We start from the raw sequence: 52,478 nt of genomic DNA on the forward strand, positions 1-52,478 counted from the left end.
TATAAAACACTGTTATACTATGAATACAATTCAGACTAAATGATTGCAGGTTCCTACTCAAGACTGTGGAATGACCCAATTATGCACCTCAATAGTTTTTTTACTATATATAGGTTGTATACAAATAAGTAGTACTCCATTCAACTCATTTTATGTTGCACCATTTGACTTGATATGATTTTATTTTTTTTAAATGAAACTTATGGTCTAAAACAATTTTTAGATATGTGGGGTTGAAATTCATTTCATTAAGGGTAAAAGAGGAATTCTAAAGTTAAATTATTTTTAATTATAGTAAAGTGACATTTTTTTTAGCTGACTAAAAAGAAAAGGATTCCACATAAAATAAGACAGTAGGAGTAAAAAAAAAATTATGAAAAAAAAATCTTAATTTTTTTAATACTTTTATTGTTGAAGAAACTCACGATTTTATGTATCAAATAAACTTCACAATACACTTATAATTGAGACGTGATATAATTTCACGTGAGAAGAAGTTAATAAAAAGAACTATAGTTCGTCCATTTGTGGGCAAACTATCTTTAAAAATTTTGTTATGTTATTTGAGTTTTGGGGTGAATTAACATAAGTTAATTTTGTTTATCACAGTTCGCCTACAAATGGGCAAAGTATCTGTTTTGATATGTGTTTTCAAGAAGGGTCCATTTGATTTGTGGCATCTATAAAATATCTATTATTAAAGTCGAACTTGTTTCTTCTTGTTAATTTCATAAAAACTATATACTTGTTGATGACCACGAAAATTCATCGGCTGATCTCACCACAAAAATTAGAGGGAAAGAGAGTTTTGGTTGGTGTGATAATCACTCTTAACTACTCCCACCTATTTTTTCCCTTCTAATTCAATTGTGTTAGTCATATGACTGCGACCCATAACCCAAATTCAACACACTTAATTGACCATGACCACTAAAAAATGATCCATAACCCAAAATTCAACCCACTTAATTGACCACGACTCATTTTTCTATACTTTTAACTTTCTTCCACCACTAAAAAATGACCTCATATTTTCATCTTTAATGAATTTCATGACTTTTTACTAATTTCATTGAACACTAGATCATTGAGAGTTCTTTTTATTGTGTAATCAACTCATAGCTTTACTTTTTATATAACAACAATACAAAAGAAAAATATAAACACAAATTCTTGATATATTTCTTTCCCACAAAAATACTTTTGATACCTTATCATCACATAATAATATGAAAGATGAATAAAAGAAGTCTTATAAATTAATTTACAGACATATTTCGTCCGTTGCCAAACTGGCAATTATATTGATTGAACATAAGGTACAAATCAAACAACATATAGTATCTCTAAAAATGGTGAATCTTGTATTGGTTATTGCCTCCATCAATTTGAAATACCAGCAGCCAGTCTAGCTCTTAAATCTTTTCTCAGAATTTTTCCTGACGGAGATTTTGGTACCGTCTCTACGAAAAATACACGCTTTACTCTCTTATAGAATATCACCTGCAAAATTTTGAAAAACATATAAAAAATGAATCACTTAATGTTACTACGTATTTTTATTCAAATACATAACTGTTTATTACAAAATCAGCTTCAACAATCAATAGATTTGATTTTGTTAAACCTTTACAAACTTATTTTTAGTTTTATGTTCCTTTAACAAATGATCTTCATTAAAACACATAACATATTTTCATTTTTCCAATGAAAAAAAGGTTTGTTGTAATTGATCATAAGATATCAATACAGATGTAAAAGCACGTGATCAAGATCTGGCATATTATGTATAATAATACTTTTTTAACTGCACCAATTAATTAAAAATGTTGGAAACAACAATACACTAAAGGCCATTATTAATCATTGATGCTCCGCTGTTTATCAATCTTTCAAATTAAATATTAGTACTTCAATTAATTAAATAAGCAAATTTGAAACTAACCTGTTTCGATATGAAATCCTTGACTTCATCCTCAGTAATGGTAGATCCATTTGATCTAACAACAAAAGCCACTGGAACTTCTCCCGCTTGTTCATCTATCATTCTGTCCAACACAATTTAACAAATTATCAGAATTTAGACCATTTTTCGAGCTAGCTGTATCGTACGTTAGGCATTTATAGTTGTACATTACAAAAATTATAACTAACTTACGGGACAACAGCAGCATCAGAAATGTCGGGGTGGTTGATAAGAAGAGCTTCAAGCTCAGCAGGCGCCACTTGAAATCCTTTGTATTTGATCAATTCCTTCAATCGGTCCACAATGAAAAGCTCATCATCATCGTCAATGAATCCAATATCGCCAGTGTGTAACCATCCTTCTTTTTCTATTGTTCTAGCTGTGGCCTCGGGATCATTCAAGTAACCTACAAAGAAATAATCATTGTTTTTATTAATATATAATTAAATAAATAAAAATATACGATAACTTAAATTTTTAAGACCAAAGTCGAAAAGTAGTTGGGCAGGTGGTTGAATGAATATACACCGAATAGTTCCACAATTTTATGGTAAAAGGCTCCACACGTTTCAATAGGTAATAAGAAAGGTACTCTAAACTTTGTTTCAACTTGTATGTTTTATTTTTTATTTTTTAATCTTTTAAAAATAATATACTTTTTATTTTTCGAGATTTTTTTTAATTTTAAACTTTCTGATTTAATAATATCAATCTTGTATTCAATAAAGTAAAAAAAGTTCTTCTGCTTTTAAAAAAAAATTGGTGGGAGTGGTAGGTGAGCTTTTGATGCTAGTATCAATTTTGGTGGCGTTTGAAATATTAACCAAATCTACATAAGTTTTACTCTGTTGGTATATGAACGACCCCTAATGCATCTTGATCTAGGTCCACTAGTTGGTATATTTTATTATTCTTAACAAACTGTGTTATTATCTATATACGTATGTACCTAATAAAAACGTGTATTTTGGAAATATATGTAAATGGTCACCTAACTAAAATACTAATTTGACACGTAACTTAAGTTTACGAAGAATATTCACGCAAAAGATTTTAGCATACCTTTCATGATTTGATCACCTCTAATGCAAATTTCACCGGGTTGGTTACGGGGCAGAGAGCAACCCGTATCCGGATCCACAATTTTCATCTCCGAGTTCCTCACAACAGTACCACATGCCCCTGATTTAATATCAAACGGTTCTTTCGCAAATGCCAAACACATCGCCAGCACAGGACCGGCCTCCGTCATTCCATAACCCTATTTTAATTTAATAATTTATTAATTAGTCAATAAATTTAAATTTGGAAATTTATTCAACAATAATAAAATAATACAGTGTATCCTGGCTGGCTAGTCACTATCAAGAAACCATAATAAGGCAAATGCATTGTTAAAAGTCAAAATCAATGTCCACAAAGGCGTGCAGTATTGTTGTACACATTTTTTTTAAGAATAGACTTTTACCAACCAATATTTACTTAGTCAAGCAAAATGCATTTGTAACTCCAAAATTAGGAAAACTATAACGCGTAATTAAAATTAATTTTTTTTCTGAGTTTGGTAAGGTTGGTTTCAGTGTATCTCTTAAAATTATTGTTTTTGGGAAACTAGCGCATCAGCACATGGATGGTATTTCAGGATAAGAACATGAAGATTAAAAGATCAATAACTTTGGCGTATACTTTATATTTATGGAGAAAATAGTAATAAATTTAAATTCTAACTCCGCGCAAAAGAAAATAATATTTACCTGACCGAGTTTGGCGTTAGGGAATTTTGCTCGGACGGCATCTTCAAGTTCCTTTCCTAATGGTGCAGCACCAGACATGACTGTTCTTACTGATGAAAGATCGTAGTTATGAACTAATGGACTCTTAGCAATGGCGAGAACAATAGGCGGAACAAATGGTCCAATTGTCACTTTATGCTTCTGTATCAACTCTAAAAACTGAGCAATGTCGAATTTCTGCATAATCAAAATTGCTGCTCCGACTCTCAATGCACAGAGCAAAACAGAATTGAGTGAGTAAATATGGAACAAAGGCAACACGCACATCAACACATCATCGCTGTGCATATACAAATTAGCATTTTCTCCATCAACTTGTTGTGCAACGCTTGTTACTAATCCTTTGTGTGTCAACATCACCCCTTTCGGCAGTCCGGTAGTCCCGGAGGAATACGGCAGCGCTACGACATCGTCCGGCTGGATTTTCACATCAGGAATTTCGTGTTCGTCGGATTGAATCAATTCGGAGAAATGAACACAACCTTCCGGTGCTGAATCGACGCATATTACCTTCAAATCATTTTCAATTGCGTACTCCTTCACTTTCCCCGCAAAACAAGCTTGCGTGATAACAATCTTAGCACTTGAGGCTTTGGCTTGCTTTACTACCTCTGCTGGTGTAAACAGGGGATTAGCCATTGTTGAAATTGCTCCTAGATACGATGCGCCAATAAACGCAAACACAAATTCAGGGCAATTAGGCAAGAGGATCATGATTGTATCCTTCTGTTGGATCCCCAATTTGTTAAGACCAACAGCAACTTTTCTCGAAGTAAGTTCAACTTCAGCATAAGTATAGATTCGATCATTTGCACCATCAATCAAACAGGGCCGGGAATTAAACTCCGATAGATTTTCAAAGCAATAAGAATGTAAAGGCAAATGTTTAGGGATGTAAATATCAGGGAGTTTAGACCGAAAGATTAAATCTCCTGATTGCTTTGTTTCGGTATCCATCGGCATCTTGAGAGCTAAAAAAGGAAAAATTTGGAGCACACTGAAAAGCTAATAGGAAAAGTAGATTTTTAGCTATGGTGTCCTGAAGATGAATGTGCAAAGATTGATGAATATATATATGAGAAAAAAAACACAAGTCTGTGGTAGGTGAAAGGGAGTTTATGGGTATTTAGGGTTGTTCAGGGGCAACTTCATGGAAACTTGTTTCAATTTTTTTCCTTTTTGGGGGATATAAAAAAATAGAGTCTCTTGTGGTTGGTGAGAGTAGTTCTTATGGTTAGGTGATGATAGATAATTGGGATTTTAAAAGAAAAACAGTAATCATTTTTCTTAATTTACCTGATACATTTTTTCTATTTAGTATATTTTAAAATGGAACGATACAATTTTTTATTTGACAAATGCTTAATCATACTATCAATATTCTATCCCGATTGGATCTCACTTATTTGACAAAAGTGTACTCTTCAACTTTTAAGGATAGCTATAGAACTAAGCGAAGTTTTTCATATTTCTAAAATATCGTGTTCAGTCAAATTACATTTAGATAAATTTGGACAGAAGGTAAGAAAAAATTGGTCAAAATTGACATTCAAAGTTGACCTTTGAAGTTCAGTATTTTCCACGTAGGCTCTTCACCTACCACAACTTGCCGAGACGGGATTTTGCTGAAGGTCAGTGGAACTTTCATTAAAAAAAACAAAAAACATATTAAGGCAGCGGGGTACACATAATTATACGTAAGCATGATCGATATTTGAAGAAGTGAATAAACGAATAAATTATTATAACAATAAGTAATGTATTATTATTATTTTTTAATTACGAAGTGATTTTTGAGACACTACTTGGGCTAAGGTATATCAACCTTAGCATTTTGGGATGACTTCAATAATTATTTTTAACAACCATATGTGGTTGGATACTAACTTAATTAATAGAGAATGGGACATAAAAAGAGTATTTATTGTTGTTGTCCTGCTCATCAATAGTTGTCCTTCTTGGTTAGATCCTAGTGTTAATTATTTTGTTCCATTATTATTATACGTTTGGAAGTAATAAAAGTTGTTGGAATGTTTATTATCCCTCTTGTGACTTCTTCTTATATATATAGAGGAGATGGATTTCTTGGAATGCTAGTAAAATAAAAGAATAAGGAGAAATAGCAATTTTAGTCTTTGTATTATAGATTTATTGTAGTTTTGATCTTAGTATAATTCGATAAGCATAATTAACTTTAATGAATAAACTGATGTGTTATTATGAATATTAAATAAGAAAGAGACAGGGAAAATTTGTGCAATCCCATCATTAATTGAGACCACTTGACCAATTTCATCCACTTGAAATTTTATGTAAAAAGTCATTTAATTCAATTTCCTAATAGACTTGTTTTTTTTTATAGCTTTTACATTTAATTCAAAATAAATGATTTTTTACATAATAAAAAGGAAAATTTGTCCTTATTTAAATTTTAAAAAAATTACATAATCAAGAAGCTATATTAAATACTAGTTACTACTTTTAAATTGAGTAGTATAATTTAGTAAGAATTATAGAGTATATCTATATATTATAACCCTTCTTATTTTTTCTCAAGGAAGAATTTACTTTAGCTCCTTAAATGCCTTTTGTTTCATTTGGATTTGAATATTCGAGTTTCCTTGGTGTACACATTTGGAAAAAAAAAGAAGAAAAAAGATCATGCAAATTATTAGTTGATACTCGATAGTAAGCTGGTATATTCCCTACCTAAGCAAAAGAATATATATTAAAAATGACCAATTAGTTGTATCGTTTTAAAAAAAATAAAATAAATATATATATATATATATATATATTATAACCCTTCTTATTTTTTCTCAAGGAAGAATTTACTTTAGCTCCTTAAATGCCTTTTGTTTCATTTGGATTTGAATATTCGAGTTTCCTTGGTGTACACATTTGGAAAAAAAAAGAAGAAAAAAGATCATGCAAATTATTAGTTGATACTCGATAGTAAGCTGGTATATTCCCTACCTAAGCAAAAGAATATATATTAAAAATGACCAATTAGTTGTATTGTTTTAAAAAAAAAAAAAAAAAAAAAAAATATATATATATATATATTATAACCCTTCTTATTTTTTCTCAAGGAAGAATTTACTTTAGCTCCTTAAATGCCTTTTGTTTCATTTGGATTTGAATATTCGAGTTTCCTTGGTGTACACATTTGGAAAAAAAAAAAAAAAAAAAAGATCATGCAAATTATTAGTTGATACTCGATAGTAAGCTGGTATATTCCCTACCTAAACAAAAGAATATATATTAAAAATGACCAATTAGTTGTATCGTTTTAAAAAAATAATATATATATATTTAATAAACAAGTAAAAAAAAATATTACGTAAAAATTAAATTAAAAAAATAATTATAATATTGTAATTTGTATACGATAAGAAAGATTAATATTGTAGAGCCAAATTAACATGAGGGTCTCTGAATTTTATCTCTAAACATTAAAAAGTCCATATTTAGTATAATAGTTGTCCACTTCCCAACTATTATGAACTACCAAAATATTCACTTTATTCAATAATAGTGATCTATTATTAACTTGACACAGAAATTAAGAAGCAATAAATAATCGAGAATTTTATCAAATCACTCTTATTAAATATAAGTCATCTAAATATTGAAGTTAATAGTATTTAATAGCAAAGGTAAAATAGACACAACATAGTAAATTATTCATTAATTTTATAAACGAGATAAGTATTGTTGAACATCCTAAAATAATACACTATAGTAATCCCTCCGTCCCATATTAGTTGATCATACTAAAAATACCTTACTAAATCAAGAAAGCATCAATTAGATTTTGTCTATGCTACCCTTAATTAAGGAAAAATTAAGCGGATAATCAAACATATTAATTACTTAACATAGCTATAGTTTGCCTTAATTACAATTTGCGGTAAACTTTTAGCTATAATTACGCAACTCAGTTTTTTTAGTTTTGTATAATTCGCACGTTTGTATAATATAATTTGTATAACTTTTGTATAATGTAGTTTTTTATAATATAATTTGTATAACTGTTTACAGTTATGATGTTTGTATTTGTATAAATTCGTTATTTCGAGTTTGTACAAAAATAACTTAATTATACAAATGTACCCACTAACTATACAAATCCGCTAATCATACAAACGAGACAACTTAAACTATAACTATCAACCCGTAAATATTCAAACTATAGTTATGGAGCATAATTAAATTTATTATAGTGGCTATTTGCGAAAATTCCTCTATAGTTAATTCTTTTTGAAAGTTTTCACATATGTTTGTAAAAAATTTAAGAAGTTTTTTAAGGAGTGAATTAGTAAAATCATCTTTTTATTTATAATTTTTTAATTATATATATGTAAAAAGGAAAGTGATCAACTAATATAAGACTAAGAGAGTAGACAAGCAAAGATTGACGGTGAGAGTAATTACCATTAAGATCCATCCTGGTAGGGAATAAATTAATGAAAATGACAACAATTAGTAATATTCTTTTTATGTACTCTAATATTCTCCATTCACCCTGTCTTATTTTCTTTCATATAAATTACTCACCTTAATTAAAAATAGGAAATATTCACAGTGAGTGGATGCATAGAAAAAGCTAAAAGAGTATTGATTGAATAATATATGAGTTGATTTTGTCAATATAATTTTTTAGCTCGAGATTTGTGGATAATTAGACTATGAATAAAAATAAATAATTTATTATATATCATAGTGCTGTAAAAATGTATTTCCAATTTTAATTATTATTTTTTCATTTAAAACGCTTAACTATTTCTACCGGAACATCATAGATCAAAAGAGTGAACGACGTTATTTATAATTCGACTTGTGAACATTGTTAATTTTAAGATATTCCTTGGAACGAAAAAATAGAAATTTTATCTAAGTTATGTGCAACCGCATTATACCTATGCATTTTTATTACATGACTTTCAAGTTAGATACTAGTATTTTGATTTTTTGTATGGATAATTTTGAATCGTTTTTTTTAATATTTTACTATTACACACATTTCAACGATCATTAACTTTTCCAATGAATTTTTTTTAATGGAAGAGTCATGAGTATGTAGCACAACACTGTTATTAGTTATTACTATATATCTCCAAAGTCTTTAGGGTTTGTTTAATATGAGGATAAAAAGATAATAATTTCGATAAAAAAATTATTTAGCTTGTATTGAAGTAAAAACACTAATTAATTTTAAAATTATTTATGTCATTATTTAAACAATAATGATAAAAATAAGTTATTTATCCCATTTTATAATGAAACAACCCCTTAATCCGCTAGCCAAATGCTAAAAAATTGTACATTGGGAGGTGAGCACTTGAATAAATTATCAATCTCGAAGGAGATATATATTTCATTGAAATAGTGTTACTGCCACATCGTATGTGTAAATAATTTTTCAATAAAAAAATAAATATCAGCCTTGCTTTCAGAACTCATAAAACGTGTTCGTTACGTTGTCGTATTATAAGTAACTACTCCTTCATTCACTTTTGTTGCGGTTTGACTTGACATATCTATTATAAGTAATTACTCCTTCATTTACTTTTGTCACGGTTTGACTTGATATATATATTTTATCAAATTATCTCTTATTATAAATAATGTTTTAGAAAATAATTTGAAAAATAAGTATTTAATATTGAGGATAAAATATGGAAAAAAAAATTATTATCTCTCTTGATATGTCAAAAATGACAAAGTAAAAATAAAAACTTATTTAAAGAATAAGTGAATAGAAGGAGTAGTTAATGTGTTATTTGAATCTTCTAAGTAATATAATACACGTTTACACGCTTAAGTCAAGCAGTCAACAATCAATTTCAATCTTATTTTAATCGGAAATCGATCGATAGTTCACAGAGCATTCACATACTTCTTTGAGAAAAAAAAATCGCATAAAATGTTTCTATTAAATTAAGTATAACTTACATAAATCTAATAGCGTAAAATCTAAATTATCTTTTATTTCTATTTTTTTTTTCCAAATTATACAAATCTCATATTTTTTAGGCAATTCGGATACATAATTAAGGATTCAGATACATTATTGTTGATACATACTTTTTTGAAAAATATTTATAATTTTTTTTTTTATGTTTTGTTAGTTTAAACTTTTTGAAAATCAAATTTGAATATATATTTTGTAACTGCTAAGAATATGGAGTAAATTTAGGGAGAGAAAATAGGAATGAAAAAGGAAGTGGTGAACGTGGGTTTGACTGATGACTTTTATGTATCCGATAGTTTTTAAAATTAGGAGAAAGAAGGAATTTAAGTAATATTTTAAAATGGTAGAAAAAAATGGAGAATAAAAAAAATTAAACTTGTGTACTTATCCTTAAATGAATCTATGTATGCCATATGTTGAAAAATAAACCATCAGAGTTAGTTGGTGTATATTTTTTTTTTACTAAATCACTTATTCATAGTGAGTGTTGGTGTATATATACCATATAAACTATACTAAATTATTATTGTAAAAAAAAATGAAAAATAAATACATATTCAGAAACATGAATATTTCACTCTTTTTCAGAAAATTTAAATTAAGTATAATATAATCTACCTCAATTTAACAATACTGACTATTATATTAACAAGCATAGCAAGTCAATAGGTCAATTTTATGGAGACAAAATAGTGAAAGAATTATTTTTGTACATGAAAAGATTGAGAAAAGCTGTGAAATTATTTTGGATAGTTGATCCTCTTGGGTTATTAATTATTTCCTCCATCTTAATTTTTTTAAACTTCATTATTGTTTTGAAAGTCTTCCATTCAATTTCATAGTATATATCGATATCTGAGGTAATATCTCATATGATTTCTTAATTTAGGATGATTTATTTAGAAAATTATTAAACTTTATTTTATAATTTTTTTTCAATTAAACTCATAGGCTCAAACTTTACTGTTATAATATTGTCAGAATCATCAACTCCTCTATAGAAGGCGTTGTGCGAGCAGATGTCACAGCAATGACAACTAACTCGTGAGTCGAAATCACCTTTTCCAGATTCACTATTTTTTTTCTTAGTTAGGACACGACCTTTCCCGGCCACCGTAACAACTACGGAAGGAAACGAAGAGATCGCGATAACAATCTCACTGGAATTTTGAGATCCATCAACGTTTTTAATTTGGTCAAGAAGATCGAAATAGGTAGAGAATAATTCTCGATCCATTTGTGAGTGTATTTCTTAGATTTTTCTTTTTCAGAGTAGTTTTATGTTATAATTTAAAAATCAGTTAATTTAAATAATCGAGATGGTCATAAAATACTTAAAATAAGTATCTTGTTATTTCTAATTAAACATATAGCTTAAAATAAAAATTTAATGAAAATTGATTGGATGACTTTCAAGATAAAATATCAATAATTGATCAACTTTAATTCTTAAGTAAACTATCCCGCCTTGTGTGGTTTTTTGAATTATAGATAAAATAGAGTGAATTTTTCTAGTGAACTGTCGTAAGTTGAGTAATCATTCAAATACTATCTCATCCACAGTCATCATTGATAATATTAGTCAAATATATATATTTAAAGAATTACCCTTCGGGGTGGCCCAGTGGTTTGAGCTTGGGACTTCCATGTTGGAGGTCTCAAGTTCGAAACCCCTTGCCAGCGAAAGCAAGGGATTTGCCTTCTAGGTCGAGCTCGTCGCACCAGGCTTGCCTAGTGCAGGTTACCTCTCCTATGTGGTTTGCGAGCTATTGCATAGGAGCGGGGGTTTTACTCTGTGCGCACCAAAGGGTAGCGGCTGCGGGTTTCCCTTGTCATCAAAAATAAATAAATATATATTTAAAAAATTATAAAGAATATATTGGAGGATTAAAACTCAAAAGTTAACCTTTCATTTATTATTTTAACCAATAAATTATGGTTCTTTCGTCTCTTAAAATGTGAATGTAGTAATTTTCCAAACTATTAGGATCGTCAAATAAATGGGCGAAAAATAATTTGATCAGGACTCACTAAATTTGACTCAATTTCCTTTTTAAACAATTCACTTTCCCTCTACCCTCCCCTTTTACCGAAATCCAGGATTTGAAGACTTCGGATGCAGTATGTATGATCTCTAAGCTAAATTTAAAATAAAAATAATGAAATTTAGCATTCTAACTAGATTCAAACCCTGATTTCGTGGGTAATTCCTATGTCTTGTACCAATAACACAAGAACACTTTTATGCTTCTTAGGTGCATTGTTAATTATATCCTAATTTCTATCAGTTTTATATAGACTCTCAGCCCTCAATCTCCACTTTAGCAAACATAGATGCATGTTATAAAAAAAGTCATTTATAAAAGTGGATCTTGATCATAGTGTGTCATTTATAAGTCAGAAAAAGTAGGAAATTAGGAATAATCCAATAGGCTCTAGGATATACCCTGGGTGAATGATATCTAGGAAGTTCGAACTATTGCAATGATAACTATTAATCGATAAAATTGTGATTAAAAATGACCAATTTCTTTTTTTCGCAATATTTTAATTTCATCTTTTCATGTGACATATTTAAAATGCATTTTGATATAATTTTAATTTAGGACAAGAAAATTGCAAAGTTTTCTTTATTTTTTAAAATTTTGTATCAAATCAAACTAGATCATTTTTTTTAAACGAAAGTATGTGTTATAGACGTTTATAATATCAACAAGCGTTAAGCAGACTATTGAAACTTATCGCGGAAGCTACATATGGTAAAAAATAAATCTCCACTAACAGTGAAACTAATTATAAGTTGACCAAACTATTCTAAACAACTGAAAAATTCAAAAATCAGCCAAAAAAAAGAAGATAAAAAGATGCCGATGATAATTGGTGATTATTAATAATGAGAAACGTACTGATTAACTAGGGAAAAAATTGAATATTGGGCAGTTAGAACACAATGTCAATTCATTAGTTCCTCTGAATTAAACTCTTTTGGATGGAAATATTCAACAAAAATAATACTATAAAAGATTAAAGAGATTTTGGAATATCCAATTTTGCTTTAATTATGAAGGCTACTATCTGACCTTTAGGCATAAAATAGTGGTCCAACTTGCACTCCTTATCTTCTCTCAGTTGATGAATTTCGAAAACCAAAAATTCATCTGCCACTCAATCATTCAGTGGATTCAGAATTTTAAAATAATAAGAGCACTATTAATAATTTGTATTTGATCGATTTAATTTTTAGGTTTTAACTATTAACTTATTACATAATTGAAAATATAGGTTCAAAATTATTATTTTATTTATTTAGTATTTCACAAAGCAATAGAAGATAGGAGTACTTATTTAACTCTCAGTAAGTTCCCTCCATTTCAGTGATTCAAATAAAGCTGAAAACTCATATTTCAGGGCAGTGATAACTCATAAGCGTTAACTGATACTGAGTTGTATATAAATGGCTCTTACCACTTTGGAAATGTTTATTCAAAGACGATGATCGTATAGATGGTAGCATTTTACAATGTTAGAGCAGTAATGAAATTATATTTTTTTTCTAGATTTTGTCATGCATGTTTCAACATGCGTTTTGTTGTGACAGTTAAAAAATGCATGGTTAAACCAACTGATTGTCTCATCTCTCATGCTGCTGCAATGTATTAGAAGCTCGACTCTTCTGTTGTTGGTCTCCTCAAGTAATAGCGCAAGCTGTTTGCAAGAACCTGAAAGGTTACAGATTGAAATCTGTCAATGATTTTCATCAAGCTAGATGTAACTAAGACAAATAGGTAAATATGACAATGACAATAATTGAAATTGCTTTCACACAACAACATTGCGAACCTGTTGAAGGGGCTTGATGAGAGCTTTGTTCTTGTAGCTTACATGAAATTTTGCCTTGGCTAGCAGTCCCTGTAATAGAATCGATGTATTAATCTACACTGCCACTAATTCATAATCATCAGAAGGAGTATAGCTAGCTTCGTCCTTCAAGCATGAATTGATTAAACAACCCTGTAAAAGTCTGACCTCGGTGTCAAATTCTCCTGATATAACATCAATGTTTATTTCAGTAATGATCTTGACGAGATCAACTATTAATCCAGGTCGATCTGCTGCCTCTACACACAGTAAGCTGCAAAACAGCAATGTTTTACTATCTGTCTTTCAAGAGAGGCACGTAATGGCATCTTATGGCCAAGCTACTTGTTTTATCAACATTGTCTGAGAGTAACAAATATGACGGTATTATTAAAACGGACCTTCGTTCAGGACCATCATCATAGACATGGATATGAGTTGCTATGTCCACATCAAGCTGAAAGTTGGCACAATAAACAACAAAACATAAATGGTTAACATTAGACTAAAAATATTTAACTACTGATGTTTCTGCATCAATCATGTGCATTAGGTAGAGGTAGTATTCTCAATTATTGAGCAAGCACTATGCAAGACTAAGTAGAATCTGCTCAAGATGCATCACTAGTTTTATGAGGTAATTCTTGAAGGGATCAAAGGATTATGAGACGTAAACGCAAGCAGTTCCAAATAAAATACAAAAAGAACAGGCAGATTGTTTAGCATGGCCGCACATGGAAAATTATGGAAAAGAAGAACAAAGGATTTACAACCTTTTGAGTTGGTTGAAAAGCACCAAAGGCTTCACCCATAGCTAACTGAGAGCTAGATTCCTGCACCAGAAATTATGCAGTAAGAAGAAGCAGCCATAAAAGACACCACAGAGGTACTCTTAACAAGTATCCAGTGTGTGATGGCTGAAATTGCAGTGCTACCGGATGAAACTCCATCAAATTGTTGATAATTGTCAATCGAATTGCTTCTAGCAGCTCTGGATCCTCGACCTTTCTACCTGTAGAACTGAAAAAATCCCCGATAACAGAACAATCAGAATTTCCAGATATAATTAGATCAAGAAATGACATAAGAGCATAAAGGAATCCGACATGACTTACGCATGTGTGATGCATAATTTATTGTGCTTCCCTGATGAATCTAGATAGACATTAGCCTTGACAACATTCAGTCCAAGATTTTTTAGTGCACTCATCTGTAAACACATTCAGTAAAAGTTAGGCAGTACTAGAGAAAGATGTTCTGCCTAATCGACTCTAGAATTTCCAGCAATAGCGTTGACTTGAATCAATAGGAGATGAATCCTACTGTGTCAAGAAGAGCCCCAAGGCGATCACCAAAGGTAACCTCCACTACAGTTGCTTCTGGATCCGAATCCAAATCTATTATGACTTTGGGCATCGGGACAGCAGTATCTTGGGAACTTCCATCCTGTTTCCCAGTCCCATGAATCAAAAACAAAATATTTAGTAAACAAAAACAAGGGGAAAAAGTTGTTTCAATGAATTAAGGTATGCATTAGATACCTCAACAGCTGCAGTTGAGGATGCTTTTGGAATAATTGTACTCTCAGAAAAAGCTAATCTGAAAGAGCACAACATGTAGATTATATTCCCGGGCGAAGCAACCAAAAGTACTTAAATTCCAGAATAAAGTAACTTTATGAACTTTAAGAAAGTGGGATGATGCTCCAGTCATTATCATTTTGCAAACCTTCCACTGCTAAAAAACTCAGCCAGTCCATGATTATTCCCCTTGCATGGCGATTTTAATCAACAGTTCTTTATTAGATTTGGAATTTTATTTCACTACCTGTTTTTAGAGATCAGCCACAAGAACCTAGATAAAAAATTTCAATGCTGCTAGAAAGAGAAAACAAGATTCTGAAATGAAGACTCATAACAGATAGCCTTCAAATTAACCCGATTAAATTTCTTAAGGATACACTATACAATCTGCGGGCTCGGAATTAATTTTTAATTTCTGTCTAACCATTACAGCATCTGCTTTTAATAATTCTGGCTATGGATACAGAGAATTAACATCAACCAGTATCAGGAATGCACCCAAAAAACTCAAAAAAAGAGAAAAAAAATCCGATTTTTCAGGTGGTCAACCAACTGAGCTACTAAAATTCCTGATTTTTTTTTTTCAATTAACTTGGGGAAGATGGATAATTTCTGTGTTGGGTCTGCAACTAATCAGCCAAATTCAAGATAGAAACAGATAAGAAGTAGAAGTTGCTGAGGCAGGAACTTACCTCTTGGGAACAAGGCATATTCTCTGTACAGGATCCAAACCAAAAGAACCCCTGAAGAGAACTGAACTTGAAATGGGTATTTTCTCAATTGCTTTTAAATTAGCATAAACCCCAGAAATGCTCCCACAAGAAGCCATAGCCACAGCCATATCAGTTCAAGAATATTGAAAAATTGAACAAAAGCTATATAAAAGGAAAAAAGTTGCGTCTTTTTCAGTCTGGGTTTCTTCGTGAAATAGTATACTACTAGAGGAAGTAACCAAAAAGAATCACGGAAATGGAAAGATAAGAAAAGAAGCAAATTTTAAGAGAAGAAGAAGAAGCAATAGTGTTGATTGTTCTTCTAGTAGTATCCGCCATTATAATGGAAGGTGTCCTCTTTATAATATACGAGAAAAGGTATAAAATTATGGGCCTTGTTTGTCTTTGTTGATGAAAGCTGAGCCTTAGAAATTTACTTCAATTTTATCTGATCCTTTCTCACTTTTTTTGCAGTGTTGTGAAGCTGTGATTGTATTGAGAGAGACAAGCCAAAGAACCAATGGGCAAGATATGAATGATCCTCAAAGCTACCTCCTCATCTTTTTACTTATTCTTTTTTATTAAAAATAAAATAAAAAATTACCTCCTCACATTTTATTTTATTTGAAAAATCTCTTAAGTTACATATTTGACTGCTCATAAATTATAATGGCTAGTTTTAATATCTCAAATGGTCACTCAACTTTGAGTAGTTTACTTAGAAAGTTATTCAACTTTGAGTATACTTAAAAAGTCACTCAACTTTGTTTTATCATTCAAAAGTCATTCAACTATTGATAATATCACTTAGAAAATCACTCAACTAATGATATTTTCCTTAAAAAGTCATCCAACTAATTTAAATATTTTCTTCATTAAATTTTGTTGAAATACAATTTCATTTTAAACTAATTTAAAAAAATAAAAAGATCCTCATTTGAATTATTTTTTTGAATTTGTTGAAATATAATTTTTTTTTAAATAATAAAAGATCGCTGAGCATCTTTTTTATTACTCCTTTTAATTTAGTAAAAGATATATATTTTAAACGTACAGTTGCAATTGACAAATTAAAATTAAAACCTACAGTAGCATTGCTATTAATTTATTAAGAAATAATAGAGATTGCTATTTTAAACGTACAGTAGCAATTGAGAGAAAAACATATTTTTCTGTTTTATTAATTGTTTTACTGGAATTAATTATGCTAAAAAATGCTACTGTTTGTTTTTCAAAAAAATTCTAATTAAATAACCGAAGAAGGTCAATAAGATAATTAAAATAAATGTCTCATAGTTGAGTGACTTTTGAGTTATAAATAAAGTTGAGTGACTTTCTAAGTGAACAACTCAAAGTTGTGTGACTTTCTAAGTGAAATATGCAAAATTGAGTGACCAACTGAGATATTATCTCGGTAAAAATATAATAACATGTCTAATGTGATTTTACAAGCGAGGCTTGAACCGCATGGGAGTTTTAGCACATAGCCACGTACATTAATCATGTTTGAGATGAGATAAAATATATTTTCAATAGATTTTAAAGAGAAAATCTAATGTACTAAATTTTTTGCTATACATAGAATCCGGATAAGGGACCAATCACAAAAAATTATTATACACAATTTTATCTTACATTTTCAGTAGACTCTCAACTTAAAATAAAAGTTTTTACGACTACAAAAGTAAAACATATTGATAAGGAAAATAGTAAAAATAATACAGATAGTAATATAATATTAATTTTAGTTATGTAATAAAATAATTTCCAAAATATACATTTATGAGCTAGTGTTAAATTACCTCCTCAACTAATGATAGTGACACTATTGGCTGGCATACATGGGGCCTTCATTATCTTCTCCTATGACGTGTCGCATTTTCAATTATATTCTCTCTTTTCTTTTTCTTGGTGCTTCCTATCTCGCATGTGATTGAATGTTGAAAGAGCGCGTGGTAAAATATCCTAGAAACATATGCTCTTCCGTCTTATTTTACGTAAAGATATTTAAATTATTGATAAAAATATCATAAATTATAACTAAAAAGAAAATATCTTTAAAATGAATCATGAATATCTTACTTTCAAAAAATAAATAAAAAAGAGACATGGTATATATTTTTATCAATTTAATAGAATAATTCTTGATTTATTCACTCAAAAATACGATAATCAATAAGCGGTTGTGAAGGCTATCGAAACATCACTAGTGTTTGGATCAAACAGTTGATAATTAATTGGTTGAGAATACAACTTTAAACTAGTGAGTGATAGTTGTTCTGAAGCAAACTAGAAGGACATGACATTAAAAAAAGAGAGGAGATTATAGCAGTCACCAGTGGAATAATTGTTTATTACACTTGGAAGGCTATGAATTAGAATACTTTCAAGCACATGAGTGTACAAATTAAAACAGATGCATTACAAATTAAGACGAGATCTTTTAAAGACTCTCGTAGTTATAACAGTTTGGTTCATAGGCTTATATATAACTAGTTTTATTTTTTAGGCATATTTTTTCTCATAGCACTTTTCCTAGAAGGTGGTTATGAGATTATGTGCTCTTTTTAGGTGTATTTGTTATTTGTGCTTGTTGGTTATGGCGATATTCACATTTGTTATAAAAAAAAATACGTTGAATAATTAAAAAAATAAAATACCTAAGTTTAAATGTGTAATTCAAATTACAGAAACAATTCATGAATTCATGAAGTTTAAACAATCTCCTCAAATCAGGAAGTTTTCTTGGAGTTTCATTTCCATCATTTCAAACTCGATTTCTTTTTCTACCGTTAGTTTCTTAAAATTTAGATGTTATTATAGTTTTTTTTTTAGGAACACATCTTATTTTACCATAATTTTTAAAATTTACTATCATTTAAAAAAATTACAAAAATTCTCTCTCGAATACATCACTACTCTCTCTTGAATACATTCCTCCCATTAAATAATGTATCATTCGTATTCCATGAGTATGTATCCGCCGATTTCCTATTTGTAATTTTACTTGTGTGAATTTACTTTAGATTTTTTTTTCTTCAACTTTGTAAATACTTGTCAATATATAAGGTCTCTTCCGTCCTACATTGAATAATATTTATTTGTATTTTTTTTTAATCTAGATTTGTAAATATTTGCTAATATATGACGCAATGTTTTCAAAAACGTTTTTTGGATGATTCTTCGGGCGGGGCGTATCAAAAACACTCCGGGAGTAAATTAAGACGTAGATCCATAAGGCGTAAGTCTCGAGCATAAAAACGTAAGTCCTGGGAGTAAAAACATACACCCGGGCATTTTTAATTTAAATTTTTGAACTTTTTTTTTGCTTTAAACCATATTTTTATTATTGGTGTAATGATATTTCCTCAAATAGTAATTATAATACTTTTTTCTTCATTATTGATTAGTAGTACTTATCTCAAATAAAATCATAATATAAATTCCACATTTTATAGGTTATTTAAAAAAAAATTATTTGTAAAATAATTGAAAGGTTTACTTTGCTTATTTTACTAGTAATAAAACTATAAAATTGAAAATACATGAGATTACACCCCGTAGATCTATGGGACTTACCCCTCATGTCTCGGGGCTTACGTCCCACCCCGTAATGTATAAAACGTCTCACCTCACGCCCCCACTTTTTAAAACCCTGAATTATGACGTTTCTACTCTTTTACCATTGTTATTATTTATTTATTTTTTGCACTGGCGATTTTTTATAATTAATTATAATTTAACGAATTATAATAGCTAATATTTGTGTTATTAGCGTTTTTCTTATTAAAAGCTTGTGTTATAATTTTAAGATAATACATTATTTAAATTATTATAAAATAATAATTTTACATCAAAATTATCTGTTTACAAGATTATGATTTGTGATAATGATAAAAACATAATTTGTCATTAACAAGTATGTTTGTTTGATATAATTGAATACTTTTTATAGTTTTTAGAATTTATAAGTATAATTTATATTTTATATTTTTCTTAGAAAAGGAATTAATTTTGAAAATTTCAGATCAATTCTTTATTCAAATTCACATTTTATTTTTTAAAAAAAATTTATAACGAGACGTTAGCTCATCTTACATGCATCTCAAATGAACGCTAAATATTAAAAAGGGGACCAAAAAAAGTGGCCAAACTGCCGAATAATCTCCTCGTTTACCTACTAAAGCCCAGGTACACTATATACGGCCCAATTAGAAAATTTCACAGTCTGGCGGCCCGGCCCTTTGTTGACTGGAAACATCCAAAAGAGCGGAGGAGAAGGGGTTTTTGAAGAAGAAGAGAGAGTAGTAGAAAATGGCGAAGTCCTGTAAGGGCCTTGCTGTGGAGTTGGTCAAGTGTCTTAGCGAATCCGATTGCGTTAAGGTATCCATTTTTTAATACTTTTCTCGTTGATTATTTACTTAATTTGTGTAGTTGCTGAAATCGAAAGAGCCATGTGGTTTGATTTTCTAGGTTGAGAAGAAGAGTTTCAGGGAATGTGCGAAAGAAAAGAGTCCATGTATTCCTAGTGAATGTGTAGGACTAAGGGAAACCTACTTCAATTGCAAGAGGGGACAGGTATACTTTATCAAAATTTGCAATATGTTTTACATCTTTACCTGCTCTTCATGTATTCGAGTGGTCCGATGAACTAGTCTTGTATAGCTTTCTTGCTTCTGCACTATTAAATTTGTGGAGAGTTAGTCATCTGCTCATTGCTTAATGTAATTACTTTCTCTAGTTTGATATTTGGAAATGGTTATTCTTGTGCAAAGTTACGAGGCGCGGCTGGAAATATCGTGTATTATTGGGGGGAGAATATAAAGAAGTGTCTAGAGAGGATTCATATAGCCAACTAAAATTAGTATGGGATTGAAGCATGATTGATTATGATCAATTGATGATTATTGGAAGTATTTTAACAAATAGATCCCTGCCATCAATTACTCCACCCCTCCTGCTAGGTCTTTTGAAAAATTTAACCCTACTGGTCAGATTTCACCCGTTGCCTAGCTTTTCCGGTATATAAAACAACAGGATTTTTGCACATAATCATTGTATCATAACCTTGATCTTTGGTGGCGTGGCAGTAAGTGAAACACGTTTTTGCAAATAGTAAATAGAGAAATATTGAGAAGTGTATGGAGAACCTTTTCCTTTGGCACAAATTAGGCATCATTTTGGGATGAGCCAAGATGGGAAGTAGGACACATAAATAGGAACACCAAGTGAGGAGAAACATTCCGTTTCAAGAGAGTGGACGTCATTGTTGTGTAGCTCAAAGTGAAAATCATGAGGTTCAATTTGAAATGGAAGGAATATTTGTGATGTTTGACTTGGATATGGATAGTGCATCCTTTGAGGTAGACAGGAGTGTCCCACTTTGTTATGATTGATAGGAATAGCTAGTTAGTTTGTTGATTTTCCCTCAAAAGATTTTGCTTCTGAAAGTTCCATGCTTGGAGAGATCCAAGAATTTATCTGAGCACACCTTCTGGGGGTACTCTCATGGGAAGTGCTTCCAAGTGGCACCCTGATGGTATTCCTATGTTCCTGTAAGTTGGTCGAAACCACTTTGACATTGTCTTCCTGGGTGATCATTTTTTAAAATATCAAGTAACAAGATTTTATTGTTAAGTCTTTTCAATCACATGATAATTGTAAAACTGAATGCAGAATTTGTTCTCTAAATATAATTTTGTGTGGAAGATGATAATAGCTATACTGATAGGTTTGTAAGACAATCCTTTGTCCCATATTTTCCTTATTTGTGTGTTTGTGGGCGGTGGGTGGATTAGGCCAATTTAAACTACTTACTATCACTTAAAAAACGTTTGCTTGGAAAACCAAAGAGTTGGAGCTTGAATGTACTTGGATCTTTCAGGCTCAATGCTTTCAGCATATGCAAGTAGTGATTTGATAGGGGAAATTATTAACCAGATAAAATGTACAAATCACGGTCCCTGAACACATTGGTTTAAGAAGTAGGGAGCATGGCTAGTGAATAACAAATTAAAGGATTATCTCAGTAACCTATAGCCTTCTATAGATCCTTGATGTAAAAAATTTCAGACGGAAAGAATAGTAACTGGTAAATTTCAGCGTATGTGGCTTGATTTAGTCTGAACTTGAATTCTGGAAATGATTTCATGTTCCTCATTTCAGTTCATTCTTGAAACCTAATTCCATCAGATTCAGGATGTCAATGATGTTACATCAATCTCAACAGCTGTGTTGTTTGTGTCTTTAAGCTTTGAGCTGAATACAAGGTCTTCTGCTATCCTTGCCATTTTCTCGTGATCTTTTAGTGATAATCACTTTTAAAGTGGTGCCTATAACCATCCCTACACTTTTTTGCACAAACTGGTGATTAGGTATTGGACAACCAACATACCAGATGAGAATAAGTCATTATGTACGTATCAAATTAAATAGATCACTTGTGTGAAGTTTCAAATCTAACTGCAGATATGCTGATGTTTGTTCTGCTGGCAATTTTTACTTCATTTTTGCCGTTTGAAGTGTCCTCCGGAAACAACCTCTCTATCTCCATGAGGTAGGGGTAAGGTTTGCGTACACTCTACCCTCCCTAGACCCCACTTGTGGGATTTCACTGTTTATGTTGTTATTTACTGTTAGAATTGTACTGCTTTGCGCTGTTTGCAAGAGAGAGAGATCATTGTGGATTAATTTATGAATTCTGATTTTGGTGTTGTGGACGTGAATGCTATAATTGTTTTTCTTGGCCTTGGTGGTATCTCATGGATTTGTTTAGTTGTCTAAACTATAAGGCATTGTGTCGCTGTTGAGGAAGGGTGTCACATAGCGACGAATTCTAGATTCTTCTTGTTAGTTAATACTGGATTTTGTTGATATAACATTCTTGTATTGACTTATCAAAAGGAAAACTAAATAGAGCTTTATTATGATGGAGGATCTGATATGACACGTGATTGTTTAAGTTAATAATACATGTGAACCACAGTTACTTGTGCATGGTTGGATCCCATAAAAGCTTAAATAAGATTACATGCTTCTTGTCAGCCTGATCCAACATGCCCTTTTTGCACTGTGATATTGACATGCATCTTCATCCTATCAACACTCCCTCTGACCAACTGTTCTCTCTTTCAGCTGGACATGAGAGCTCGAATTCGTGGAAATAAAGGCTATTAATTGGTAGGACTGGCGCAAATTCCACAAATGGGAAGTACAATATTTTCCTGACTGGACTGCATGTGTTAACTTGCAGTGTTCTGTACAAATTGCAATCTACAATTTTCTCAGCGACAGTGTCGCACATATACAAGTTTCTTGGATACACATTTTACCTGACAAACTTTGTACCTGGTGCTTCGGCCCCTTCTTAATTTTGAATAGCGTTGATATTGGATGTGAAATTGTGGAGGAGGGTTTAGTTCTCACTTTTCATCATGAATGATTAATTTGTTTTTCTTTCACTGATGTGCCATGCTGGAGAGACAATTTGTTTATCTATTTTTAGCATAGTGGTGGGATTATTTGTCCTCAATTCAATAAAATGACCCTCATTGAATTTTGTTTTTTCCCTTTTCTTTTTCCAGTTTCCCCCCGCTTGTATGTGACTTGTGAGCAAGGTAGAACGAATTTGGTTTGTCCAGACAGGGACTTACATGATTTGTTTGAAAGCTTATCTTTAACCCATATATAAATTTAGAAGGGGCAAAAAAAGAAGACAAAGTAACTTCACTGGAAGAGCCATTTAATGGGTATATTTAAACCCAAATATGACCATTAAAATACACAAAAGTACCCAATGTCAAACAAATGTTTACCATATTTCTTACATGCTTATATACTTTCAGTTCTTAATTTATATCTTATAGTACTGTAGTATAATTTTAAATATATAATTATTTATTTTGCTAAAATGAAAGTTACTATTCCCTCTGTCAACTTTGTTTGTCATGTTGCGTTTTTAGAAAGTCAAATTGACTAATTTTCAAAGTTAAATTAGATTACATTAATTTGATATTTTAAATAAAAAAATTAAATAATTCAAAAACTATACGAAAAATACTATACATTGCAATTTTTTGCAATATCAATATGATAAAAAAAAATATAGGAAACCATGACAATTAAAAGTGGATGAAAGGAAGGAGTATCAAAATGAAAAATTTAACTCTCTTAGAAAGAAACCGAATGACACTGTAGTTTTGGGGTTCATTAGCAGTTTTCATTGCGCTCAGAAAGAACCATTCAACTTCCCATACAACACAAAAACAATGACGATGGAGGAGCCAGGATTGCCGGAAGAAGCGTCCGTGGATAAACAGTCCAGTACCGGAAAGTCCATTACGCCTTCGTCGATGATGGCAAATAATGCCGCAACTTCAATTGCCAATCTCCGCAAACTCTCCGACTCCCTCTTAGCCTTGCAATGCTGCTTCACTGAGTTAAACCAACATATCAATTCCATTCGGTCCATAATTCACTCTGTGATACCCGGACTTGCGACTAATATCAGTACTCTTTTACCGCCAGCCGCGGTGTCCCCCGCCCCAACCCCAGCCACAGAACCATTCCCAAAGCCAGACACTAACCCAGCCACAGAACCACTCTCAAAGCCAGAACCATCTTGGGAATTGTCTTTCGAAATTCAACTGTGCCTCATAAATTGTGAGGAGGGAGTACTTCATCATGCTTGGGACACACTAAGAGCTCCCACCCTTTTCATTTATCCAACCTGAAACGACAATTTTTATTTTATTTTATTTGGTAGCACCGAGTAACTGGCCTAATAACACCTCTTATATTTTCACAAATAGTTGTCTGAGCATCAGAATTCCCATCTGCTAGTACTTTTGGACCATACCTTAGGTCTTTGAGGACAACAGCTTCCCAGATATTCTATGGTCCTCCTACTGTTGTCCCACAATGAATCATGATTTTAAATTTTTGTATAAGAACATAGCTGTCACGCTTATAATCATATCTTTCCTGTCTAAGATCTCATGCATAGAACTTTTTACAAAGAAATTTTTTCTTGGTTGAGAAATGGTATAGTTGTAATGAAATTGCAGCATTAAGGAAGTGCTGAAATTATGAAATATGTACAAGCGAGCAGAAAAACAAAAGGGATGCCCCTTTCTAATCTTGCGGTGACTCGAATAGTAGTACTATATTGAACTATTGCTAGTTGACCAGATGGATCATGCTTATAAAGTTTGTGATCCTGGATGATCTAATGCTCATTTTTTTGGTGGTTCGGATGCATTCCTTGGCAAGTCTTAGAAGCTACTCAACCAATTGAGCTAATTTCAAAGTTTGTACACAGTTTCTTGTTGTTCCTTCATTCGCTTCATTTTTGTTTCTTGATATGTATTAGAAGCCACTCAACCAATTGAGCTAATTTCAATGAATTTAAAAGTATGGCCTCACTTTTTTCTGATATAAACAAGTAAAAGAAGTTTGTATACAGTTTGAATAACACTAGTAGTTGTTTATTAGTGTGAGTAAGTGCTTTTATGTGAACATGACTGGTTTATACGCCAAATCACAATCTGGTGGTGCTAAAAATTGTTAATCTAGCCATGGTGGAGGATCATGCTAATATTACTTGAGACTCGGTGGACAAATACAGAATGGAGGTATATTCAATGTCTGAATTTGAATGACGAAAAATTGAAGTATTTGGGGAACTCTCAGTATCGTTATTGGAGAGAAAAATGAACTAAGCTTTTTGAATGATTAAAATAGAAAATGATATGGACAGGAACAAGCAGTCAACATTGGGGTAACTTTTCAATTTAGGTAATCTTTAAGTTCAATTCAAGGACCCTTTTCAACCTTGTATCTGCTTGGAAGTTACAAACTTACAATCTGCCTTTCAATGTTTGTTTTCATTGTTCGTTGTTTCAGAGATGAAGCCTTATTATGTAATCTATCTCTTAATATGATCCATTTTGCATTTTTTCATACCTTTTCTTTATCCCAAGTATTGCATCTGACCTTGTCGCGTAGTTGCTGTAATTTATCTGCCTACTTAACACTGGTTTATGTAAATTTGTAACAGAAATAATTGAGGGGATGGTGAAGCAAAATTTGGAAGTTGATGCTGTTCATATTGCCTACACTTTTGGAATTGAGGACAGGTTTAATCCTCGGAGACTTTTGACATCATTTTTACTAGACTCCAGAGAGATTGAAGAAAAGGAACGAAAAATCACAAGGTTCACTTGCTGCTGTGGTAATTCTTCAATTTCATTCCAGCACTGATAGCCCCCCCTCTCTGATTTCTCTCCCGGTCTCCTCAAGTTAACCATGCATTTTGTTATGTTGTACAGAATGAAGCAAAAAGGAAACATTTGTTTGATCTGACATCTGTCATCAAATGTTTGAAATGCCACGATATTGATCCTTCAAAACTTCTTCCTGGGTGGAAAATCAATGAGAAGATAATGGCCCTGGAGAAAGAAATTGGTGGATTTGATAAGCAGATAGGTAAGAATATGGCACGAAAGAGAAAAAGTGATGAAACTGAGTCGTCAAGAAGGTTCAGAAATAGAGAAGCAAAACACTCATGTATTCTGCCATGGCTACGACAGCAAAGAGTTGATGCTCATGTCTATAACAATAACACCTTGCCAGAAGGTCGAACTACTGGCCACCTTCATGGTTATACTGTGTCCTCATCAGTATTGCGTGGGCCTTCTGCAGGATCAATACATGAAAATATTGCTGTCTCACTTGTAGGAACTGCGGGAGGTGTGGCCATGGGTGTAGCTGGAGCAGGTATATCAGCAAGTGCCGATGGTATTCATGCAGGTATATCAGCAGGCACAGATGTTGTTCAGCAAGAAGGTCCATATGCTGGAGGTCATGGAGGGACTCTAGTTGATAGTACGCCAGGACAAATAGGGAGTCATACTGTTCAGATGTATGGCCGGCGCGGGAATGCAGCCGTGTATGATAGTCCGGCTTCATGCAGCTATGCTTATAGGCCATCATCGTACTTGGATGGCTCTAAGGGGTTGCCAAACACCATGCATACTGATGCTTATAGGTCACCACCATACTTGGAAGGTTCTACAAGATTGCCAAACGCCATATCCGGTGATGCTGCTGGCCGGAGCTCTGCATCTGATATCTACCAGTTTGCTGATACTGTCACAGCAAGTGAATTACACATGAGCAGTGGCTTACGGGCAGTTGATACCATTTCATCTGCTGCGTCTGCTCATCCTTCACCCAACTTGTACCGGCCGAAATAGATTTACCTTGGGCAGTCACTTCTGTCTACCTTAGTTTCCCTTTTTTTTTTTCTGTAAACCCAACCTAGAAGTGACTTCTATATGGTCTGTTAAGGCAGTCTCAGAATTGTGTTTATTAGTTACTAAAAACTCTGGACAGAATTGTGTCTCAGGCTTAGCATATTAATGTCTATAATCTACTAGGAAAAATTTAATTTCTCTGGTATATAAAACCTTCCTTTTGTACTCCATTCCGTTGAAACTTGTATTGTATTTTCTTTTATGATTTACCACTCAAAATGCTATATTTTCTCATTTGGAGTTGAAGGTGGGAAGGGAAGCACCCAAAAATTACTTACTAACTGCATATTGAGCTGACGGATCTTTTTTTTTTTTTGTTGCAGAAGAGCTAGAAGCTGAAGAACAGGCTAATAAACGAACTTGTGAAGTACTGTGTTTTCTGGCTAGACTTCAGTTGCAAAAAAAATTTGTTGTTACACATTACTTTTTAAATACTCATAGGATGTAAATGTATATTTTTCATACTGGAGATAAATATTTAATTTTATTAAAATGTATATTTTTCATAGTACAGGGAGATAAATATTTAATTTTATTAAAATTTAGAGATAATTTTCGATATTGAGTCAAGTTAGAAGGAGGTTACTGTAATTAACCCTAATTAATTTTCACTCCGAAAATGCCCAAATAAAATAAATATAAAAATTCATAGAGAATTGCAAGAAAAAGCTTTCTCATTTTTCTCCTCTGTGTCAATTCTGTACGTTTCGACTTGTACTATGGTTGAACCAGCAGATGGTGCCACCGCTGCACCGTCTCCGTCACGGCCATCGCCGTCGGTCGAAGCTCAATCGCAACTCATAGAAACAGTAAATGCTCTGCAAATCATCACCAAACAATCTGAATTTCTGCAGCCACCAACAAATGATGACTCAATTGTCAATTTCAGCAAACTCTCGGATGCTTTCTCCGCATTCCAGGTCTGCTTTGCTGAATTACACCGACACGTTGTTTCCATCGGGACTTTAATCGACTCTATGCGACCCCTAGATACAACTAGTACTATCCCTTTATCTGTATCCTCACTTCCCGCAGCGGCAGCCGCAGCCCCAGAACCAGAACCGGCAACAGAACAAGAACCAGAACCATCATCGGAATTCGATCCCTCTGAAGAAGAAGAAGTGGAAGTGAAATCCCCTTGTTTAGAGCTAAAATCTACTCGTTCAGAGCTAGAAAGCATCTGTGAAAGGACGGACGGTCGTGGTCTGCGGAAGTACATGATAACGCATCTCTCAGATATAAATGTACTGCTTGAGGAAGTCCCTAAGGCATTGAAACTCTCGCGCAATCCGGCAAGGCTTGTATTGGATTGTGTTGGGAAGTTTTATTTGCAATGGAGCAGGGCATATGTTAAGGGTTCACCCGTGGTCAATGGAAGGAAGGCTTCTATATTGGTTTTGGATTGCTTCTTGTTGATGGGAATCGACGAGGGAGTTGAGTTTGAGAAAGAGGTGAAAGAAGAGTCGGAGAAGGCAGCTTTAGCATGGAGAAAGAGGTTGATTGCTGAAGGAGGTTTACGAAAGGCGTATGATATGGATGCCCGGGGTTTGCTATTGCTAACTGGGTGTTTCGGGATTCCAGGAGAATTTAGAAATGAGGATATCAGGGATTTGCTTCTGGCAAGTCCGTTCAAGAAGAATATGTCTGGTGCCCTCACGAGATCAAATGTCTTCATGGCAAAGATTACAGGTCCTATTTTCATGAATTCAATTTGTCTGTAAGCTACATTTACATAGATTGTCATTTCCTATTCATGTGAGATGGCGTGCTTTTAAGAAGTTGGTGTCTTTTAACTAGTCTAATTGAACAAGATCACTGATACAAGTGGTTAGATTTGGTTGTATTGCTGTAAATAAAACTTCCCTAACTTCGGATAACCTTTAAAAAATGCAAATAATTTTGACACTATGATGGACTTTACTCGTTGCATACTTGAAGGGACAACAGATCTGCTCGCAGTTTGGAGACCATCAGTACTTGCTTGGTGTGTTCTTCTGTAAAAAGTATACTTACCAAACTAGAACTTTCCCTTCCTATTTGTTGACTGGTGTCTTGCACTATTTTGTGTTGCTTGCTTTCTCCAGGTACTGTCCTTCCCTTTTTATTCATCTCATTAGATTCAAGGCTTTTCTCTTTCCCTTATCATACCCAAAAAGACACCAAGAGCTCCCACCCTGCCCATTTATCCAAATTGAGACGCCAATCTTTATTTGGTTGCACCTAGGAACTTGCCTAACACCACCTCTGAAATTTTCACAAACAGTTGCGTGTGCATCAAAATCTCCATCTTCTATTACTTTTGGACCATACGTAGGTCTTTGAGGATAACAACTTCTCAGATTCTTAAGATCCTTCTTGTGCACGGTGCACAATGAATCATAATCTATGGTAATGATTATATTTTTGTATAGGAATATAGCTATGATTCTTTTAATGCATATCTTTCCTGGCTAAGATCTCATGCATAGAACCTTTGAAGAAGAACTTCTTTTTGGAGAAATGCTAATTCCATTGAAATTGCAGCACTAAGAAAATGCCGAAATATGTACAAGTGACCGAAAAAACATAAGAAATCCTTTCTATTCTTGCAGGATTCTAAAGGTTTTTAAAAAGAACTTCTGCGTAACATCCTTGAAGTATATCCCTAACTTAAATTACATCCTCCATGCATCTCTATGAACAAAAAACATCCTTAATATTTTAAAAATGAGCTGCTTTCATCCTTCAGCTAACTACCTTTATGAAATTAACGACACTTCAAAACTTCCAACTTCCGCAAAATATCTTCTTCAAGATCCAACCTGCTTTTCTTCACCTGCATTATCTCCCCACCACTTGTCATATTTGACTCTTTCTTCATATGCCCACTTGCATGATGAAAGTTTTTCCTTGGTAGTTGTTGTCCAACTTCCCTCCTCTTACTCCTACTCAATAGGAAACTTTCACTAGTTACTCAAACATCATACTGCTCAAACAGCACTGGTTTTTAGTCCCTTGTATGTTTCTTTTACTCTTCTTTTCTTCTTTTAGACCTATTGAGATTAGTTTGTATTTATTTTGCTTTCCATATTAGCAGATAGTTGGAGTACATTTAGTGGTGGGTGTTATTAGTGGCGGATCCAAAATTTTAAAGTAATGGGTGCCCGCTACATTCCGAGCACATGACGTATTATAACATATATATAATCAATGGGTCCAACTTAGTCCTACATCTTTGATACAAAATAATTATATAAATAAAATATAATCCATTTGGGGTCAGTTTATGGAGATCTATAAGAGACATGTAGGATGAGGTGAAGAACAACTCAAAGAAAAAAGTGGTGAATGGAAGAAAGACCAAGTTTTGGAAGGATGAATGACATGGAAAAAGCAATTTGGAAGCTTTATTCCCATATATTTTCAATCTAGCTTTGTTCCAACAAAGATCCATACCAGAGCTATGAACACCACAGAGGTGGAACTTTGCCTTTAGGAGGCAGATGAATGACGGGAAATTATGGGAGTTGTTGTATGTTACTGGACACCTTTAATGGCTTCAGATTGGGGAAGATATATTATGGTGGAGTAGTAACAACAAAAGGGTATTTAGAGTTAACAAAGCTTACCGGAGATAGACCAACCTAGTAATCATAATCTAATTTGGCCTTGGTAGCAAATTTGGAAAAATAGGATATCTTATGAAAATATCTTGTTTCATCTGGTTATTGGCCAAAGAAGTAGCTTTGACTCAAAACAATGTGATGAAGAGAGGGATAACCTTATACTCAATATGTTTTCTTTGTAAGGAAACATATGAGACATTGAACCATTTTCTAAGTCTCAAGGCATCTCCTAGACCATGCCCAGGAAAGTCTTAGAGGCTCTGAAGAGTGGGGAGGAAGCAAAAGTATATGCTAAAAGTAGAGATAGATGGAGAATTATTCTTGTTGCTATATGGTGGTAAACCTAGAAAGAGAGGAATTCTAGGTGTTTTGAGAGCATAGAGAATGATGTGCAGACGGTTAAACTAAATTGCATTGTGTTGTTATGTTTTTGGTGTAACCAGGTATACTTAAATGAAACTATCTCTATAGTTGATGTACATATGTATATAAGGTTTCAGTACAACCCATGTATGGGTTGTGATATAATACAAAGTTACTAAGCTTAAAAAATATACTCCCTCCGTTTAAAAAAGAATGACCTAGTTTGACTTGGAACTGAGTTTAAGAAAAGAAAGAAGTCTTTTTAGTCTTATGGTTCTAAATTAAAGTTATGTCAAATGTACCAAAATGCCCTTTAATCTTGTGGCTTTAAACACACCACGTGGAAAATTGAAGTTAAAGTGTTGCCAAAAAAGGAAAGGGGTCATTCTTTTTGAAATAGACAAAAAAAGAAATTGGGTCATTCTTTTTGAAGCAGAGGGAGTAGTTTTTAACCCAACAAATTTAAATCTTATGTCCGACTAATAATGTTCATCACTACAATGGGTGCTCGCTACATTCCGAGCACATGAAGTATTATAACATATATATAATCAATGAGTTCAACTTAATTCCTACATTTTTGATACAAAATAATTATATTAATAAAATATAGTTTTTTAACCCATCAAATTTAAATCTTATATTCGACTAATAATGTACATCACTACAATTACTAAGTACCAAGTATAAGTGCAGAACTGTCTTTTAAACTAATCTTAAAAATATTTCAATGTAAACTATAATAAATCTTACTTGTCATTTTATCATTCTATTCACAATTATTTTCAATGTTTTCCTATTTTGGAAAAAAGATAAATAGTAGTATCATTGAGCACCTAAGGGTGTGACCTAGTAGTTAATGAAGTGGTTGAAAATCACGAGGTCTCAAGTTCAAATCCCGGCGGAGACAAAAAACACTAGGTGGTTCTTCCTATCTGCCCTAGCCTTGGTGGACAAAGGTACCTGACACTTGTTGGTGGGAGGTGGCAGATATCCCGTGAAATTAGTTGAGGTGCGAGAAAGCTGGTCCGGACACCACAGTCATAAAGATAAAAAAAAAAAAAAAAAAAGTTATCATTGATTACACTAATTTTACAACCAGAGGCGAATCTAGGATTTTAGAACATGAATGCACCACCAAAATAAAGAAGGGAAAAAATGCGTTAAGTGAGAATTGATTTGTAGTCCTCTAGGTAAGTAACTCAACATCCAACCAATTACACCATTTAGCCTTCTTGTAGCATGAGTCCCAACAAATAATATTATTCCAATTTTAGAAAATTAATACCTAGTTTGACGGAGAGACCACAGGTTCACGTGAAGTCGTGCACCATTTCTAACGTGTAAAGTCGCTCATGTGTATAACTATTCAATACAAAATTGGTATTAAATTGAACATAAATTGATTTATCTACGAAGTTAATAAACAAATGTTTTTTTTTTCCAAAAAATGATGTTGAACTATATTACGCCTCTCAACCTTCTCTACGTAGGTAAGGTCACTCTACCCTCCCCAGACCCCACCTATGGAATTACATTGGGTTTGTTGTTGTAAACTATATTACATTGTCTCGTCTCAGAATTCATAAGAGAAAACAAAAAGAAAAGGAAAAATTACCACAAAAGTCATAAGTGCTTAAGATGGTACTCCATCCGTTCACTTTTACTTGCCCACTTTGGATTTTGCACCACATTTAAGAAATAATGATTAATATGAGTATTTTCCCATATTGCCCATATTAATTGATGTATTGGTTTAGGTCCTTGCAAATAATTTGAGGAATAAGTAATCAATTTTGAGGGTAAACCAAGAAATAATCAATTGTCTTTTCATAAAATATTATAACCGATAAGTAAAAGTGAATCTGTTTTTGGAATATTGAAAAAGTAAAAATGCACCGAAGGAGTAGATTCTAGTACTAGGAATGAAAACAAGAAAAGAAAAAGAAAGTTAGAAAAGGAATCAAATAAATGCGAGGAGAAAAAGAGAAGCAAAAAGGGAAGGAAAAGAAAAATTGTTGAAAAGCCTTAAATGTAGGATACAGGATTCGATCTCTTATCAAAAAGATCCAATTGAATTAAATACCTTTTTCAACCAAAGCACCCGATGCCTCTTTGTGTCTCCATTGCTCACTTTATTATTTGAGTAGCTCTTATCATTTCTTTATATAAATTCACACGTCCCGCATCGGAAGTAATGGGTGCTCGAGCACCCACTAGGGCTTACATGGGTCCTCCCCTGGTTTTTGGTAGTCATACTCATTTTTTTAATCAGGTAAAAGGTTTCATTGATAATAACAAGGTCCCTTGGCCGTAGACAAGTGATCTACCAAAAAAAGGAGAAACCTATAAAATTATGATTCTCTTCAAAAGACACCTAATCCTCTATACAAATAGGAACTACATGGGTGCTCCAAAAGAAAATAAGGGATCAGAGACTACTCCTCAATTGAGTGAAGCTCATCTCCACCCTTTCAAAAGCTCTCCTATTCTTCTATTTCCAAATGACCCACATCAAAGCAAGAGAAGTAACATTTCAAACCTTGTGCCTTCTTCTCCTAGCTCCACTCTTCCAGCTGAGCATCAACTCTTTAATGATTCTTGGCATAACCCAATAAACTCCAAACCATCTAAAGATATCCTCCCATAACCTCGTGGCTAAATTGCTATGTAACAGAATATGGTCCACGTTCTCACCCGTCTCTTTACGAAGGAAACATTAGCTCATGCCAACAACCTTTCTTTCCCTAAGATTCTCCGTCATCAAAATCACTCCTTTAGTAGCTAACCGCGTGAAAATGCATACCTTCCTCGGCACTTCGGTATCCAGATCGAGACATAGAGAAAACCATCCTCCCCTAATTATAAGCTTCTCATAGCAGGACTTAACCGTGAACACTTTATTATTCCCCAACTCCCAACTCAAAGCGTTGGGTCTGTCAACTGGCTCACATTGCTTTTGAAGTAAACCTAGCAATCTCCAAAACTTGGTTTACCTCCCAATCTTGGAAAGTTCTCCTAAATCTCAAATCCCATAAGGTCCCATCCTTATGAGTCCCCCTAACTTGTTGAACAGACAATTCCCTTTAGCAAGAGACTCTATACTATACCGGGAATTCATCCTTAAGCACCAAACCTCCGCACCACTTTTTCCCCCAAAACTAACCTTACTCCCTTCCCCAGCTTTGAAACCAATGTTATCATTAAATGCATCCCACCTCTCCATGATTTCGTGTAGTTTGATTATAGTATCATTTTGTTGTAGTATTGCTCTGCTACTATTTGTTGTTTGATTACTGTCTGTTGTTTCTATTACTTCTTTTTCTAGACTGTTTTTATCTTGAGCTGAGGGAACAACCGCTCTACCTTTGAGGTAGAGGTCAGGTCTGCTTGCACTGTACTCTCCCCAGAGCCCACTTTGTGGGACTACTACAATCCAACTTCTGATTGTTTGTTTCCGTTGTTTGTGGTTTCAGAGATGTAGCTTATTATGTGATTATTTCTTAATATGATTCTTCTTGTAGTTTTTCATACCTTGTCTCTGCCCCAAAATATTACATTTGACCTTGATGTAGTTGCTATCTGCCTGCTTAACACTGGTTTGTGCGTGTCTGACAGAAATAATAGAGGGGATGGTGAATCAGAAGATGGAAATTGAGGCAGTTGATTTTGCCTATACTTTTCGAATGGAGGACAGATTTAACTCTCAGAAACTTGTGACAACATTTTTACGAGAATCTAAAGAGCCACTGAAGAAGATGAAGGGAAAGTGGCAAGGCTCACTTGCTACTGTGGTAATTATTGAATTTTATTCCAATACTGGTAGCTCTCCTGCCCTGATTTCTCTGCTGATTTCCTCAAGCTTACTGTGCATTTTTTTTTTGTACAGCATGAAGCAAAAATGAAGCATTTGTTTGCTCTTAGATCTGTCATCAAATGTTCAAGACGCCATAATATTGATCTTTCAAAACTTCTTCCCGGGTGGAAAATCAATGAGCAAATAATGAGCTTGGAGAAAGAAATTGAAGTAGGTGAGAAGAAGATGGTACAAAAGAGAAAAAATGATGAAACTGAGTCATCTGGAATGATCAGCAACAAAGAGGCGAAACAGTCACATTTTCCAAATCCACGGCTTCAACAGGAAAGAGTTGTTAATCATATCGATAGCAACACAACCTTGTTAGAAGGTGGAACTGCTGGCCACATGTTTGGTTTGTCCCCATCAGTATTGCATGGACCTGGAGGTCATGGAAGGACTTTAGTGGATAATACACCCATGCAAATAGGAAGTCATCATACTGGTCAGTTATATGGACTGCATGGTGATGTAGCTGTGTACGACAGACTGCTCTCCCACAGCTATGCTTATGGGCCATCATCGTACTTGGCAGGTTCTACAGGGTTGCCAAACACCAAACCTGGTGATGCTTATAGGCCACCACCGTACTTGGCAGGTTCTACAGGGTTACCAAACACCAAACCTGGTGATGCTTATAGGCCACCACCATACTTGGAAGGCTCTAAGGGATTGCCAAACGCCATACCCACTGATGTTGCTGGCCGAAGCTCTGCATCTAACCCCTATCAGTTTGGTGATACTGTTGCAACAAGTGAACTCTACAGGAGCAGTGGCTTGCGAGCAGTGGATGTTGTTCCACCTGCTGCCTCTGCTCATCATTCGTCCTACTTGTACACTGGACCAGATAGTTTCGCCTTGGGTAGGCATTACCTTCAACCTTAATCCCCTTCTGTAGTGTAGCCAGTCTTGAAGTAATTACTCTAAAATCTCTCAAGACACGAGCGCTGAAATGTTTAGTTTCTGGGATAATTTTGAAGCTTAGATAGTGAAGTCTAAACTCTACCTAGCAAAATTCATTTGTCTGGAAAGACTTCAATTAAAAACTCTCTTTTAGACAAAATGACTTAAACCTGCTTCTCAAGTGTTTTTTTTCTCTCATTCTGCCCTTTTCCCCCTTTTATTCTCTTTTTGCTTCAATCCAGAAGGTTAAAGCTTCGACTCGTTATTCGTATTAAAAGATCGACTCATTTGTAAAGTAATCAGATGAAAAATAGAAGAATTGATGGGTGTGATTGATATTAATGTTTTCATAAAAGATGCTGTACTTGCTGTAAAATAATTTACTTGGAGAACTTCATTCTGTAGGTCATACAAGGGGTATTCTGTTTGGCAAAAAAAAATTATAAGAACTTCTAGTAAAATGTGAGAAATGGATTTTAATTAGTGTGACGTTGTTAGTTCTGAGTACTAAAGCTAAAGTCAATTTTTATATATCCGTGGAAGAAAGTGACGTTGGAGCTGGAGGATATGACCTTAAATATGAGGTTTTGGAGGACATTCACTAGGATAGAAGGTTAATAGATAGTGTAGTGTAGAGCATTGTCTTGCTTATCCTCCCTTATAAGTAGGTCGTTGTATTGTTATATAGTTTTTTGTCCTCACAGTTATGTTATTATCTATTGTCACTTGTACTTTGATTATTGCACAATTTTTTATTAATTATTTTTTTTTTTCAAAATGTTTTTTTCATGATTTTCTTGATATTTGCTTTGATATATATTTTTATTGAGTGAAATATTAATTGAAAATCGTCTTTCTATCTCTCTCAAAGTAGCGATAAGATAACAATCTTTCTATATCTTTTGAAGTAGGTGTAAGATAACGAAAAGTAAGGTTGGAACAAATTATTGTACTCCCTCTACTCCATATTTATTAATTAAATTTGTGAGGCAACGCACACCTATTAAGAAAAATTTAAGTACATAATTTAAATCACTTTCCACTATTTTTCTTTGTGAAATCATAAATATAACTTTGTAAGTAGTGTAATTTTTCTCCTATAAAATATAAAATTTCAATAATGAGAGGACAATTATGAAAAAAGTTCAAACATCCATTTTGAACTTTACACAATTCAATTATTTTGAACAATGAAAAGAAATCAAAAATTCAATTACTATAGAATAGAAGGAGTATAGAATATAGTAATACACTATTTAATTGAGTTTTTCGGAAACAGAGAGAATTAAAATGGAGTGCCAAACGAGACGTAGCCCGATCAAGGGCAATATCGTAAACGTACTCTAGTTTTTCTCCGGTATACAGAACCGGGCTTTCATAAACCTTTATGCACTTTGGGGTTTTTCTTGTATCGGCTACTAAGAGCTGCAAAAGAGAAGAAGTGACACAAAAATGGTGAGGTTAACGGCGGACCTGATTTGGAAAAGCCCTCACTTCTTCAATGCCATTCGCGAACGCGAGTTAGATCTTCGAGGTTTTTTCTTCAACCCTAATATTTTCTGTTTTCAACTTCAATACATAGTTCTATGCATAACTCTTGAATGGAGAAGCTTAATGTTTCATTTTACTATGTTATTATGCACAGGCAATAAGATTCCAGTCATTGAGAACTTAGGTGCTACCGAGGTCAGTTTTTTCTATTTTAATTTTTCAACTTTAAGATTTTTAGTTATCGGGAAGTAGTTTTTGAAGTTTTATATTTTGGTTACAGGATCAGTTTGACACGATTGATTTATCTGATAATGAGATTGTTAAACTCGAGAATTTTCCATATCTGAATCGACTCGGAACTTTACTAATGAACAACAATAGAATTACGCGTATCAACCCTAACATTGGAGGTGAGATATTAGACAGTTAAAGTATTGCACTTTAATCATACGTCTATTAACGAGGCATTTGTTCGTTTTTTTTTTTTTCGTGATGTTGCAGAGTTTCTGCCAAAATTGCATACTTTGATTATTACTAGCAACAGACTTACGAATTTGGTTGAAATTGACCCGCTTGCGTCTCTCCCAAAGCTGAAGTTTCTTAGTCTTCTTGAGAACAATATCACAAAGAGACCAAATTATCGCCTTTATGTCATTCACAAGTTGAAGTCCTTGCGTTTGCTGGATTTCAGGAAAGTCAAACAAAAGGTTGGTTTGCTCATTCCTTCCACCCCTTCAATTAAATGATGTTGGAACTCTTCAAATATGTTCGTAGTTCAGCTTGTGGTTTTAGTTAACTTTGTCTTTCTATTTGGATTGAACTAGGTGCCATCCAGAATTTGCTCAAAATGCAAGAAATTGTATAAAATTAATTACATATCTTGCAGTCGAATTAAAAAAGAAACATTGAATGGGTTCCCAATCTTGAAGAAGGTTACTAGCCTTTTCTTCTTTGTTTGCAAAGGCTCCGTCAATTAAGTTGGAGGTGTTCGGTATGTTGTCTGAAGTAGTTGCATACATAGATGAATGACAGACCTTGTAAATCTGTTTGCTAGAATTTTAAATGGAAATGGAGATGATAGACATTACCTCCTTGAACAGGTCAAACCTCAAGATAAGTTGTGCCTAAATGAAACATATTGCAGGTCTCCTTGAATAGTGCTGTCTATGTATTTGGCCTTCTTAATATGAAATTTATCATTTTAAAAAGCTTGTAATTTATCTTAAAGCAGAGGACATGACTAGCTCTCCACATATAGATGTAAGTACAATGACTATTACTAGAACTTGTTAAGTCCCACATCGGTGGTGGTAGGCAAAATTGGTATATAGTCTTGGACAATCCTCACCTCTTGAGCTAGCTTTTGGGGTTGAGTTAGGTCCAAGATCCATTTCTTTACAAAACTTAAATGTATCATTAGAACAGTCTTGCTTGCTTGTCTTGAATTTAATCTGTTGTTGTTTGCTTTATGAGATTGCCAATGATTAAGTGTTTTTTTTTTGAGATATTTTGGGATTTGACACACAATGTCGGCATGTATAATGTTACTAATATACACTCTTTAACTTCTCTATATAAACATACAACTATTTTCTCCAGCAAAAATCTATGCTTGCTCATCTCTTCATTCACTGATGTTCTATAGTTACTAGGTGTTTCTATCTTCATGCTAGAATTTCTAGGGCATGTTCTTTAAGTTTGTCTTAAAGTGTGGTAATCAAACCTTGCTTTTGTACTTTAAACTGCTGCATATTGAGCTGTCACATCTAACTTTGTTGCTATAGGAGAGATTGGAAGCAAGTAAATTATTTGCATCACAAGAAGCTGAAGAGCAGGTCAAAAAGGAATCAGTGAAGACTGTACCTGTTGAGGTTGCGGTGCCTGCTGAGGAACCAAAGGAAGCTCAAGCATCTAAGCCAGTTGCTCCAACACCTGAGCAAATAATAGCAATTAAGGTACAATATTCAGTTATCAGTTACTGTTTCTTTTTACCCGTTCTTTCTTCCTCTTCTCGGATGCTTTCAAAGAATTAGGATGGTGGAACAGATTGTTTGGATACGTGTGTCTATATGATGAGGGCTGTTCGTCGTATGAAATATGGATAGGACCAACCTATTCACTGTCTCTGCACAAGAAGTCAACTACTCAATATCTGCTTTATGTTTCTGTTTTGTGTTTTTGGCTAGCCTTCAGCTGCAAGTGACAATCACCACCACCGCCACCAAAAAAAAATAACACTTGTTCAGATCGATGAAACAAGTTTCTGCCCTTCTAAAGCTTACAAATCAACTAGTTTCAGCAACACAACCAAACATAAAATGAAATAATTTTTTAGAAGACACTGGTTAACAAAAGCTATCTTCATGATAGGTTATATAGAGCAGAACAATTATTAAGAAAAGCTACATATTGTATCATAGAAGCACAGTATCTTCTGTGGATGGAGGCTACATATTTCATTTTTTTAAAGAAAAGTCATCAGACTCTTAGACATTTCTTGCAGTGACTTGTCGGTCAGAGTCAAATAGGTAGCTTTTTATGCTAATAGGAGCACCCTATGTCCACTGAATTTCTTGCTCATGTCAATGAACCGTTGCCAAAGAGAGGCTAGAAGGAGCTTATACGTATTGGGCTTAATGCACTAAGCTTTCTCATTAATGGTAAATTTGGTCTAATTATGGAATTGTACCTGGTAAATTGAAGCATGCTGAACGCCTCTCCTGTCACGGATTTGTGTAAAAGAGACCACTCCAGAAATGAATAGAACAGTCTTTTCCTTTTGCTGGTTGACTTAATTGTATTTTTTTTGCATGTGCAGGCTGCCATTGTGAATTCCCAAACTCTTGAGGAGGTGGCTAGACTTGAACAGGTGATGCATAAAGTTTTGATTTACTGAAATTAGTGTTTTTGTCATTTTCCCCCTTATGAAGACTTTGCTCAGATTCCCTTTCTTTTTCTGGCATGTTTTGTGTTACTTATGATGATGTGTAAAATTGTGCAGGCATTGAAGTCGGGCCAGCTTCCTGCAGATTTAAATATTGGTGATCATGATGTTTCTGCTAAAAAAGAAGATGCCAAAGAAGACAAGATGGTAACAGATAGCGATGATAAAGCTAACAAGGCGGAGGAAAATGTACCTGAACAGAAACCTGATGGTCCTACAGATATGGAGCAGGTACAAATTACTCTAAATAAAAATTTAATGACTATGTCTTCTCTTCTCTTATGTTGTACTTCCTCTTGTTTAAGTTTGCTGGGTTTATATTTGCATTAGCTTACAAGAAGAAGAATATCATTGGGGTTATAACATAGTTACATAACTGTTGCATGCTTAAAATTTGGAGCACTGTGCCAGGGTTATGAGAACCGTTCCTAATTGCGATAGTAGACTTGTCTAATTGTATATTGCCCTTTTGACTCACTCTGTATTTCAGAAAACTTCATTGTATTGTCTTGTCACCTGATTTCCACTTCCTGCTTCTCTTTTTCAGGAGTAGACACCTTGGGTTATCATGTGTAATTGAGTTAGACATTCAAAAGCCAGTACATTCAGTCATGCACCGTTATCCGTGTATGAGGAGCGCTTCTTTTTGAAGTGAGGGGATTAGTTAATCGATGTAACTGAAGCCATTGTATTCTGCTGTGTACTAAGACCTTTTCTTGCATTTTGATTCTAAAAGACTAAGTAGCTGCCAAGTTTAGCAAATCGTAGCTTGAAAGCATCAGGTGACAAGCTGAATTAGTGTGTCAAAAGTTGTATTAAACAAAAAAAGAAGTTTGGTAAGCCTTGTCTTTTTATTTATTCTCTTACATCTGATGAACTGAATGAAAGTCTATACATATCTGCTAAATTTATCAAATCATAGCTTCAAACATCAGGTGACGAGCTGAATTAGTGTCAAAAGTTGTACTGAACACCCCAAAAACAAAGGGTTGGCATTTATTGTCATTCTGTCAAAGTTGGTGATGTCCGCAACTTAATAGATAGAATATCGACAACCAAAGCCATCTTGGTTGAAGCTTCATGTTCACAATTTCACATTATTAACAAATGTATATCTTCATAAAATAGATTTGACAAAATAAGGTGCACTATGGTTAGCTTCTCTATCTTTTAGTAGAATAGATTGTGTAGGTTAAATACATGATCATCAATATTATACAAGGATCATAAGAGTTTATACATTGTTGAAAGAATTCTGTGGCATGTCTTTACATGTATGAATGGACTATATCTAAAACTATACAAAAAAATTACTCATATACAGTGAGCTATATCGTGTTGTTATTACCTTACATTACAGTATAGATGTATCAGATAAATGGATACGCTGGCTTCACCTGTTGGTGACAACTGGATTTCCATTCGTATCAGACAATTGGATACTCTGGCTTGACTGGTTAATGACAACAGGATTTCCAGATTCATCTAAATGGATCATAGCAACATCACCAGGCTTGAAATCCCCAGAAAGTACAGATTCACACAGGAGATCTTCAACCATTTGCGTAACAGCCCTCCTCAGAGGGCGTGCACCATAGTTTCTGTCAAATCCTTGTTGGCATATTAGGTCCATTACTGCTTCTGATACCTCCAAACTTATTCCTAATGAAACAAGCCTAGCTCTTACCTCCTGCAACATCAGGTTCAGTATCTCGAGCATCTGAAACAAAAAATACAAAGCAGTTACTCACAGTAGCCAATTGCTTTCTCAAGATTTGTGCCAGAATAATATATCACCCTATGGTCCATTTCAGTTCTCAGATCAATGCAACTTCTTGAATCAAACTAGAGGTCATCAAATAGGTTACAAGATGCAGAGGTATATTATACGAACCTGAGGCTTCTCTAGTGGACGGAATACCACTACTTCATCTATCCTATTCAGTAACTCTGGACGGAAGTATGTTTTGAGCTCCTCCATCACTATTGCTTTCATACCAGCATAGGAGGCGGCTGACTCATCATCAGCAAGCAAGAAGCCGATAGTATTCTGTCTACCCTTTACAATGGCTGTCGAACCCACATTAGAAGTCATAACTATCAAGGCGTTCTTAAATGACACTCTTCTTCCCTGTTGAATCAAGTTCCATAATTAGCAATGCCAAGATCCAAGGATAAATAAATTCTTCAGTTAAATTTATTCGAGACAAGTTTTACAATCTATCTCGTGGAATATTTAAAATCAAACCTGAGAGTCTGTTAGGTGACCATCTTCAAACAACTGAAGGAGAATATTGAATATGTCGGGATGAGCCTTTTCAATCTCATCTAGCAGCACTACAGTGAAGGGCTTTCTTCGGATAGCTTCAGTAAGAGTCCCTCCTTCTCCATAGCCTACATAACCAGGAGGCGATCCAATTAACTTGCTCACAGTATGCCGCTCCATGTATTCACTCATATCCAATCTTAGCATGGCAGATTCCTGGGCAACACCAAAAGATACAGTGAGTACATCGAATCCAAAAAAACCAAGTATCCCGTGGAATTAGTCGAGGTGCGCGAAAGCTAGCAATCTAAGTGATCCTTAAAACAGAACAAAACAAAAGAAAACAAATATTACTCTAGCAATCTGATGATAAACTAAAAAATGTACAATTCTTCTTGATGAAATCTTATCCCCAATTTCGGATGAATTTATTTGATTCAATCTTTGCACTAAAGTCACAAACCATCTAGAACCAAGAGATTCAAATTCAAAGTAATGAAAAGATTAAAAGCACATGTACACTTGAGCACATTCAGTAATTTTGATTTATTTTTTGACAGATTAGGTGATTAAAGACTTCTTAGGTTTCTTTCTTATGGGATCAGTGAGGGGGATGCAAGGATCTAGTTAATGTAGGGAATTTTTCAGATACATAAAAAATGTTATTCTTCATTTCATTATTGAAATGGCTGAAGGAATAATCTGATCCTGGCAATGGAAAAAGAGATTTGAAATAATCCAGTAATAGTGCCACTAGTATGTCTAAACTTGAAGTTCTGCAACAACATTAATTGGTGGGGTCTTCAACACTTCACATAATAGCCAAAGAAACCTAGAATGGCCACACAGCACGGCCTTCGGCACCCTTTCCCTCTCTCTTTCTTTATTACTTTGTGTGTCCAGGACCAGCTAAAACACAATCACCAGATCATACTATCATAGTTTAATACTTTGTAACACAAAAAACCACTACTACCAGAAACCTAGAAAATCCATCAGCATCAAAAAGGTCCTAAAGAACACTACTGCTATCATCATTACCTATATCCATTGCTACAGAAGTGGCTGGATTGCAACTTTTTGGACAATAATAACTTCAGTGGCAAAAACTGGTGACTGTCTGGTGAAAACTAAGGCATCTAGAATGAAAGATCGAAGCAGATTTCTTATCTTAAATTATTCTTCTCAAATTCAGACAAACTAATAAAGGTAGACTTTGTTAGCCCAAATTATGAAGCCAGGAATCCTGATCAATAGTTCTACATTTAGATGACCAAAATTATGGGAAGCAATTTCAATTACGCAGGTTTATATTTCTACTCAATTGTTTAATCTAGAGACATGTATTTTTGATGACTAATGCGAAACAATTTATATTATTAATACTTACAGAACCAAAATAAGATGCTGCCAAAGCTTTAGCCAGTTCAGATTTTCCAACTCCAGTAGGACCACAGAAGAGCATTGCCGAAATTGGTCTATTTGGGTGTTTGAGGCCAGTTCTGGATCTCTTAACAGCCCGACAAATAGATGTAACAGCCTCATCCTGACCAACAACCCTTTTCTTAAGCTGCTCATCGAGACCAACCAGAAGCATTCTTTCATCCACAGTAAGCTGCTTAAGGGGAATGCCTGTCCAGAGTGAAGCAACTGCTGCTATTTCCTCAGGTCCAACTAATGGGGGTCTAGAATAAGATCAAAGAATTTAAGTTAATTTACTTCTGATTTAAATTTATGACTTCTGAGTTCTGACAATCTTTGTTCTATTATAATGCCCTTTGTGGAACATGGAAGCAGATACGTACTCATGTTCATCAGATGTAGAAGACAAAGCTGGCTGCAAATGAAGTTCACTGTCATCATCCAAACGAGACACATCATCATTTCCAGTCAGCTTGCTTGCCAGGATCTGTTAGTAGAGTGGGCACAGGTTCTTGTATTTAGACAACATAAGGAAGTACAATCTTTTAACGACATGCAAAATCTAGAGATATTGTGTAACATTTAAGTATAGTTACCACTTCATGCATGGTTTGAACAGCTCTAATTTCCTGCCAATAATCACTTGGTGATTGTGAAAGTACAGATATCTGCTGTTCCTTTCTTCTTTTGTGAGCTTGCATACGAGATTTACTACCAGCCTCGTCAATAAGATCAATAGCTTTGTCAGGAAGATACCTATCCGGTATATATCTTGATGATAGTTCCACAGCAGCCTTTATGGCTTCCAGACTGTACCTACACTTATGATGTGACTCATATTTTTCACGCAACCCCAACAGTATCTGGACAGCATCCGCCTATATAATTTAGGCAGAGGAATATCTGTTAGGACATTACATACTCACTTAAGCATACATAGCATAGAGTATTATTCACCTGACTTGGTTCATTAATCAAGATGGGCTGGAACCTTCGGGCAAAGGCCTTGTCTTTCTCAATATGCAATCTGAACTCATCCATGGTCGTCGATGCAATACACTGTTACATGAAAAAAATTTATGCACAAAATCCAGATTTTAAACATCAAAGGATATGCATAGATGGACAACATACATAGACGTATAACACACAGATTAAGACATACGAGTGTAAAAGGATAACCGGTGTTTTTTCAGCAGGATCTTTTTCTCTGTTTTGTAAATTTAATGCTGAAAGAGAAACTTATATTTGATAGGAACCTTAAAGAACAAGCAGGTCAAGGGACAACAAGAGGATAAAAAACCATATTCTCAAAGAATACAGTTGAGTTACACCAACCAACGCCCAAAAATTTAATTCATCATTGCTGAAGGAACTATGCATGCATCAATGGTGAACCTTCTTCGCCTATCTACAGATTAACCAATAGTTTATTTGACAAGTATATTACAGTTTTTACGTCTAAGAATGGAAGCCCACCTTAATGAACTGAATAGAGTAATGCAGGGAACCAGAATAGGAATTACCTGCAGTTCACCACGGCCAAGTGTTGGTTTTAGCAAATTAGCAATGTCAAGACCAGAGCCCTTATTTCCCCGTCCAACTGTGCCAGCACCAACAAGGGTGTGGACCTCATCTATGAATAGAATGATATGGCCTGCAAATTATGTCACTAGGCTTAGCCAATGACCAAAGAATTTAACCAAATTTTACTTCCATTCTATGCTCACCTGACTCTTTTACATCCTTAATTAATGTAGTCACACGCGCCTCTAGTTCACCCCTCTCCTTTGCACCTGAAATCAATAGGCCAATGTCTAAAGACATTACCCGTTTTTTCTGTGCACATAGCAGAAAACCACTAGTTAAGTTGATGCAGCAGCTAGTGGAACAAGAATATAGGAGATGCATATTAGATGGCTAAATGGGTCAAAGAATCCCAAAAAGGGAAAATCAGAATATGAATTCATTGCAAAGCTCACCATTAAGAATGCAGGAATATTTCCTTCAGCAATGTTTATTGCAAGCCCTTCAGCTATCGCTGTTTTCCCAACTCCAGCTTGACCAAGCAGAATAGGATTGTTTTTGGTTCGACGGCAGAGTATCTCGATCATTCTCTGAACTTCAGTCTCCCTACCAATTACTGGGTCTATAAGGCCCTCACTTGCACGGGCAGTAAGATCTACACAAAATTGCTCCAGAGCATTTTTCTCTGCTGGAAACAAAACTCATTTGAGATAGTATGCCAAAACAAACACTATCAAGAAGTGAGAGGAATTGGCCGTACCTTTTGCTTTCTCAGCAGATCTGTCAATAGTTATTTTTCCAGGAAAGGATTTCTCACGTGATCTTTTGAACGAAATTGGGTCTCTACCATCTTTAGCAAGCTCTCCTTGAAGCCTGGAAACTGCCTCAGCTGCCAGACGATTTACATTTGCTCCTAACCTGAAATTAGGTCAGTCTACCCTTCATGCAATTCTTATATGCGTTATGTGTGAAGACGACAGAAAGATAATCATATTGCAAGACAGTGCATATTACACTCAATCAGGAAGGTAAAGAGGAATATTGACCAAGCTGATTGCATTGTAGAATATAAACGTTACAACACACAAGAAATCAGTATGCATTGTTATCTCTCTCTGGTATCTTCTATACCTTGGGAGCCAGAACAGCACTAAATGGAAGTGTATCCAGAATGTAAAATATGGCAAGCAAGAATAGATGAGTTAAGGACGACTTTCTACCGAATCTCCTAACTCCATTCCTAGTATGGTACTACAAGTTGTTTGATTCCTATTAAACAGTCACAGACAACCTTCTGTTCCTCAAATTTAGAAGCTATTTTGGATCTCAAAATAAGCAGCATTAGCTAATCTATTCGTGATCCCAAGACGTTTTTGCTGATCAAAAAGCATACTACTTTTGTTCTTACATAGTCTCCTCATCCACTATTGCTTGCTCAATCAAAAAACGAACAGTTCATATACAGAAAACAAAATTACTAGATGGTAAAAAAAAGGATTTCTTTAAGCAACTACAAGTAATACCTCTTGAGCACACGACCAGCGCTGCCATCATCAACAGTAAACAAACCAATAGCAATATGCTCAGGAGCAATATAATTATACCCCATGGTCCTTGAATACTCAACCGCAGCCTCAAAAACCCGCTTGGTACTTGAAGAAAAGGCCACATCAGTAGCTGAGGTAGCAGAAGCGGAGTCCTGAGAACCCAATTTTGCTGTATCGTCCTCTGAGTCTCCAAGCCATATGCTCCGAACAGCTTCACGGGCCTTATCAATAGTTATCCGAGAACCAAGAAACCCACCAGGACTCCGATCCTCCGCGATAAGACCAAGTAAAAGGTGTTGGGTGTTCACCATATCTTTACCCAAAGCCTTTGCTTCCTTCTGGGAGAACATCACAGCTTTAATCGATCTCTCGGTAAATCTCTCGAACACCCCAGATACAATATACAAAGAACGCTTGATTTTACGAGAAACAGAGCTGCTGGGTCGATGAGAAAGGGAAATCCCAAAAAGGGTCGAAGTAGAACTGCTAGTACTACAAGCAGCAGAAGCAGTAGCTGTGGTAGCAACATGAGAAGAAGAAGGAGGACAATATGGAAAAAGGGAGAGAACACTTTGACATCTCCTAGAAGGGTACACAGAAACAAAGCGATTGAAGCTGATAGTAGAGTTGACAGAAAGTGGAGAAGAACACGATAACTCCATTGAAGAACACCCACAAAATTCTTCAGGTAAATATAAATTACAACTAAAAATCAACACACAAAAAAGAAAAAAAAAAAGAAGATGAAGAATGGAAAGTCAAAAGGGGAAGATGAAGTACTTTTTATAAGGATTTACAAACTGTATAGTAATTTATATATATAAGAAAAATTGTGTTAAATTTCTTTCGAGGAAAAGTTGGAATTAGAGATTGGAGAAGACAACACGTTAAAGGCAAGTTTTTTTGGTGGAAAAAAAGGGGAGAAAATGTGTTAAATTTGTGTTCAAAAGAGTCTGTGCCCAGAAAAAATGACTTTTCTCTTAACATGCCAAAACCTGTCTTTTTTTAAAAAAATAAGAGAACAAATTGTATTTTCCTGTTTAGAGACCCGGTATGGGGAAAATTATGTTGAGAGCGTCATCTATGAATGGAGTCTGTAGTGCGTGATTCAAATTTAATCGGAGCTTTAATATGAACTTTGAACACCGGGTGAGAAATAAAAAAAATGATAATAGTATTATTTTTGGGGAAAATGCATAAGTATCCCCAGCCTATGCCCAAAATCCCTGAGACACACTTAACCTTTACTAAGGTCCTATTACCCCCGAACTTATTTTATATATAATTTTCTATCCCTTTTCGGCCTACGTGGCACTATCTTGTGGGCCCAGTGCGTGTTGACAATTTTTTCAAGGATAGTGCCACGTAGGCCGAAAAGGGGTAGAAAATTAATTAAAAAATAAGTTCGGGGATAATAGGACCTTAGTAAAGGTTAGGTGTATCTCAGGGATTTTGGGCATAGGCTGGGAGTACTTATGTATTTTCCCTTATTTTTGTAATAATATATAATATTACACTATACAACTCACACAATATATAATAATTGAAACGTATATACTAAGTAAATTTTAGACTTTAATATTATCAGTAACATTTTTTGTTAATTAAGTTAATATATTAATATATACTTTGAAATCAGTTGATATTTATGCCCTCCAACTTTTGGTTGGATATAAATACACACTTAAATTTGTATAAAGTTGAACAAATTGACGAATACATACCTAGGATACCGTGTAAAACGTGAATTATCATGTAAGATGTGAATGTCTACTTGTTCAACTCTACACAAATTTAAGTTTCTACGCTCGTGTATATGGAAAAAAAAATTGTTATTGGGCTTTTTCTTTCCTATCAGAAATCTATGATTTCCCATCAAGGTTCAACTGTGAATTCGCAAAGAGATAAACATATTCAAATTTGAAGGAGATGTCAATTAAGACAAAATTAAAAGAGCATATTTATGTATCACACTTTACTTATAACTTTTTTTTGATGGAGTTAACTTGCAAACATATTGACTATATTCGTTATTGAATAGTTGAGTGTTGTTTACTTCTCAATATTTGTATTAATGTTATTATTTTTAAAAACTACAATTATGATGCCGAATCCAGCCTGGGTCCCCAGGGGTGTGTGTGAATAGGGATGGAGATATAATTAAGTAATAATAGAATCCAGTAGGAGCACGCAATTCTTTGGACACAAGGCAAGAGAAAAAGAAGCTTACGGAAAGGATGGCTTCTTTCCTTATTAATCAAAAAATAGAAATTCCCATTTTCCAGAGGCTTTCGCTTGCAGACAAAATATGTCCATTTTTATTTCTCTATACACATTTTAAAAAATAATCTTTTAAGGTTTATTGTTTTCCTGTGTACTTCTTATAAATTAAACTTTTCCAAAATACTAAGTTTCTGTTTCTTAATTTTATTATTTTGGATAAGTAACATGTTTACTTTTGATAAAATTAGGCATAACTTCCATTACAGGTGTATTGAATAGTTCAAGTACCTAAACTCTTAAAATACTCTTTCAAAATAATATGGTATCTAATTTTTTTGAACGTCACACCTTTTAAGAGAGTTAATTTAAAATACATGTAATTCCTAATTTAAGAATTTTTTATGTCAAATCCTCTTTCCATCCTGTGTGTCATCCCATTATTGGTCCACCATGAGCCAAAGAAAAGAGTATGTTTCTTTTCACTTGATCAAGTCAAACAAAAACGTAAGCAAGATGCATGAATGAAAAGGGTTAATTTTGAGTTTGACATGGCACACCACTAACAACTTGTTTGAAAGATTGTTACATTATTAGTTCAAGTGAAACGTTTATTTTGATTCCTACTTAAATTTCATTCTATCATATTAATTATTATTATCTTTTTATTAATTATTTAATAATTTAATTTTATCATTTATCACACATTCTATTTTTTTTTTATAATAGCTCTAACATGTACCATATTTCTCTTTCTTTTTTTAAGTAGATTTTCTTCGATATATGACATTATATAACGATGAAAAACATACCATCTATTCATTAAAATAATCTAATACAATAAAATATCTATTAATGCCAGGAAGATTTCACTCTTTATCATATCATCATCTACACGGCAATTATGCTAATTTCCGTTCGTTTTCAGATGTCGAACGATATTCTTTTGTACTTGTTTTTTATATTTTATCTATTAATTGCATAATACTAAAATCAAATTGCCAAAATTCCTTACGTGTTAGATCATTCCACTTGCTTGCCACAGCCCACAAGAATCTTTTTTTCTTATTCATTTATTTTGGTCAATAAGAAAGCAAACTAAACCGGAGTTTGTTTCTTATATACCACTACTGATGCTGAAAGTCAACTGTAGCAAACCAGTTCAAGAAGCTAAGGACCCCACTAGTGAGATTACACTGGGGTATGTTTTTGTCTGCAGCATCAAACTTTAAAGGGAAAATGATCTGATATAGCCCTCAACTTTTGCAATCAAACTTTAAAGGGAAGATGGTCTGATATACCCCTCAACTTTTGTCATTTGGAACTAATATGCCCTCGTTATGAAAGTGGTTCATATTTATCCTTACCGTTATACAAACAGCTCACATATACCCCTATCGTTACAAAATGAGCTCACATATACCCTTTCATTTAACGGAAGTGAAAAAATTAGTTTAAAATTTATATTTTTGACTTTTTGATTTTTTTTAAAAATCATTTAGGGGTATATATGATTTTTCTAGCAAATTTCAAGGTATGTAATAATTTTTTTCGGACATAAATTATTTTTTGACTTCTTGATTATCATTATTTGAGTTTCTTATTATTATTTTATTTTTTTTCTTTCATTCCTTAGTGTAAAGAAAAAAATTTAAAACTATTTTTTTTGTTGCTATATTATAATTTAAAACTATTTTTTTGGATATATTGTAATTTAGTTTTTGTATTTGAAGAAAAAAATTGGGTCATCTATAATAAATTTTACAAGAATATTAGCGAAACTTAAATAAATTTGACCATCAAAATAATAAATCTAAATTAGTCATTGAAACAAAAAAAAAAAGTTTTAAAAAAATAATATATGTTTGAGGAGGATTAAATATACCCATATGGGATTATAATTTTTTCAAATAATTAAAAAATTATACTAAAATTAATTTTTTCACTTCCGTTAGAGGAAAAGGGTATATGTGAATCATTTGTATAACAGTAGGGATATATATGAGTCATTTTCATAACGAAGAATATATCAACTCACAATGACAAAATTAAGGATATATCAGACTTTTTTCCCAACTTTAAAAAAACGTGGCAAATTTTGACATCTCAAGTCAATGGTAGAAAAATCAAAAGAAAGAAGCTGTCCAAACAAACGTCCTCAACAACCCTTTTTAGGTTCACAAACAAATGACTTATACATTGTCCTTTTCTCTACCTTTACAAGTACAATGATACATATATTTTCACATTATCGAAACTATATTACTAAACACTCTTTTTCAACTATAATCATACAACAATTTTAATATTCCACCAGTATGTGACCCCCTAAAGTAATAAGAAAGGGAGACGTTGAACTTCGGTATCATCAGAATAGCTTGGACCAACTTGCCCCAGTATATCTAATCCTACATTATTCTACCTGAATGTGATTCGTATAAGATTCTAACATTTCTCTGCGGAATCAACTTGACTCCATAATTTCTCAGCATAAGCCTTTTCATCTTCTTTCTCCTTAACAACAAAATCAGAAGCCTCAATCACTTCCTCTTCCTCGGGAATTTCTTCTTGCATCCACTCGTCCGCCTCTTTTGCTGCCTCACATACATCTCTCCGGCACTTAGTTTGTTCAATCAAAGCCTCCCTCATCTCCTGTGGGGTAGCAGGCTTGTCTGCCGGTCTGTATTTTGGTGCAGGCACAACAAAGGGTAAAACTATATCATCTAAGTTCGTCCTTTGGTTTATCTTGCCTTGAGCATCTGGAGGGGGAGTAATGAATAAGATACCTAGTTCATAGTTAGAGACATGAAGTCTCGAACCTAAACTAGAATAACTTTTATTTGCATTGATTTTCTTGCCAAGTAAACCAGAAACCTGACGCCCCCATGCAGCTTCACTGAAATTGTGTGATCCACAATAAACCCATCCGAAGGACGGTGCATCTTTCCTCGATTGGAATCTTCTTCGAGCAACCTGCTCACCTCTTTTTTTGTTATTAGGACTTCTAAGTGAGTACTGAACATGAATAAGAACTCATTATTTAAATCCATAACTTGACACTATTCTGAACTAGAGAAATTGTGAGGGTGGGATTGGGGTGGAGCAATGTGAGGTATGGGTCTCTGACAG

General features: G+C 33.8%; 7 protein-coding genes and 1 pseudogene across 9 annotated transcripts in view; 4 read left to right on the forward strand and 4 right to left on the reverse strand.

Annotated features, from left to right (window-relative positions):
• Positions 1-1,150: 1,150 nt before the first annotated feature.
• On the reverse strand, positions 1,151-4,970 carry LOC125832164 (4-coumarate--CoA ligase 2). Its single transcript, XM_049511313.1, has 6 exons — positions 3,721-4,970; positions 3,029-3,227; positions 2,159-2,372; positions 1,946-2,048; positions 1,379-1,503; positions 1,151-1,344 (listed from the first exon to the last, which is right to left on the reverse strand). Exons 1-5 carry the CDS (start codon positions 4,720-4,722, stop codon positions 1,384-1,386), a joined length of 1,638 nt encoding a protein of 545 aa, XP_049367270.1. The 5' UTR covers positions 4,723-4,970; the 3' UTR covers positions 1,151-1,344; positions 1,379-1,383.
• An 8,186-nt stretch (positions 4,971-13,156) lies between these two features.
• LOC125832358 (ACT domain-containing protein ACR11-like) lies at positions 13,157-16,509 on the reverse strand. The gene is made up of 10 exons (XM_049511502.1): positions 15,870-16,509; positions 15,136-15,193; positions 14,918-15,040; positions 14,710-14,804; positions 14,530-14,614; positions 14,368-14,427; positions 13,996-14,051; positions 13,763-13,868; positions 13,577-13,645; positions 13,157-13,455 (listed from the first exon to the last, which is right to left on the reverse strand). Exons 1-10 carry the CDS (start codon positions 16,016-16,018, stop codon positions 13,393-13,395), a joined length of 864 nt encoding a protein of 287 aa, XP_049367459.1. The 5' UTR covers positions 16,019-16,509; the 3' UTR covers positions 13,157-13,392.
• Positions 16,510-20,092: 3,583 nt separating this feature from the next.
• LOC125832347 (mitochondrial protein pet191 homolog) lies at positions 20,093-23,350 on the forward strand. The gene is made up of 3 exons (XM_049511489.1): positions 20,093-20,273; positions 20,364-20,468; positions 23,025-23,350. The coding sequence occupies exons 1-3, from the start codon at positions 20,205-20,207 to the stop codon at positions 23,064-23,066; spliced, it is 216 nt and encodes a 71-aa protein (XP_049367446.1). The 5' UTR covers positions 20,093-20,204; the 3' UTR covers positions 23,067-23,350.
• Positions 23,351-24,241: 891 nt separating this feature from the next.
• LOC125832276 (uncharacterized) lies at positions 24,242-27,145 on the forward strand (annotated as a pseudogene).
• A 774-nt stretch (positions 27,146-27,919) lies between these two features.
• Positions 27,920-36,101, forward strand: LOC125832498 (protein FRIGIDA-like). Its single transcript, XM_049511653.1, has 3 exons — positions 27,920-28,894; positions 34,792-34,967; positions 35,063-36,101. Exons 1-3 carry the CDS (start codon positions 27,925-27,927, stop codon positions 35,912-35,914), a joined length of 1,998 nt encoding a protein of 665 aa, XP_049367610.1. The 5' UTR covers positions 27,920-27,924; the 3' UTR covers positions 35,915-36,101.
• A 1,137-nt stretch (positions 36,102-37,238) lies between these two features.
• Positions 37,239-40,920, forward strand: LOC125832277 (U2 small nuclear ribonucleoprotein A'). The gene is made up of 8 exons (XM_049511417.1): positions 37,239-37,466; positions 37,578-37,618; positions 37,704-37,833; positions 37,925-38,130; positions 39,208-39,378; positions 40,242-40,292; positions 40,425-40,598; positions 40,915-40,920. The coding sequence occupies exons 1-8, from the start codon at positions 37,385-37,387 to the stop codon at positions 40,918-40,920; spliced, it is 861 nt and encodes a 286-aa protein (XP_049367374.1). The 5' UTR covers positions 37,239-37,384.
• A 669-nt stretch (positions 40,921-41,589) lies between these two features.
• LOC125832044 (chaperone protein ClpD, chloroplastic) lies at positions 41,590-48,101 on the reverse strand. Of its 2 annotated transcripts, none has more exons than XM_049511173.1 (12): positions 47,106-48,101; positions 46,343-46,500; positions 46,038-46,267; positions 45,786-45,894; positions 45,582-45,712; positions 45,013-45,114; positions 44,652-44,933; positions 44,439-44,542; positions 44,024-44,318; positions 42,616-42,849; positions 42,262-42,498; positions 41,590-42,087 (listed from the first exon to the last, which is right to left on the reverse strand). In XM_049511173.1, the coding sequence occupies exons 1-12, from the start codon at positions 47,789-47,791 to the stop codon at positions 41,761-41,763; spliced, it is 2,895 nt and encodes a 964-aa protein (XP_049367130.1). In that variant the 5' UTR covers positions 47,792-48,101; the 3' UTR covers positions 41,590-41,760. The 2 variants fall into 2 exon arrangements, with proteins under 2 accessions (XP_049367130.1, XP_049367129.1); XM_049511172.1 differs by having other exon boundaries at positions 46,038-46,270.
• Positions 48,102-51,538: 3,437 nt separating this feature from the next.
• The window catches only part of LOC125832594 (uncharacterized), an 8,389-nt gene continuing 7,449 nt past the window's right edge, over positions 51,539-52,478 (reverse strand). The window contains exon 12 of one of the 2 annotated variants that reach the window (XM_049511784.1): positions 51,539-52,364. In XM_049511784.1, the coding sequence (XP_049367741.1) occupies positions 51,795-52,364 (570 nt within the window). In that variant the 3' untranslated portion in view covers positions 51,539-51,794. The remainder of the gene's footprint in view (positions 52,365-52,478) is intronic. The other variant, XM_049511786.1, reaches the window with a different exon arrangement.

The sequence above is a fragment of the Solanum verrucosum genome, unplaced genomic scaffold (genome assembly GCF_900185275.1).
Source record: "Solanum verrucosum unplaced genomic scaffold, falcon-dt-bn FXZP01000009.1, whole genome shotgun sequence".
In the NCBI taxonomy this organism is placed as follows: domain Eukaryota; kingdom Viridiplantae; phylum Streptophyta; class Magnoliopsida; order Solanales; family Solanaceae; genus Solanum; species Solanum verrucosum.

What these genes read in the sequence shown, in the direction of transcription:
- LOC125832498 (XM_049511653.1), top strand. Translation starts at nt 27,925, where the DNA reads ATGGTTGAACCAGCAGATGGTGCCACCGCTGCACCGTCTCCGTCACGG. An exon ending in CTTCATGGCAAAGATTACAG is followed by an intron (nt 28,895 to 34,791) that starts GTCCTATTTTCA and finishes CGTGTCTGACAG; the next exon opens with AAATAATAGAGGGGATGGTG. An exon ending in AAGGCTCACTTGCTACTGTG is followed by an intron (nt 34,968 to 35,062) that starts GTAATTATTGAA and finishes TTTTTTGTACAG; the next exon opens with CATGAAGCAAAAATGAAGCA.
- LOC125832277 (XM_049511417.1), top strand. Translation starts at nt 37,385, where the DNA reads ATGGTGAGGTTAACGGCGGACCTGATTTGGAAAAGCCCTCACTTCTTC. An exon ending in TCAGGAAAGTCAAACAAAAG is followed by an intron (nt 38,131 to 39,207) that starts GTTGGTTTGCTC and finishes TTGTTGCTATAG; the next exon opens with GAGAGATTGGAAGCAAGTAA. An exon ending in AGGTGGCTAGACTTGAACAG is followed by an intron (nt 40,293 to 40,424) that starts GTGATGCATAAA and finishes AAAATTGTGCAG; the next exon opens with GCATTGAAGTCGGGCCAGCT.
- LOC125832358 (XM_049511502.1), bottom strand. Translation starts at nt 16,018, where the DNA reads ATGGCTGTGGCTATGGCTTCTTGTGGGAGCATTTCTGGGGTTTATGCT. An exon ending in GATGATGGTCCTGAACGAAG is followed by an intron (nt 13,869 to 13,995) that starts GTCCGTTTTAAT and finishes GCTGTTTTGCAG; the next exon opens with CTTACTGTGTGTAGAGGCAG. An exon ending in TCATCAAGCCCCTTCAACAG is followed by an intron (nt 13,456 to 13,576) that starts GTTCGCAATGTT and finishes GTAACCTTTCAG; the next exon opens with GTTCTTGCAAACAGCTTGCG.
- LOC125832164 (XM_049511313.1), bottom strand. Translation starts at nt 4,722, where the DNA reads ATGCCGATGGATACCGAAACAAAGCAATCAGGAGATTTAATCTTTCGG. An exon ending in CTAACGCCAAACTCGGTCAG is followed by an intron (nt 3,228 to 3,720) that starts GTAAATATTATT and finishes AAATTAAAATAG; the next exon opens with GGTTATGGAATGACGGAGGC. An exon ending in TCTGATGCTGCTGTTGTCCC is followed by an intron (nt 2,049 to 2,158) that starts GTAAGTTAGTTA and finishes TGTGTTGGACAG; the next exon opens with AATGATAGATGAACAAGCGG.
- LOC125832044 (XM_049511172.1), bottom strand. Translation starts at nt 47,791, where the DNA reads ATGGAGTTATCGTGTTCTTCTCCACTTTCTGTCAACTCTACTATCAGC. An exon ending in TAAGGATGTAAAAGAGTCAG is followed by an intron (nt 45,713 to 45,785) that starts GTGAGCATAGAA and finishes CATAATTTGCAG; the next exon opens with GCCATATCATTCTATTCATA. An exon ending in TTCAAACCATGCATGAAGTG is followed by an intron (nt 44,543 to 44,651) that starts GTAACTATACTT and finishes CTCTACTAACAG; the next exon opens with ATCCTGGCAAGCAAGCTGAC.
- LOC125832347 (XM_049511489.1), top strand. Translation starts at nt 20,205, where the DNA reads ATGGCGAAGTCCTGTAAGGGCCTTGCTGTGGAGTTGGTCAAGTGTCTT. An exon ending in GCGAATCCGATTGCGTTAAG is followed by an intron (nt 20,274 to 20,363) that starts GTATCCATTTTT and finishes TTGATTTTCTAG; the next exon opens with GTTGAGAAGAAGAGTTTCAG. An exon ending in TCAATTGCAAGAGGGGACAG is followed by an intron (nt 20,469 to 23,024) that starts GTATACTTTATC and finishes TCTCTCTTTCAG; the next exon opens with CTGGACATGAGAGCTCGAAT.